Source organism: Primulina huaijiensis, chromosome 3 (assembly GCF_012295235.1).
Source record: "Primulina huaijiensis isolate GDHJ02 chromosome 3, ASM1229523v2, whole genome shotgun sequence".
NCBI classification, from domain to species: Eukaryota; Viridiplantae; Streptophyta; class Magnoliopsida; order Lamiales; family Gesneriaceae; genus Primulina; species Primulina huaijiensis.
In genome coordinates this window covers 10,345,578-10,417,666 of record NC_133308.1, presented here as the reverse complement: position 1 = coordinate 10,417,666, position 72,089 = coordinate 10,345,578, and the positions used below count along the sequence as shown (strand labels likewise).

General features: G+C 34.2%; 1 protein-coding gene and 2 pseudogenes across 1 annotated transcript; all 3 read left to right on the top strand.

The window, feature by feature from the left end:
- Positions 1–17,539: 17,539 nt before the first annotated feature.
- Positions 17,540–24,256, top strand: LOC140972480 (uncharacterized; annotated as a pseudogene).
- A 2,833-nt stretch (positions 24,257–27,089) lies between these two features.
- On the top strand, positions 27,090–29,379 carry LOC140972479 (photosystem I P700 chlorophyll a apoprotein A2-like; annotated as a pseudogene).
- Positions 29,380–40,083: 10,704 nt separating this feature from the next.
- On the top strand, positions 40,084–40,716 carry LOC140972478 (uncharacterized). Its single transcript, XM_073434899.1, has one exon. The coding sequence runs from the start codon at positions 40,084–40,086 to the stop codon at positions 40,714–40,716; it is 633 nt and encodes a 210-aa protein (XP_073291000.1).
- The last annotated feature ends 31,373 nt before the right edge of the window (positions 40,717–72,089 follow it).

Genomic DNA, 72,089 nt, shown 5'->3' with positions numbered 1-72,089 from the left:
ACTGACTGAGATATCCTAGCGTAGTATACACACTTATATGCTGCATATTTATTTGTTGCATGATATATGTTTTATTGCTTTGGCATATTATGCATGACATATCATGTTAGCCCTAATATCTTTTGAGATATACCTCGTTTGTTTGAGCCGCTCAGCCATGTTCTGTATTGTGGACGGCTGGGCTTCGAGAGCTACAATGTCCAATGGGACCCGTAGCCTTTGATGACCCTTGACATTGTAGGTCCACGTCTTGATGATGAGTGTGAGAGTCAAAATATGTCTAGGGCAGATCAGAGACTACACACTCAGACGTATCTAGACTGAACATGAGATTCTTGACTTGATCCATGATATCCGAGCATATTGCATTTCGCATGCATCATATCAGTTTGTATACTCGTACATTCTCGTATCAGGCAATTGTCGGTCACATCCTTGTTTTCATCTTGGGCACCTCATTCTATGGGGCAGGTCTTAGGTTGAACAGTTCGGACAGCCAGGGCAATGACTAGAGCAGTTGGGTTTTTGGTGGTGATCCAATGGAGGTTTTATTTGGTTTATAGTATCCTCGTGCAAGATGATGTTTTCGTTATGGTTTATTAACGTTTAAGACTGAGATTATTAATGTTTAAGATCGAGATTATTATTCTGTTTTCGTTTGGGTTGTAAGATGATTAAGTTATTTGGTTTTCGCTGTTTAATTGTTGTTATTAAGTTTAATTTTGCATGCTTATTACTCTATTTAGTAGTGGATCGGCTAAGGACGCTACATTTAGTGATATCAGAACATGCAAATATTTTTGGGACATTAGTAATTCTATTTCGAAGATCTAGAGATTGATTTTGGTTTCTTTTCAGATGTCAGGAGATTGATTTTGGTTTCTTTTCAGATGTCAATAGATGGAAGCAGTCACAAAAGTGTGAGACATGGCCGTTATGGTGACAATAAGGTTGCCGAGAACATCGTCATAGAAATCATAAAGGAAGGCTTCACCGAGATCATGATGAAAGGAGACGTAGGAACCGCGTAAAAATATGGATTTCATGAAGATTGGACCTTCACTGTTGACAGGAGATGAGAATGCTGATATTTCTGAAACTTGGGTCGATATTGTAGAGTACAAAATCAGTACACGTAAACTCATGCATTTATTAAATTGTTAAATTATTTATTTAATTTTAAAATGATTTTAAAGATGCATGATTTATGATTTGCATTATTTTAAATTATTACATGTTTTTTGATGCACGTTAAAATGTTTTCTTGAGTTTTATGTTTCAGGCGAATATTCGATGTGGGATCGGGAAAAGAGACCGTGACGATTTAGGCGAGCTATGAGTAATGTGATATTTTAATTCAAGTCAAGAAAATTGATATTCTAAATGATTTATGAAATTTTAAGCATTTTAAAGCCTTATTTAATTTATTAGGTGATTTTAAGATTTTAAACTTTTCAAAAATACTAATTTGAATTTGAGAATTTTAATCTTGAAAATTTAGTATTTAATTATTTTTTTTAAATCTTTGAGTGAGATTAAATAGTTAAATCAGCATTTTATTTAGCATGTTAATTGGTTACTAGTATTTTTATTAATCTAATTAACCCCCTAATTTAACTCCCTAATCACACACACACTTACACACTATACACACACACATATCGGCACACACACCACACACACGCGCGTTGAATTTGAAGAGAAAACTAGGGTTCTTAGAGTCTCTGTAATGCCCGAATTTTGAAAAAAATAAAATTGTGGAAGTAGTTGTGATGGTTTATGGCTTTACGTTATGGTATGAATGGTAATGAATGTTATAGAATGGAATAGATAATGGATGGGTAGAATCAAAGGTTGAATTTGAGCTAAATAGGTAATGGAAGTACAGAAACGGTATGAAAAATGTGGCAATAGTTGTGGTCTTTAGCATAATGTTTTGTATATTGATCCAATTGATGTGAGGCCACTTTTATTAGAAAGATAAGACATAACCCTATAACTTTTTTATTTTGAGTTTTGGTCAAATCATTAGGGAAGACGAGCCAAAAGCGCCCAAAGTGTGTCGTGCGTATCTTCGTTCCTACAATGACACATGTTGGGAGATTGAACATAACTTTTTACTCAAACCTCCAAATGACATGAGGCTAACTGGAGATACAAGCCAAGACATAGGGCTACAACTTTCTTGTTTACCACTTTTCCTAATTCTGAAGGAAAGAGGCGTTTCGGAAGCAATCTTTGACTTAGCTGTGCGCATAGCGCGCCCGAGCGGAAAAAGATGTCCGCCTGGGCGGGCCTTGTTCGAAAATTTTGGATTTATGGCCGAGAGTTCCGCGCCCGAGCGCCCAGCAAGTTAAGAAAACGTGTTTTGGTGTTTGGGAAGGCATAAAATCGAATGGGATCATCTTTTTACGCATTTTCCTTCTCCTTCTCTTCTCTCTATCGGTTTGGAAGCTAGGGTTCTTCATTTCTCCTTCAATCTAATTTCTTCCAAGACATTAATTTTTGATTGAAACCTTAATCTTTTCTTGGAGATTTGAAGTTTTTCTCCTCAAGAGTTTAGAAGCAAGGTAAGAAAGCTTATTTCCTTGAGTTAGTGATTGAAGGAAAAACAATGGGTTGTTTGGTTTGAGTGTTGAGGTAAAGTTGTTAATATAATGATTGATGGTATTGTATGTATTGATATTTTGGAAAAGAAATGGAATTGTAGAGGAGCTAATTCTTTAGCACGCACGTCACGTGTTTGACAAAATGATTCAATGAATGTTTTTATGTCATATTACGGTTAAGAAATGATAGGGATTCCTTCTTTACACAATTGTTGGGATTTGAGTTTTCTTGAATATCAAAATTTCGGATCTTGATTCGAAGCATTATTGAATTAATTATGAATTTTGTACAGAAATTGCTCTGTTTTGATAAATGATCCGAGTTCTTGAGTTATAGTAGACTACGAAGGTTCAAGACTTTTCACCTAAACATTTCGATCTTCTTTTGGTAATATTTGAAAGGTATGTTACGGTCGGTAACATACGAGGTAAAAGTATCATTTTTATTTTAAATTGAAAATTCTATGGCTCGATGAATTACTTGTGATTTGATGATGATTGTGGCCTTGAGATGAGTTTATTATAAAATCGAAATGATGATATTGATTTGCATCATTACATTGCATATTGAGCCACTTGTTGATTCAGATTTGATATGACGGAGGTTGCCTTGATTTTTTGCTTTGTTGGACGTATGGGGCTATAGTTGAGTTGGCACAGTGTATGCGGAGGTCGCTGCTATGGCTTGAACACTCTCTATACGCGCACCATAGTCCTGGGATTGTAGAACACAGCACCCCACCTCGAGCGGATGAGTCGGTGAATGTTGATGGGGGATTCTCTTTCCTTGGGTACCTTATGACCAGATGATTCACTTGATCTTGAGATTTATTGATAGCCCACAGCTTCTGATCATGCATTGCATTATATTGCATCTTTATGAATTTAATATGAAATATTTGTCACTTTAAATCTCATATGTTATTGATTGTATCATACTGAGTTTATACTCACCGGCACGTCGGCTACCACTTGTTTTCACGTGCTTGACAGTAGGTGAGGCGAGGCTTGGGGTGCCAGAGTCCAGCTTCAGGCAAAGAGATACGAGTTAGAGTGGGATTCTCGGGTCTTAGGAGCTATGTGATGATGTTGGATTTCTTTGGTTCACTGCTTTATTTTGGCATGTTAAAATTTATATTTCAAGTATTTGAGATCTTTAAATTATTTTAACGATATTTATGTCGGTTGGTGAACCACTGATTATGTATTTTACTCAATCCTTTGAGTTGTTACATTTATAATTATTAGTATTAGATATCGGACCAGGGGCCCCACATTAGGTGGTATCAGAGCGTAAGATATTTGGGAAAAGGGTTGATCGAGTCAGTTAGAATTGATTGATCATGTGATATATTTGTTAGCATTTTCGTTGCGCTATGATGTGAAATACATGATTTAAATTGAGATATTATATTGTTGAGTTTTATTCGAGATTTTTGAGATTGTTGAGTCTCGAGAGCCAGAGATGATTGATACAAGATTGAGATGATTGTGATTTTGTTATTTTATATGTGTTTGAGCTATTGTATATCAGACATGGCTACTCGAGGTAGAGGTCGTGGTAGACATAGACAGAACGTATCAGTGGCACAAGATCAGGGCAGTGCTACTCATACTCAGATGGATATAACTCCGACTCCGATGGAGATACTGTTAGCCAGATTTCAGTCTTTTCACCCACCGATGTTGAAGGGTACCGAGAATGCATTAGAGAGTGAGAACTGGCTGGAGAATATGGATCAGTTATTTGAATCTCTCGAGTATCCAGATGGTCGTAGAATTAAATCAGTTGTTCATCAGTTATTGGATGTTGCTAAGAGTTGGTGGATCATGACTAAGAAATCTTTAGAGGGTCGAGGTATGATTGTTACCTGGGATATTTTTAAATCTGAATTTTATCAGCGTTTCTTTCCTACCTCATATAGGAAAGATAGGGGAGCCGAATTTGCAAATTTAAAAGAGGGAAATCTGAATATTGAGGACTATGTTGCTAAGTTCGCGAATTTACTGAGATTTGCTCCTCATGTAGCATCCGATGAAGAAGCTGAGGCCGATCACTTCATAAATGGTTTTAACCCTGATATCTTTACCTTGGTTAATACCAGAAGGCCTAACACTTTTGCTGAGGCTCTTGATCGAGCCAAAGGAGCTGAAACCGGAATCATTAGGCAGAGAGGTTCTCAGATGCAACGACCCTAACAGCCACAATATCGACAACAGTTCAGACAGGGTAATAGTGACGGTAACAATGGTAACATAAGAGAGGAGTTCAAGGCTAGAGGCAAGCAATTTAAGAGGCATGGCAGTAATTTTTCGAGTTCTAGTGGATCGAGACAATCTGGTTCAGTTCAGAGCACTGGTTATTCAGGTCTAACTTGTGGTCAGTGTGGTGGTAGACATTATACCGATCAGTGTAGAGGAATCTCGGGAGCTTGCCACTTGTGTAACCAGGTGGGACACTATGCTCGAGTGTGTCCTAACCGTGGCTGTGATATGTCTCAGAGTGGGGGATCATCGAGACAGACACCTCACCAGAATCGTCAGAACCCTACAGTTCATTCCTATCAGCAATCAAACCGATCAGATCAGAACAAACAGAGTGGTATCCACAGGGTAGGAAAACAACCAAGAAAGCAGGCTCGAGTTTTTGCACTCACTGAGGATGAGGCACATAATGCTCCAGATAATGTCATTGCAGGTAATTGTCTTCTCTCAGGTTATCCTGCTTATGTTTTGATGGATACCGGTGCATCACATACTTTCATAGCTGAGCACTTTGTCTCATTGCATTCACTGCATTCTATGCCATTATCATCTACATTATCTATTTCTACTCCACATGGCAAAGTGATGAAGTCAGCTGAAATGATAAATGGTTGTGAATTTCGTTATGAGGATAATGTCATTGAACTTGATTGTATTGTGTTGGAGATGTCTGATTTTGACTGCATAGTTGGCATTGACATGCTGACAAGATACATGGCTACTGTAGACTGTTTTCAGATGATTGTTAAGTTTAGGCCTGATATGAGAGATCACTGGACATTCTATGGTAAGGGTTCTCGAGCTAAGATTCTTTTGATATCTGTTTTGTCCATGACTCGTTTCTTGCAGAAAAGAACAGAATGTTTCTTGGTTTATGCAATTGATATTTCAAGGTCAGTATCTAAATTGAAAGATATTCCAATTGTTAGTGAATTTTCAGATGTATTTCCAGATGAGATTCTAGGATTTCCTCCAGTCCGAGAGATTGATTTCAACATTGAGTTGATGTCAGGTACACAACCTATTTATAGAGCTCCTTATAGGATGGCGCCAATTGAACTGAAGGAACTAAAGGAACAACTTGAGGATCTATTGGCTAAAGGATATATAAGACCAAGTGTTTCACCTTGGGGTGACCCGGTTTTATTTGTGAAGAAGAAAGATGGGTCTATGAGGCTTTGTGTCGATTATAGACAGTTGAATAAAGCCACAGTAAAGAATAAGTATCCTTTGCCAAGGATTGATGATCTCTTTGACCAGTTGCAGGGTTCTTCAGTATATTCTAAGATTGATTTAAGATCTGGATATCATCAGTTAAGAGTTAGAGAGGCAGATGTGCCTAAGACTGCTTTTCGTACCAGGTATGGGCATTTTGAATTTTTGGTTATGCCTTTTGGGTTGACCAATGCACCTGCGGTATTTATGGATTTGATGAACCGTGTGTTTCAAAGGTATATAGATCAATTTGTTGTGATATTCATTGATGATATTCTTATTTATTCAAAATCTGAATTTGAGCATGCCGAGCACTTGAGAGCTGTTTTGCAGATTTTGAGAACTGAAAAGTTGTATGCTAAATTATCCAAATGTGAGTTTTGGTTGGATAGAGTGGTTTTCCTTGGACATGTGATTTCAAGGGCTGGTATATCAGTTGATCCGAGTAAAGTTGAGGCAGTCATCAATTGGTCTAGACCGACATCAGTTCCTGAGGTACGTAGTTTTATGGGTTTGGCAGGCTATTATCGCAGATTTATTAAAGGATTCTCACAGATTGCGAGGCCAATTACCCAGCTGCCACAAAAGAATGCACCATTTATTTGGTCACAGACATGTGAGGCTAGTTTTGTTGAACTTAAGCAGAGATTGACTAGTGCTCCAGTTCTGACTATTCCATCAGGTGTAGGAAGATTTACAGTGCACACTGATGCTTCACATCAAAGACTGGGTTGTGTATTAATGCAGCATGGCCGTGTTGTTGCCTATGCTTCACGACAGTTGAAGCCACATGAGTCTAGATACCCAGTGCATGACTTGGAACTAGCAGCAGTGGTTTTTGCCTTAAAGATTTGGCGTCACTACTTGTATGGGGAGAAATTTGAGATATTCACTGATCATAAGAGTTTGAAATACCTCTTTTCACAAGCGGAGCTGAACATGAGACAAAGACGTTGGTTAGACTTGTTGAAAGACTATGATTGCGAAATAAAATATTATCCAGGAAAGTCTAATGCAGCAGCCGATGCTTTGAGCAGAAAAGTATGTAATATGTCTTTGATCACTAGCAGTGTATCTTATCTAGTAGAAGAATGTTGTCTTTCTTGTTTGGATTTTGTGGTAGATACTCAACCTATAAGAGAATTTATGATTCAGGCAAAGCCCGGGTTGTTTGTAAAAATTAAAGAGGCCTAAAGGTTGGATCAAAGAATTCAGAAATCAGTTGAACTCATTAAATCAGGACATCAATCAGAATTTCAGGTCAATAATGAGGGTAATTTGTTTGTGAATGATCGTATTGTAGTTCCTAATATTTCAGAGTTGAGGATGCAAATTTTGTGTGATGCTCATTGCAGTAAATTCAGTGTACACCCTGGAAGTAAAAAGATGTACAATGATTTGAAGAAACAATTTTGGTGGAAAAGAATAAAATCTGACATAGCAGAATTTGTATCTCGATGTTTGAATTGTCAACAAGTGAAAGCAGAAAAGAAGCGACCAGGAGGTCTTCTTCATAGCCTTAAGGTTCCAGAATGGAAGTGGGACCATTTCACCATGGACTTTGTCACGAAATTGCCGAGGTCGTCGAGGGGTTGCGATGCAATTTGGGTTATCGTTGACAGATTAACTAAGTCTTCGTGTTTCATTCCTTATCAGATGACATATATGCATGATCAGATGGCCAGATTGTACATCAGAGAAGTTTTGAGATTGCATGGTGTGCCTAAATCCATTGCATCAGATCGTGATCCCAGATTTTCTTCTCATTTTTGGCAGAGTTTACAAGAGGCCCTTGGTACTCGTTTGCATTTGAGTACAGCATATCATCCTCAGACAGACGGACAGTCAGAACGTACTATTCAGACATTAGAGGATATGCTGAGAGCTGTAGTTATGGATTTTGGCATTGGTTGGCAGGATTCGTTATCACTTGTCGAGTTTTCTTATAACAACAGTTATCAAGTGAGCATTGGAATGTCACCATTTGAAGCATTATATGGCAGGAAGTGTCGATCTCCTCTGTATTGGGACGATTTATCTGAAGCACCAATTGTAGGACCTGATATGATAAGAAATATGACAGACAAGGTGAAATTGATTCAGAGTCGTATGAGAGCTGCTCAAGATAGACAGGCTAAGTATGCGAACATCAGGAGACGACCATTGATTTTTGAGAAAGGTGACAGAGTTTTCTGAAAATATCTCCTTTCCGTGGTATAGTTAGATTTGGAAAGAAGGGTAAATTATCACCGAGATTCATAGGTCCGTATGAGATTTTGGAACGTGTTGGTGATTTGGCTTATAGATTAGCTCTTCCTCCGGCGTTATCAGGTGTTCATGATGTTTTTCATGTGTCCATGTTGAGGAAATATCATCCAGATCCTTCTCATGTACTTCCACCCGATGAAGTTGAGTTATATCAGAATTTGAGCTACATTGAGAGACCGATTAAAATTCTAGATAGAAAAGATAAGCAACTCAGAAATAAATTGATACCGTTGATTAAAGTACAGTGGAACAGACATGGTGTCGAAGAGCCAACTTGGGAATTAGAAGATAAAATGAGACATAAATATCCAGAGTTATTCAAATGAAGTACGCTTCTATTCTTTGTTTTATTTTCAGTATTGATCATTACATCTTAGACTTGAAAGAGATGATTGATTTCGAGGACGAAATCTATTTTTAGAGAGGAGGGATTGTAATGCCCGAATGTTGAAAAAAATAAAATTGTTGCAGTAGTTGTGATGGTTTATGGCTTTACGTTATGGTATGAATGGTAATGAATGTTATAGAATGAAATAGATAATGGTTGGGTAGAATCAAAGGTTGAATTTGAGCTAAATAGGTAATGGAAGTATAGAAACAGTATGAAAAATGTGGCAGTAGTTGTGGTTTTTAGCATAATGTTTTGTATATTGATCCAATTGATGTGAGGCTACTTTTATTAGAAAGATAAGACATAAGGCTATAACTTTTTTATTTTGAGTGTTGGTCAAATCATTAGGGAAGACGAGCCAAAAGCGCCCAAAGTGTGTCGTGCGTATCTTCGTTCCTACAATGACACATGTTGGGATATTGAACATAACTTTTTACTCTGACCTCTAAATGACATGAGGCTAATTGGAGATGCAAGCCAAGACATAGGGCTACAACTTTCCTGTTTATCACTTTTCCTAATTCTGAAGGATAGAGGCGTTTCGGAAGCAATCTTTGACATAGTTGTGCGCAGAGCGCGCCCGAGCGGAAAAAGATGTCCGCCCGGGCAGGCCTTGTTCGAAAATTTTGGATTTATGGCCAAGAGTTCGCGCCCGAGCGGAAAAAGATGTCCGCCCGAGCGCCCTGCAAGTTAAGAAAACGTGTATTGGTGTTTGGGAAGGCATAAAATCGAATGGGATCATCTTTTTACTCATTTTTCTTCTCCTTCTCTTCTCTCTATCGGTTTGAAAGCTAGGATTCTTCATTTCTCCTTCAATCCAATTTCTTCCAAGACATTAATCTTTGATTGAAGCCTTAATCTTTGCTTGGAGATTTGAAGTTTTTCTCCTCAAGAGTTTAAAAGCAAGGTAAGAAAGCTTATTTCCTTGAGTTATTGATTGAAGGGAAAACAATGGGTTGTTTGGTTTGAGTGTTAAGGTAAAGTTGTTAATATAATGATTGATGGTATTGTATGTATTGATATTTTGGAAAATAAATGGAATTGTAGAGGAGCTAACTCTTTAGCACGCACGCCACGCGTTTGACAAAATGATTCAATGAATGTTTTTATGTCATATTACGGTTAAGAAATGATATGGATTCCATCTTTACACAATTGTTGGGATTTGAATTTTCTTGAATATCAAAATTTTGGATCTTGATTCGAAGCATTATTGAATTAATTATGAATTTTGTACAGAAATTGCTCTGTTTTGATAAATGATCCGAGTTCTTGAGTTATAGTAGACTTCGAAGGTTCAAGACTTCTCACCTACACGTTTCGATCTTCTTTTGGTTATATTTGAAAGGTATGTTACGGTCGGTAACATACGAGGTAAAAGTATCATTTTTATTTTAAATTGAAAATTCTATGGCTCGATGAATTACTTGTGATTTGATGATGATTGTGGCCTTGAGATGAGTTTATTATAAAATCGAAATGATGATATTGATTTGCATCATTACATTGCATATTGAGCCACTTGTTGATTCAGATTTGATATGGCTGAGGTTGCCTTGATTTATTGATTTGTTGTACGTATGGGGCTATAGTTGAGTTGGCATAGTGTATGCGGAGGTCGCTGCTATGGCCTGAACACTCTCTATATGAGCACCATAGTCCTGGGATTGTAGAACACAGCACCCCACCTCGAGCGAATGAGTCGGTGGATGTTGCTGGGGGATTCTCTTTCCTTGGGTACCTTATGACCAGATGATTCACTTGATCTTGAGATTTATTGATAGCCCACAGCTTCTGATCATGCATTGCATTATATTGCATCTTTATGAATTTAATATGAAATATTTGTCACTTTAAATCTCATATGTTATTGATTGTATCATACTGGGTTTATACTCACCGGCACGTCGGCTACCTCTTGTTTTCATGTGCTTGACGGTAGGTGAGGCGAGGCTTGGGGTGCCAGAGTCCAGCTCCAAGCGAGGAGATACGAGTTAGAGTGGGATTCTCGGGTCTTAGGAGCTATGTGATGATGTTGGATTTCTTTGGTTCACTGCTTTATTTTGGCATGTTAAAATTTATATTTCAAGTATTTGAGATCTTTATATTATTTTAACGATATTTATGTCGGTTGGTGAACCACTGATTATGTATTTTACTCAATCCTTTGAGTTGTTACATTTATAATTATTAGTATTAGATATTGGACCCGGGGCCCCACAGTCTCCAGCAGCCAACCCCTCCCTTTTGATTTCTTTCAGCAGACTCACGTTCGTTTTGTTGCAAGAAACGTGCCACAAGTCGTCCCGGATCGGTTCTCACATCTCCTCGCTTTGTTATTCATCATTTCGTGAGTTTAAATCATAAAGGCATGTATATTCTTTTATTTTTTTTGCTTCGATCTTGTCATAGTAAATATTTGGATGCATATTGTGTGTAAAAATCCATTTATGTTATGCAAAGTTTGAGCAATGATGGTTTAAACGATGTTTGGAACGATTTTTAAATCTCAAAAACCAAATCTGTTGTCATTTTGAATCCTGCGAATTTTTGGTCAATTTTCTGGAAATACTTTCAAAGTATAAAACGTAGTACTTTTTGATATCTTCGATTTGACAGTAAATTCGTAATTTTCGGAAAAGAGATGAGTGAATTATGATAATTTTTGTGTGACTGCTCAAACTGTGTTTTTTCTTGAGGACTTTTGGTTGCAGGCTTCATTGAGAACTGCTTAGCTGGGCGGCGCCCAAGCGGTAAGATATTACCGCCCGAGCGCCAAGGCTTCTGGACGGGCGTGCTCGGGCGGTAACATGTTACCGCCGCTCTTACCGCCCGAGCGGCAGGTATTCCGAAAAATAAAAAAAATGTTTTATTATGTGCCGCAGTCGCCCAAGCGAGATCCAACGAAGCCCTCAACGCTATATGAGTATGTTCGACGTGCAAAAGAAAATGTTTTATGTTTTTGAGGTATGCAAATTGTCTTGTGACCAATTATGAACGGGTTTGGAAGCCGGAGAACGTGTCTGAGGACCTCTCCACCCGGTAAAGCATGACCGGGTTATGATCAGGATTGGAAAGCGGCAAAGCATTACCAGGGACCAATCCACCCGATAAAAAATGGCCGGGGATCTTATGTATGTGGGAGTGGACGTTTGGTCAAAAGGCTGTGATGATCCCTGTCAGACCAGTACTGTGGTTTAGTCTGATCAGACGCATTATGTTATGGGTCAATTGCTTTGAAACATATCTCTACGAAAAATGGTGATGATTATGCATGTTTAAGTATGTATGATGCAGCACGTTTATTAAATGATGGCACGTCTATGCTTATGTAAGTATGTTTATGTAAGTATGTTCAGAGTTTAAGTATGTATGAGCTACTTTTATATGCATGTGGTTTTATTATGTATTACTTGTTATTCTCAGTTGATACATGTTGAGTCTTTAGACTCACTAGACTTGATCGATGCAGGTGAGGAGGAGTTCGAGGAGACAAGAGGTGGGGACCAGTGAGTTGCTCGGACTGTGTGCAGTGCAAACCGGAGGACCGCCCATTTTATGAAAGGATTTTATGCACGTTAAACTTTTACCGTGATTTTTATTTATTCAAGATTTTGCTGGAAAACAAGCATTTTCAAATGCTCGTTTTGGATAATGCTTTTACATTAGTGATGAATGATATTTTTTATGCCATGGAAATATTTGTACTTGGATTATTTTCAAGAACATAGTCGATCATTTTATTTAAATTCTGAAGGCAAGGGTTTACTATTTAAATAAGAAAACTTTTTATTTTCCGCAAATTTTAAGTAGTTTAAGGTTATGGAACGTAACAAATATCACATAACAATGTTTCGAGTGCTGCACATGACGAAGATGAGAAGATGGAGGTAGCCGATTTCATGATCCAAGAAAAATCTTGGAAATAATGGAAACCTATTACTGGTATTCTAGTTCAGCAACATAAGCAGATTCGTTGGGAACATTTCCGTCAGGCTTTCGTCAATCTTCACTTTCCGCATGCACTTTTTCAAACGAAAGAGATGAAACTGTTGATCATTAAGAAAGGAGATTCGAGCATTGAGGATTACCAAAAGAGTTTTACGTACGCTCCTCACATCAGTGAGAATTCTGCAGCAAAATATTGTCATTTTTGAATGGTTTGAACTAGGAGATTTTTTATCGGATTTCAGTCTGTGACAATCCGACTTCATACAAAGGATTAGTGAATCATTGTCGTCAAACCGAGGGATGAGCGCGTTAGGGCTGGAAGGTTCGGTCCAGTAGATTATCTAGGGCACGGTCATGGTCCTAAGGTTGATGTTTAGGGGCTTGTCACGAAGGTTGGAGCCTAGGAGCGAATGGATGCATGGTTTGATCCAACTAGGGTTTTCGAGATTTTGTGGACAAGGTTCATTAGCTGATATAGGCTTGATCGAGGGTCCTAATTGGCTTGAATTGGGTTGAATATGGTTTAGTTAGGTGTTAATAAGCTTTGGTTAAAATTTGGTAAGTTTTGGTTAAGTTTCGAATTAATACGAATCAAAATCGGGAGGTACGTCTAAGTTTAAAAACGAATCGAGGAATTATCGAAAACCTAAATTTTAAGCCTAAGAAATATTTTAGGGAGTGTTTTAAGGTAATAGGTTAAGTTTGAAATGATTTGGGACGTCGTTTCGAGGTCTAGGGATAATTATGAGAAATTATACGTCTAGGGGTAAAACGGTCATTTTACACCATAAAATTGATCGGCGTCCTAGCAGTGTCTTGTAAATAATGTTAATATGTTTATTTTAAAAGTTTATTAAATTATATGATGAAACATTAATACTAAAAGACATGTTGCATGCTTGGTTTAAAAGAAAAATGATTTGTATATGCTTGAATTTTTATAAGTGATGGAAATACAAAAATTGAAGGAGGTGAAGTGATTGTGACTAATACGATGATACAATGATTATGATGATACAATGATATGTAAGGCCAAGGCTCAGTTGATGGGTGAGAGTCTCGCTGATGTCCCCGCCGCCCAGTACTGTGGTAACACGTAGACGGATCCATCGACCTTCAGCTGATACGAATGTCATAATTAACGATCCAAATTCAATAAAAGGAAAACGTATATGTATATGATGAAAAAAAAATATGATATGATATGATGAAAGGAAATATGATACGATATGTTGAAAGAAAAAATGTTTAAGCTATGCATATTAATGAAAAACTATTTTAAGTAAAAGTATTTTCACTGTTGCATGTGGATGTATATGTATTACTTGTTATCATGGTTAAGGTTTGCTGAGTCAATAAACTCACTAGGTGTGATCGATGCTGTAAGGTCCAAAATTAAGATGACGTAATTCAACTGCATGCAAATCTAGGGAATTTGGAAAATGAGTTTAATTGCTTAATTGATTATGTGACATGCATGAATATATGTTAAATAGGATTTAATTGTCATTATGCATAAAATTGTATTTTTAAGGGATATTCAAGTTGCGATCGAAAAACGGAGACCGAGGGCTGAAAACGTAAAATGTTTTTATTAAATAATTATTTTTAATTGTTTAAAATATGGTTGATGGTTTTTCATATTTTTGAAAATAAGGAGTTTTGAGGTGGTTTTAAACGCCGGGACGTAAATTTTATCGCTGTTGGTTTTTCAACAAAAATACAAACTTTTTGGCAACCCGGCTATTAAATTCACAAAATTATTTAAACAAAACTATTTTAATATCTTAATTAAATTCTAATTAAGCATTAATGGGTCTAAATTTATGCCAAATAGGCTTAAAACCTTGTTAGTAAAATATTTAACTATATAATATTTAAACCCTCTCCATTAACAACACCACCCCACGCCTCAAATCTGAAATTCTCTCCCAAAGTTTCCTCCAAATACACGGCTCGCACACAGACAATATTTTGGAGAAAAATTCGAAAGTCAAGTAGAGTTCAAGCCAAGGTTCTTGCCCCGTTTTTCGCAATCGTCAACGAGAAATCGTGCGTTTAAAACGCAAAGGCACGCATACTTCTTTCTTTCAAAACATCATCACATCATAATATGTTTTTATGCATGAAAAGTTTGGAAAACAAGTGACAATTTTGTTTAAATTTCGTTTTTGCACATGACATGAAATTCCAAGCATGATTTTTGATCCAAATTGTGTTGTTTATGTGCATAAAGGGGCTGCCATGATTAGGACATGTTTAGACATTGTTTTACATGAGTTTAGAGTCTTATAATTCAAGCAAACCACCGTACACGATCATAAACACAAGCTGGTGCATAAGTTGTTGTCATGCTGATCATGGGTTTGGTCTTCAACCACGGAGGCTTGGCTTGGTCTTGGCTTCTGGTCAGGGCTAGCCAGGGACTTGGATGAGTTGGAAGTAGGGTCCTAACCATGCTAGGACTCGAGTTAAGTGGGATGGGAGGAGTCCTATCCAACAAAGACTCCTACCCGAGAAGTGAAACCAAGGACGCGCAGGTTCAGGGAGTTGTACAGGGATCATGGCTATGTCTGGGGACTTCAAGCTGGGCTAGGGTGTGACCTTAGGGTCTTAGGTGAGTGCACAACAGGCTGGTTCAGGGGCTAGGCACGTTGGTCAGGTCCTAGGAGTGAATCAAGAGTCCTACATCAACTACAATTCTCGGCCGAGTACAAGTGCTGGTTGGGTGCTTTCCGTTCGAGCCTAGGAGTTTGTTCTGTAGGTTCCAAGGGTCCAGGGAGGGTGGCCTAAGGAGTTGGTCAGGGTTTGGTCCAACATGGCTCGAGGGTGGCTCGAGGGTGAAAGATTTAGGTCAAGTCAAAATAATCGAAACACGGCTCATGGGGGTCGAGTCGAGGTTCACAAGGGCTAAAATAATATAAAAAGACTAAGTTTTGAATTTAGAAATTTTATATTAAAGTTTGGGATTTTTTCGGGATTAAAACGTCTTCAAAACGACTAATTACGAATTAATTAAAAAGCCTAGTATTTAAGCTAAATAAAATTTTGAGAAATTTAATTTAGGCTTAAATAATTATTTGGGACATGTTATAGTCAATGAAATTAATAAAGAGTCAAAAACGTGAGAATTTACGTCCATCGGTAAAACGGTCTTTTACACTTAAAAATTTGTAAACGTCATGACAGTGTCCTAAATGCTGTTTTATATGCTAATATGATTATTTATGGATGTTTATGATTTTAATATGTTAAATTATGATTTTTAAATGTTTATGGATTTTTACAATTTAATCTTGACATTTAAAAGATATGTTGCATGCTTGGTTTTAAAGAAAAACAATATAATATGCATGTTTTTATTAAGTGATGGAAATACGAAATGTTGAAGGACGTGAAGGGATTGTGACTAATACAATGACATGTTTGAAATATCGTGAGGGTTATGGTCTCAGTGGGAGCCCGATGATCGTGTTTCCATTGATACGTATACGAATACGAATAAGTTGATATATTGATATGTTGTCCATGGACTCAGTTGACCGGTGAGAGTGTTGCTGATGTCTCCGCCGTCCAGTACTGTGGTTTTACGTAGATGGATCCATCGCCCAATACTATTAAGAATACGAGTCACAATCACGATCTGAATTCAACAAACACGAATATGAATATGTTGATATAAAAAGGTTCAAGAAAATGTTTATGTTTAAAGTTTATGCCTTATCATGAAAATATTATTTTAAGTACGAATATTTTTCATTGTTGCTTGTTGTTTTATACGTATTATTCGTTATCAAGAATATGATGTGTTGAGTCTTTAGATTCACTAGGTGTGTTTGATGCAGGTGATATTAATAATTATGATATTGGAGGTTTTGATGGATGACTTTGCTGGACTGTCGGTGCACATGACCGGGGACCAGCGCTTCTATTTTCCGCATTTAAGTTTATGAATTACATTAAAGATTTTATGACTATTTATTTATGTTTTTGAGAGATTTAGTATGGGCTACACTTTTCAAATTTATTGTTGTTTAGGTTTGGTAAAACGTTTAACGATTTCATGTTTTGACTATTTCCTTTGGATTTTCAAATACTAGTTGGATGTTTTATTTTAAAATGGTGCAAAAGTATTTTATGTATATGTATATGTATATGTAGTGGCCGAATGTTTAAGAGCTTTAAAAAAAAAATTCTAGTACTTTTTAAGAAAACGAATAAGCAGACGTTTCAGATGCAGCTGAGCATGATGTTGATGTTAATGGAGGATTTGATGGTTGAACTAGCTGGACTGAAGGTGGGCACAACCCAAGGACCGTCGCTTGTTTTCTGCACTTATGTTTATGACTTATGCTAATTATTTAAGTTAATTTAAGATTTTATTACTTATGATGCTTTTGAGGGGTTTTGAGAGAATGTTAGAGTTAAGTTTATTTTTGGAAATAATTTTAGATTAGGTTGGTCGACGTTTTACCATTTGATGTTTGAATTACTTTCTTTTGGATTTTCAAGTAATAGTTGGTTGATTTATTTTAAATGGTGCAAAAGTATTCTTAAATATATTTATATATATGCATATGGGTTCGGTCGAATAGTGGACGTTTCAGTTGGTATAATATCAATGTTTCTGCAAAGGGTTGTGCCACCGGTAGTTTCGAAAAGCCCAGTCGTCAAGCCTCATGTCTGTAAGTTTACGTTACATGTTTAAAAGCTTTTTTGAGGTTAAATGTTATATATGCTTGAAGTTGCTCAAAAAGGGATTAGTGTATGTTGCATGATTAGAAACTTAGATGTAAATGCATGTTGGTTACGTTTAGAATTTGGAAAGAGTTCAGATATAATGACTCCTAGACGCGCACCTAGTACCGACAGGCAAGTTGAGACCAATGGGGATCGTCAAGAGAATGCACCCCCACCTCCTAATGAAGTGTGCAACACATATAATGATCTAAATTGTAGCATGAACACCATTCGACTTAAGCTTTTTCCTTTTTCTTTAAAAGATAAAGCTAAAACTTGGCTACAAAATCTTAGATCGGGATCCATTCGAACTTGGGATGAATTGCAACAACAATTTTTGAAAAAGTTTTTTCCATCTCATAAAACAAATTCTTTCAAAAGGCAAATCATCACTTTCACTCAAAAACAAGGAGAAACTTTTTATCAGTGTTGGGCTAGATATAAAGAATTGCTTAATCTTTGTCCACATCATGGTTTTGGAATTTGGAGAGTTGTTTTTCAATTTTATGAAGGCTTAACACCTAAAGATAGGAAAATGGTTGAATTTATGTGTAATGGAACATTTGAAGAGAAAGATCCAAACGAGGCAATTGAGTATCTCGATTCATTAGCTGAAAATGCTCAAAATTGGGACACTATAGGTACAATTTAACCATCAAACAAGATTCAATCTCCCACATCTGGAGGAGGTATGTATATCCTCAAAGATGAACATGATCTGCAAGCTAGATTTACCTCTTTGGCAAGAAAAGTTGAAGCACTTGAATTGAAAAAGAATGGTCAATTAAAATATGTTCAAGAAATTGCGTGTCACATCGGTGATACAAGTGATCATTCTACAAAAGATATTCCCACTTTGCCCTCTTTTAAAGAATGTCTCCATGAACAAGCCAATGTTTTGAACAATTTCAAAAGGCCAAATTTTGAACCATTTTCTCAAAATTACAATCCAGGTTGGCGAAATCATCCAAATTTTAGTTGGAGAAATGAGAATACTGCACAATTTTCACAACCACATTTCCAAAATCAACAAAATTTTCAAAATTATGCACTTTATGTTGCTCCACCTAAAAAGAACTTGGAAGATATATTGAATTCTTTCATTGCAAAGCAAGATTCTATCAATACTCAAACTGCTCAAACCATGACAGATTTGAAAGATACTCTTGCTAAATTTGCATTTGCACTTCATGTTCATGAAAAAGGTAAGTTTCCTTCACAACCACAGCCTAATCCCAAGGATCATCATTCACAAACCGGAACTTCTGGAACTCAACCGATGAATCAGGTAAAATCTGTTATTACCCTTCGCAGTGGTAAGGTAGTGGAAAAATCTATTCTTGAACCTTGTGAAAATGATGATAAATAAACTCCAAAGGGTAAGGAAGTGGAACCCATAACTTGCGAAGAAGAGGATCAACAGATAGTGCCACCACCATTCCCTCATGCATTGAAAAATACAAAAAAATCAAATTTGAATTCTGATATATATGATATTTTTAAACAAGTAAAAATTAATATTCCTTTATTAGATGCAATAAAACAGGTACCATCATATGCCAAATTTTTGAAAGACTTGTGCACCGTGAAAAGAAAATTGAATGTGAAAAAGAAAGTATTTTTAGCCGAACAAGTAAGTGCAATTATTCAAAATAATAATAATTTGAAATACAAAGACCCTGGTTGTCCTACTATTTCATGTATTATTGGAGAACGAAAGATTAAAAAAGTCTTGCTTGATCTTGGAGCTAGTGTGAATTTACTTCCATATTCAGTTTATCAAGAACTCAATCTAGGTGAGTTAAAACCTACTTCGGTAACACTTTTACTTGCTGATAGATCTGTTAAAGTGCCAAGAGGTGTGGTATAAGACGTGTTGGTCCAAGTTGATAACATTGTATATCATGTCGATTTTATAGTTTTAGATACACAACCTATCGAAGCTTGTAATGCAATTCCTGTAATTTTGGGTCGTCCATTTTAGCAACTTCTAATGCTCTTATAAATTGCAGGAATGGAATAATGAAGTTGTCATTTGGTAACATGACCTTGGAGCTTAATGTTTTTAATCTTTGTAAGCAACCACATGACGAAGGAGATGAAAGTGAAGATGAAAATGTTATTGAAACTCTTGTGGAAGAAAACATTCAAGAAGGGAGTACTCGCGACCAATTAGATATTTGTTCAATTGATACTGTAAAAAAATATTGAAATTGATCTTGATGATTTTATCAGGTATCACTCGTTACCAGGATCAGAGAAAGAATTTGAGGCAAAATATGAGAACAAAGATGAACCAACCATATTGGAGTTAAAACCTTTGCCAGAAGAATTTAAGTATGCATTTCTTGGAGAAAATGAAACATATCCGGTGGTAATTTTTTCCAAACTAGCAATTGATCAAGAAGGTAAATTAGTTGATATGCTTAAAAGACATAAAAATGCAATTGGTTGGACATTAAAAGATCTCAAGGGCATTAATCCACTAATTTGCACTCACAAAATTCATTTAGAAGAAAATGCTAAAACATCTCAACAACCACAAAGGAGATTAAATCCGCACATGAAAGATGTTGTGAAAATTGAAGTTCTCAAACTACTTGATGTTGAAATTATCTATCCTATTACTGATAGTAAGTAGGTAAGTCCAACACAAGTAGTTCCAAAAAAATCTGGCATCACAGTGATAAAAAATGAAAAAGGTGAATTGTTAACAAGTCGAGTCCCATCTAGTTGGCGTATGTGTATTTATTACAGAAAATTAAATGATGCCACTAGAAAAGATCTTTTTCCATTACCATTTTTGGATCAAATTTTAGAAAGAGTGGCAGGTCACCCCTACTACCGTGTTCTTGATGGATATTCAGGTTATTATCAAATTCCCATTGCACTTGAAGATCAAGAAAAAACTACATTCACATGTCTTTTTGGAACATTTGCATTCAGAAGGATGCCATTCGGTTTATGCAATGCCCCAGCAACATTTCAAAGATGTATGCTAAGCATTTTTAGCGACATGGTTGAAAATTTTTTGGAGATTTTCATGGATGATTTAACTATTTTTGAGAGTACATTTGATAATTGTCTTGAAAATTTAGAAAAAGTTTTAAATAGATGTGAGGAAAAATGTCTTATTTTAAATTGGGAAAAATGCCATTACATGATTAATTCTGGGATTGTTTTGGGATATATTGTGTTATCTCATGGAATTGAAATTGATAAAGCAAAAGTTGATGTCATTGCCAATTTACCCCCTCCAAAAACCATTAAAGAAATTCGTTCATTGTTGGGACATGCTGGATTTTATAGGAGGTTTATAAAGGACTTTAGTTTAATCTCTAAACCCATTTGTAACCTCTTAACAAAAGACACTGTATTTGAGTTGACTCAAGAATGCCAAAATGCTTTTGATAAAATCATTCGATATTTAACATCAGCTCCTATCATGCAACCTCTTGATTGGTCTTTACCATTTGAAATCATGTGCGATGCGAGTGATTATGCAGTCGGTGCAGTATTGGGTCAAAGAAGAAATGGTAAGCCTCATGTGATATATTATGCAAGTAGAACTTTAAACAATGCTCAAATGAATTATTCCACAACTGAAAAATAACTACTTGCTGTAATATTTGCATTAGATAAATTTCATTCTTATTTGATTGGATCAACGACTATTGTGTTTACTGATCATTCTGCTATTAGATATTTGTTGACCAAACAGGATGCAAAGCCACGACTGATACGATGGATTTTTTTGCTCCAAGAATTTGACATTGTGATCAAAGATAAAAAAAAGAACCGAGAATGTTATAGCCGATCATTTATCGAGACTAGTAACATGATCATCTTATGAAATGACACCAATTAACGATAATTTTCCTGATGAACATCTATTTTCAGTTACTACTACACCTTGTTTTGCTAACATAGTAAATTTTCTTGTGACAGGAAAAATACCACCTCAATGGAGTTCTCAAGATAAAAGAAAATTTTTGAATGAGGTAAAAAACTTTTATTGGGATGATCCGTATCTGTTCAAGTATTGTTCGGATCAAATTTTTCGGCGTTGCATACCCGACAATGAGGTAAGTAGTGTCATTAAATTTTGTCATTCAGAAGCATGCGGAGGACATTTTTCTTCAAAGAAAATTGATGCAAAAATCTTGCAGTGAGGATTTTATTGGCCCACTTTGTTTAAAGATACCCGCGAAATCTGCAAGATCTGTGAAAATTGTCAAAAATTGGGTGCGATTTCAAAAAGAAACATGATGCCTTTGAATCCTATCATTGAAATTGAAATCTTTGACTGTTGGGGATTTGATTTTATGGGACCTTTTCTACCTTCGTTTGAATACTTGTATATTTTAGTTGCAGTTGATTATGTTTCCAAATGGATAGAGGCAATTCCATGTCGAACAAATGATCATAAAATCGTCATCAAATTTTTTAAAAAAATATTTTTAGTAGATTTGGAATTCCTCGAGTCATGATAAGTGATGGGGGAACTCACTATATTAATAAACCATTTGCTTCATTGATGAAAAAATATGTTATTACTCACAAAGTAACTACTCCTTATCATCCTCAAACAAATGGACATGTTGAATTAGCTAATAGGGAGATAAAGCAAATTTTGGAAAAAACTGTTAACCCAAATAGAAAATATTGGTTTCTGCGACTTAATGATGCACTTTGGGCATATCGAACAGCTTTTAAAACATAATTGAATATGTCTTCCTATAGGTTGGTTTACAGAAAATATTGTCATTTGCCTGTGGAATTGGAACATAAAGCTTATTGGGCGATCAAAACTTTTAATTCAAGCATGGATGATGCCAACAAATTGCGCAAATTGCAACTTAATGAACTTGATGAACTCAGAAATGACGCGTATGAGAATTCAAGGATTTATAAAGCAAAATTCAAATCATTTCATGATAAAACAATTCTTAGAAAAACTTTTGAGATTGGTAAAAAAGTTTTGCTTTATAATTCTCTACTACACATATTCCCAGGAAAATTACGATCAAGATGGACAGGTCCATATGTTGTAAAACATGTGTGTCCTTATGGAGCTGTGGACATTGGAAATCTTAAAAATGGTGATATTTTTAAAGTAAATGGACAAAAGCTTAAACCATTTTTAGAAAATGAAATCTTTAAAGAAGAGTTTATTTCCCTTTCCGATCCTTGATTTTTTGTATTGCAATTAATTTTGTTTGTTTTTATTTCAGGTTTCCTTAATTTTTTTATTTTCCCGGTTAAATGGCGGATAACGGTACTCCGTGGCTCTCATAGTCGGTTTAATCAGTTTCCCACAATTGCTGATACAAAAAAAAAATCATTTCTTTTCTTTTCAAAATGGATGAAATTCTTTCAAAAATTTGTAAATATTTTCCCTCTGTTTCTGAAAATGTTCTAAGAAAAATTTATGCAGGTAGGTGTGAAAGATTGAGATTGTTAATGAGAAAAGGAATTCAAGAAGATATTCGTCTTGTAATAGAAGCTAAGGTCCGATTACGAGGAGAAGTTCAACAGTCATTACTCATTCGGTATATGCCTGGATTAGGAAAAAGTACTTATGCGAAAAAACGAAGGGCCAAAAATTTAGGAGTTTTTCATAAATGTGCAAGATGGACTTGTGACAAACGATGCAGATCTTTGGGATATGTTTCCAATAACAGAGAAGATAAAATTGGTTTCATTAAGAATGGGCTGAGTAAGGAGTCTTTAGATAACATCTTATTGACTCTTGAGACGCATTCTAGTGGACACGTGCATATTGAACTTCTCCGTTTATGGAAATAATTCCAAGACGAGCGTCATTTTAATAGTCTTGGGAATCCGACTAAAAAAGACCCTGTTTGCCAATTTATAAGAAAATTGGATGGGAAGCATATCCTCGACTCATAGAAGGCGTTGAAGCCGTTTCTGGACGTAAAACCAGAGGAAAATTGTGAGCCACAATCACACTACTGTTTATATGCATGTGTTTTATTATTGTTTTACTGTTTATTCTGTTTACAACTGTGACCCATAGTTTTTTCATGATAACATATAACACCTATAAAATCTCTCATCTTTCTCTCTATTTTCGCAGACCAAAAAGAAAGTAAAAACATGGCTGGATCCTCTACACAAACATTGAAAAATATTTGTGTATTTTGTGGGTCGAGTTTTGGAAAAAATGAAGTGTTTGTAGAAGCAGCAAATAATCTTGGAAAGATATTGGCTGAGAGAAAAATTCACTTCGTATATGGGGGAGGTAATATTGGGTTAATGGGATCTGTTTCAACATCTGTACATCTTGGAGGTAGTCAGGTTTTGGGTATTATTCCTACAGCTTTAGCAGCTTTAGCTGAAGGAAATATTACGGGTGTTACGATCGGGGAAGAATTAAAAGTTTCTTCAATGTATGAAAGGATCACCAAAATGATTGAAAATTCTGATGCTTTTATCGCATTACCAGGTGATTTTGGTACATTAGAAGAAATTTTTTACACTGTTTCTTGGGCACAACTTAATATCCATAATAAACCTGTGGGCTTGTTGAATATCAATAATTATTATGACAGTTTGTTGACATTTCTTGATAAAGCTGTGGAACAGAATTTCATTTCAGAAAATTCACGAAGGATGCTCATCTCTGCTTCGACTGCCGACCAATTAATTGATGATTTGGAAGCTTTTGTTCATAAACCTGATCCGATGATAGCAAAGATCAATTGGTCGCAATCAAGCAGTAAGAAAAGAAAGTTGGATCATTGATTCAAAAGTCGTGGATTGGTTTGCGTTTGTTTCAGTTTGTTATCTTCAATAAAATTCAAGGTGATATCTCTTTCATTATGTACTCTTTATTAATAGTTATTTTGACATTAGGGACAATGTCATATTCTGTTTGGGGGGAGAACAAATTTATAAAATAAAATAATAAAAAATTTCAAAATTTTTTTTAAAAAATATATTATTTTAAAATAAAACCATGTTTATTGTTTGTATCTTAGTAATTTTTGTAAAAATATCATACATTATATGTTTGGAAGGTTTAAATTAGAACATGTACTAATCTATCTAAGGATGTTTTAATTTTTATTTGAAAAAAAAAGTCAATTTTTATATTTTGATCATTATAAAAATATGATTTATGAAATCTTTTTGAGTGATTAACCATTGTGATAAGATCAGTTATTAAAGTATATGGCCCAAGATATATCTTATAAGAGTGCCTAAAATTTTAAACTCACACATATTTTGTGAGTGAGTGGAGAGGATTGAGAAAACAACTTTCGAGCCTTTATTGATCATAAGAGAGGCTATCTATTGTTTAGATCTTGAGTTCTTATTTTGAAAAAAAATTGATATTTCCTGAAAAAAAAAAGAGAAATGTTGACGATCTTTGTTATTTCAAAGTTATATACTACGACCCATTTATCTCTCTTAATAAAAAAAAAAGAGAAAGAAAGAAAGAAGGAAAAAAAATAGAAAGAGAGAAATATATTGTAAAAATTAAATAAATATGTGGTCAATGAGCATAAACTTTGTCTGATTCTATGATGTTATGAAATAAAAGAAAAAATCTCAAAAGAAGACCAGGAAAAAAAATATAAAATAAGAATAACTAGATTTTGAATCAATGGATTTCCTATCTTTTGATTAATCTGGCTCGTTTGTCTGTCTGCATTCTGTAAACCATTTCCCTGAGCATTTATCTGTATTCCAACTCCATGAGAGAAATCGTTCCCCTGAATTGAAACATTTATTAACCTGTGAGGATATAGAGTTGAGACTCTTATTAGGAATTTCTGAAAGCCATGTACATTTAATTACCTGAAAATAAGCTTTGAATTGATCAGCTCAGATTATTTCATAAATTAAAGTTATAATGATCTTGATATAACTTTGACAGTTTTCAAATTTAATTTAAACACTTGGATAGTTTCGATTACATTTCTATTTAAATTAATCAATATGTTTTGTATTGCTATTAACGCTTAAATTGCTAGGGACTAGCAATAAGCTAGTTGAGGGGTGTGATAAACATAAAAATTATACATTAAATAAATTTTTTATAATATAAATTTATAGTTTTTGTTTTATTAAATGTTTAAATATTATATGTTTTATAATAAATTGTATAAAAAATAAGTTGTTGTGTAATTATAAGTTTTTACTATTTTTACAGGTTCGATAAAATAAGAATAAACTTGACGTTGCAAATGAGATTAAGATGATTCTTGGACCTGTAGAAAGTTGATGATAATATCTACAATATTGGTGACAAGCATGAGATAAAAATCTTCTCACAATTGGGATCAAATTAGGTAACAAATAAAGTTATCGAAGGAGTGGCAGTTTTACCATGCTCTAGTATTTTGACCATATCTCTCAAACTACTTGGTCAAATGATTAAAATAAAATACCACAATTCAAACAACTCAATTATCCACATGTTTTATTTTATGTAGAGAAGAAAATTCGGATGAAAAGATTTTCAAAAGTGATGTGTAATATGATATAATTTCTTGGAACACCAATGAAGATTTTTGTGTAAAAAAATAATATTTTATTTGTGGTTGTCTCCCCAAATTTTGCTATAAATAGGGGTGCATTGTAATGAATTGAGATATCCCTCATTCTATGAACAAATATTTGAGTTCATAATATTTCTCTCTTTATTTTTCTTTTATTTCATCATTTAAAAATAATTAGCATTTTAATTTCATATGTTTTAAAATGTGAAGCTCTTGGTATGATAACTTCCCAAGGTTTAGATGAAAAGGTGAAGCTCTTGGTATGATAATAAGGTTATTAAAAGGTAATAATCTATGTTTTATATTATTTAATCATTATTTATTGTTTATGTTATAATTATTTCTTTAAGCAATTTTATACCCTACTTATAAGTGGGAGTTTTGATTTATTGTTGCTATATGTTACACTAAATTCTTGGTACCATTTATATGTTTGTTTGGTTTTACCAACTATTTAAAGTGGATGCCTTGATTTATTATATATCAATATGTTATATTATTAATTTCTTGGTACCATTTAAATGTTAGTTTGGTTTACCAACCATTTAAAGTGGGAACCTTAATTTAGTGTTTACAAATATATATAGCACAATAAATACTTGACAACATTTATAATTTTTGGTATATATTTTATACTTATAAGAAAATAGTATATAACATAATATAAATATGATTATTTAATATATTGGAACCATTTTATTAAGTGGATTTCGATAATGTTCATTAATGTTAACTTTATTAAAATATCAAGAGTGGATCCTCTAATCTCAACTGCTTAAATTAAAATTTGAACAATTAAAAATTACCAATTAAAGATTCAAACAATTAAAAGAAAAACAAAAACAAAAAGACATTGTAGTGGACTTGTAATTACCGTAGCTTTCCTGTGGATACGATATCGGACTCACCGAATTATACTACTTGCGGACAACCTGCTATTGGGAGTGCAACAATCAAAGTCACAACAACCACCCGCGTAAAGCTAATGTAGTCGCAGACGCACTGAGTAGGAAGACAATAGTTATTACTCAATTATCACTTCAGAGACCATTACAGTTCGAGATACAACAATTTGAGCTTGCATTATATGCTAGGGGCGAGGCCCATAATCTTGGCACTATGATAGTACAGTCAACTTTGAGGGATAGAATCCGTGAGCGACAATCTACTGATGAGGAATTGCAAAAGTTGAGATTGAGAGATGAAGCTAAGGGCCGGAAGCTATATTCTGAGGTGGATGATATTTTTCGTTATCGAGATAGACTATGGGTTCGTAGTGGTGATTCACTGAGAAATATAGTTATGAAGGAAGCTCATAATACTCCATCCATCTTGGAGTTGTACATGGATCTTCAGTTATTGTATTGGTGGCCGGGCTTGAAGAGAGACATCATGCGATTTGTATCCGAATGTTTGACATGTCAACAAGTTAAAGCAGAGCATCAGAGGCCAGCAGGGAAACTTGAGCCACTTCCTATTCTCGAGTGGAAATGAGAAAATATTACCATGGATTTTTTTGTGGGATTGTGTCAAAATGAAATACCCCTCACATACTGATGTTTCGTTTTCAAGTCTTTTGGAGGGTGAGTTTCTCAATAAAAACTCAAGTTATCGAGTGCCCCAATCGGGGGAAGGATAATCAAGTATTATCAGGGCGTGCAGACATTAGTCTATTCTTTTGCGTCTTGGTGTCCTGTAGTAGCAAACAGGAGGCAAAATTCTCTTTGATTCGAGAGTTGGAAATATTCTTCCTAAGAAATGACGGTTCTAGTTAATACCTGCATTGAGCATGCTTCCAACATGTCATCTAGACAAGGGGGTAAGGGGCGGCAAGTCTTTTCATTGGCTTTTGAGCCTGCGTTGGCTCTCTTTTCTAACGGGACATTCAAATTAGAAAGTAAAGAGTTAAGACCTCCCTCATCTAATAGCTTGTTGTTCTACTAAAAGTTAATACGAGAGGGATATTTGCTTAGTACAAGCATCATTGCTTTCGAGCGAACTCTTCTACTTCCAAAAAGAGATATGGAGCGAGATATTCATTCAATAAGCCTAGTTGTCGAACTCACTAGCAAATCTTATTAGCTGCCTACTATCTTTCTTACATCACGGGCTTTGCTTCCTTGATTTGATTGAACCTTTAAATAAAAAAAGAATTTTCTTCGTGGGCTTGGGGCTCTTTTATTTAAAGTAAGATGCGTGGAAGAACTGAGAGAATTCTAGCATTTATATTAGATAGTCTCTTCTTTAACCGCCCAGGAAAAGAGTACATGTGTTGAGCTATTAAGGAAGTAATAACCCCTAAAGAAGCTAGAGCAAGGCCTAATTGAAAATGAAGCGAATTATTGATTGTGTTATAAAGACCATTATGCATTCATAGCACAAGACTTTACTACTCAAGTTGCTTTATATACTCATCACCAATATATTGCAGGATTCGTCATGACATGAGCTTTTGCTCATGGAGCTATATTTTTCATTAGAGATTACAATCCGAAGCAAAATGAAGATAGTGTATTGGCAAGAATGTTAGACCATACGGAAGCTATCATAACTCATTTAAGTTGTGCCAGCCTCTTTCTGGAATTCCATATCTTTGTACTTTATGTTCATAATGATGTCATGCTTGCTTTTTGTACTCCGGAAAAGAAAATTTTGATCGAAGCCATATTTGCTCAATGGATTCCATCGGCTCATGGTAAAATTCATATGAGTTCGATCTACTTTTATCTTCAACGAGTGACCCACATTAATGCGGGCAGAAGCATCTGGTTGCCCGGTTGGTTGTTCATCATGCTATTGCCCTAAGTTTACATACAACTACATTGATCTTAGTAAAAGTTACTTTAGATGCATGAGGTTCCAAGTTAATGCAAGATAAAAAAGATTTCGGTTATAGTTTTCAGTGTAATGGCCCGGGACGAGAGGGTACTTGTGATATTTCGGCACGGGACGCCTTTTATTTGGTCGTTTTTGGATGTTAAATACTATTTGTATTGGATGGGGTACTTTTTATTGGCATTGGAAGCTCATCACTTTATGGCAGGGTAACGTTTCACAGTTTAATGAATCTTCCACTTATTTGATGGGCTAGTTAAGAGATTATTTATGGTTAAACTCTTCACAACTTATCAATGGATAGAACCCTTTTGGTATGAATAGTTTATCAGTCTGGGCATGGATGTTCTTATTTGGACATCTTGTTTGGGCTACTGGATTTATGTTCTTAATTTCCTGGCGTCGATATTGGCAGGAATTTATTAAAACTTTAGCATGGGCTCATGAACGCACTCCTTTAGCCAATTTTATTCGATGGAGAGAGGGCTTGCCTTTTTTTATTTCTACATCTAGGATTCGACTTGTATCATGGATACTCATAGGACCAGAACGATTATGGCAAGGAAAAGTTTGATTTAGAGGGAGAAGAAGAAGCAAAAATTGGAACAGAAATATCATTGGATTCGTGGATCCTCAAAAGAAAGAAATAATCAAAGTTCCATTGTTGAGTGAAAATGAGAAATTTATGGAAAGTTAAAATCCCTACCACGGAATAGTGCACCTACATGCCTTCATCGTTGTTGTTTATTGACCGGAAGACCGAGAGCTGACTATCGAAACTTTGGACTATCCGGACACATACTTTGTGAAATGGTTCATGCATGTTTGTTGTTAGGAGCAACAAGATAAACTTGGTAAGGATTAACCTTTCATTTAATCATAGGAAACTTCATTGAGGCAATTGAACAAACACTTGGTAGGCATAATGGATTACTAGCTCCTTGATCAATGAACTCAATGATAATCCTTGAACAATGAATATATATATCAATTATATGCAAATTGAAGGAGCTAATCATCAATAAACATGGCTTATATACATATATATATCATGTGAGCAAAAGAGGAAGCTTCTACTTACAACCCAACAAGCAAGTGGTTGCTACAATGATCTCAAAGGAATTCCTACAACAATATACATACAATCAACCATTAATCATCACCAATAATCATAGGCATCAACCAAGCCAACATATACCTTCAACTTCTCAAACCCTTCTAAACTCAAAAGATAAAATCCTTACCTTGGAGCTTTGAAACATAGCAGGAGAAGCTAAGAAATATACAAAAATCCTTGAACTTTAAGTGGAGAAATGAAGGAGAGAAAACTTGAGAAAGAGCTTGGATCGTTGGAAACTAATGGAAGGAGAAGAAATTAGTAGAAGTCTCTATACACTTCAATAAATAAGCCCTTCAATCCCTAAAAAAACGTTTTTTTTAACAGGCTGCTGGGCGCATATGCGCGCCATTTTCGGCGCATTTCTGAATTTGCAAAAGTAGTCAACATGAAAGTTCTAGCCCTATGTCTTTTCTTGCATATCCAATTGACCTTATGTCATTTAAAGGTCTGAGTAAAAAGTTATGCTCATTCTCCCAACATGTGTTAGTGCAGTAACAACAATACACACGACCTGCTTTGGGCCACTTTTGGATCGTCTTCCCTAATGATTTGAGCAAAACTCAAAACATGAAAGTTATAATCTTATATCTTATCTTTCTAATGAAAGTAGCCTCAAATCAATTGGATCAACATAAAAAACATTATGCTAAAAACCACAACTATTGTCATATTTTTCATACCGTTTCTGCACTTCCATTTCCTATTTGGCTCAAGATCGACTTTCTATTCTACCCATTCATTATCATTCAAATACATGATCAGATCATACATAAAAACCATCACAACAAGAACCCATCCATTTCCATAATTATCATCAACTATGAAAGATAAAACCAAAAACAATAACCATACTTTTATCATTCCAATGAACATAACCATAATCAATAACCAGTCCACATAAACTCAAACACCAAAACCATATAAAATATCCATCACCATACCGTACCATAATAAACCATGAATATCCAATAACCATATTCCTTAAACACCCAAACCAAATAATAACATCATAAAAAATAACATGATAAAAGGTTGGGATATTACAAATCCACTCCCTTTCACCAAAATAAAAAATTCAGACACACTTCGTTTGAATTAATTTCAAATGAGTCATATTTTTTTTATTGACCTGAGATAAAAGTCACATGAACTGAAAAATGTTATGTAAAATAAAAAAAAATGTTATGTAAAATAAAAAAAAAATAAGTGCAGGTTCAAAAAATAAGCAGCAGTCCACTTTTTTACTTCAAAAATTTTAGTTTAAATTTTTTTGCAACATATTACTTCATCACATGATATTTTAAAATGTCACTTAAAATTTAAAATGAAATCCATTTTTTAACAGCAGAATTCTAAAATAGTATATTACTTCGTCAGTTTTATAATCGAAGTCGATTACCATCTATTAACTCGTAATTCAAAATTTCCGAAGTAACTTGTGGCAAAGTATATTATCAAAATTCTACTAGTGAAATACTGACTTGAGTGTCACAATGTTTTAGTCGGACACTCCCAGTTACACTCACTTTGCTTTGTGACACATGCAACAACCCACATAGTTCGTCAGTTGCACCTGTTTGAGTATTAGTCGGTAACTCAATTATCCATAACTTACTCTGATCTTCCCTAGCTAATACAGTAATATCAATTTTGACTACATCGATATATATCTCACCATTTGCATAATTTGTTTGAAGAAAATACGAAGTATTGCTTAAAATCTTTTATTGTATTTACACACGTATATTTTCTTAATCATTTGGTTTATTTATTTTTATATTAGACTTAAATATTCTCCATCATATTATAATATAGATCAACAAACTAACTTTTTATTGATGATTTTTTCCCTTACTTCCCAAGTATCTATATAATTTAATTCCAATATCCAATAGCTCCTATATTTCAAAATCTGTTGTTCGTCAATCATAATTGAAGGAGATCAAAGACATTTATCTTAATTTTGTAGCTGGAGATGGCCTCGTCCAACTCTTTGGTAGATTGAAATTTAAACTAAATTATGAATAATCGACATCAAATAGCCAAAACTGAAATTTAAACTAAATTATGAATATCGACATCAAATAGACAAAATGATTTATTTCTCATTTCTACCGATATTGATGAAGTTTGAACGATGAAGTGACGAGTTTAATGGTGGCCTCGCAAGAATCCCAACATCAACAACACTTGCACTTTCGGAGACACACCAACGAACAATTCTGAACAGAACAACAATAATACAAAATTGATGTGAATAGTAGAGAATATAGAGAAGAGAGAATGATTTGGAATTCTTTATTCATGATCTAAGACCTCCTTTTATAGAGCACATTTACAGGGAAACAAATCTTATCTCAATAATCATCTATAATATTTTATCTATAACATTACCCCTTATATGATTATCGACTCAACAAATTATTTGCAAAAGATGTTGGGGCTCAAATGTTTCCTCGTTAAAACCTTGTCAGTAAAACTCAATGGGAAAAACCTGAACGAAGGAAAAAGAGTACAACAATATATACTCCCTCTGATCTCAATCATCTAAGATCCTTCAACTGGTGCATCCCTATCTTTTGCACCAATTTCTTGAATGTTGAAGTTGGCAATGCCTTTGTGAATAAGTCGGCTACATTGTCACTTGAACGAATTTGATGTACGTCAATATCACCATTTTCTTGAAGCTCATGTGTATAGAAGAACTTTGGTGAAATATGCTTTGTCTGTCACTTTTGATATAACCTCCTTTTAATTGTGAAATGCAAGATGTATTATCTTCGACTTGCTTCATGCATTGCAATGATCTCAGAGTGATTTGAAGATGTCGCTGTTAAGGATTGCTTCACCGACTTCCATGATATAGCAGTGTCTCATCGTGTAAACACATATCCTGTCTGTGATTTAGCTTTATGTGGATCATAAAAATATCATGCATCCGCATATCCAACTAAAGAAGACTTTGATTTTGTCGAATAAAATAATCTCATATCAGTTGTAACACGAAGGTAACAAAATATGTGTTTTACATCATTCCAATGTCTTCGGGTTGGACATGAGTTATATCTTGCTAAAAGATTAACAGAAAATGCTATATCTGAGCGAGTACAATTTGCGAGATATGATAGTGCACCAATCGCACTTAGATACGACACTTCTGGACCAACGATTTTTTCTCCATTTTCAAGTGGTCGAAAAGGATCTTTGTTAGCATCAAGTGATCGAACAAACATTGGTGATGCTAATGGGTGTGCCTTGTCCATGTAAAAGTGCTATAATATTTTTTCTGTATATGATGATTGATGAACAAATATTCCTTCTTATAAATGTTCAATTTGCAATCCAAGACAAAGTTTCGTCTTTATAAAATCATTCATCTCAAACTCATTTTTCATGTAATTGGCAGTTTTAGTAAGCTCTTCTAGAGTGCCAATAAGATTTAGATCATCAACATATACTGCGAGAATTACAAAACCCTTATTTGTTCTTTTTATAAAAACGCATGGACAAATAGCATTATTTGTATACCCTTCTTTCAACAAATATTCACCAAGGCAATTATACCACATGCGACCAGATTGCTTTAATCCATATAAAGACTTGTGTAGTTTTATTGATAACATAGCCTTGGGTGATTCNTTAGGAATCGAAAAGTAGTGGCATCCATCACAGGTGAATATGTTTCTACATAGTCAATTCCAGGTCTCTGCGAGAAAACATTGGGCTACGAGTCGGGCCTTGTATCTTATAATTTCACCATTTTCATTCCTCTTTCGTACAAAAATCCATCTGTATCCTACCGGAATTGCATTTTCAGGTGTTCGAACTACAGGTCCAAACATTTTATGTTTTTCTAGTGAGTCTAATTTAGTTTGTATGGCCTCCTTCCATTTTGTCCAATCATCTCTTTGTTGACAATCCTTAACGGATTGTGGTTCTGGATATTCATTATGTATGATGTCAAGGGTGACATTTAGGACAAAGAAATTGTCAACAATTGTGTTATTTCGATCAAACAATTTTCGAGATGATATATAATTTGTTGAAATCTCATTATTTTCATGAGAATTTGATTCTTCAGGAATAATATTATTTAAGTCTGGTTAATTGATTTCTCTTATTGTATCATCCAAGATTACTTCTTTTGGAGCTTTTAAATTTTTTTTCTCTTGTACATTTATTTTTCGAGGCATAATATACTTAGAACCAATTGGTCGACCACGCTTCTGGCGTATTTTAGATTCATTTGCAGATTGAATAGTAGATGGTCCTACAGGGATATCAATTTTTACAGGGGCATTCTCTGCATGTATATGTGACTTTGTCACATTCTTTGTATTAAAAAAAGCATCGGGCAGTTGATTTGCGATTCTTTGCAAGTGAATGATTCTTTCAATTCTTGCTCACATTGATTATTTCGAGGATCATAATGTGATAGTGTTTTCGCATTCCAACAAATCTTTTTTTGTTCTTTGGGATACAACTTTATTTCTCTTAGATTTGGAAATTCTAACTCATCGAAGTGGTAATCTGCAAATCTCGCAGTAAACAATCTCCTTTTAAAGGTTCCAAATATCTAATAATAGATGGTAGATCATATCCCACATAAATCACAAGTCTACGTTGTGGGCTCATTTTGGTTCGTTGTGTAGGTGGGAGAGGGACTTGTACTGCACAACCAAATACTCGAAGGTGAGAAACATCAGGCTCTCGACCATAAGTAAGTTGTAAGGGTGAGTATTGGTGATAATTAGTTGGCTTTATATGAATAAAAGATGCAGCATGTAATATGGCATCGCCCCACACAGATGATGGAAGTTTGGTTCTCATCAGTAATGGTTTTGCAATTAATTGCAAACGCTTAATAAATGACTCTGCTAAGCCATTTTGTGCATGAACCTGGGCAACCGAATGCTCAATTGAAATCCTTATTGACATACAATAGTCATTAAATGTCTGCGATTTAAATTCAGCAGCTTTATCAAGACGAATTATCTTGATCAAATGATCTGGGAATTGAGCTCGTAATTTAATAATTTGCGCAAGTAATCTTGCAAAAGCTATATTTCAAGTTGAAAGCAAACTAACATGTGACCATCTAGTAGACGCATCAATCAACACCATGAAGTATCGAAATGATCCACATGGTGGGTGTATAGGCCCACAAATATCCCCATGAATTCTTTCCAAAAAGGTTGGGATTTCAAGATCAACTTTTGTATGGGAAGGTCTTATAATTAGTTCGCCTTGTGAACAAGCTACACATGGATAATCATTGTGTAAAAGAATCTTCTGGTTCTTTAGAGGATGTCCATGTGAGTTAATTATTTTTATGCGCATCATTGTTGCCCCAAGGTGACCAAGTCGATCATGCCATAATTTGAAGCTTTGTTGGTCAACAAACTTCTGGTTTGTGACAATATTTGCTTCGACTGTTTTTATTGTTGTAAATTACAATCTAAAAGAGAGTGCACATAATTTTTCTTTTATCTGATTCTGGTCAGATATCATAGATGTTATGCAAAGGTATTCAAAATTACTTTCATTTAATGTTTCAATATGATATCCATTTCGACCGATATCTTTAAAGCTAAGCAAATTTCTACTGGATTTGCTAGCATATAGAGCATTTTCAATATATAGGCTTGTATCATTTGGTAAAATATTTTTGTCTTTCCATAACCTTCAATAATTTTGATGCCCCCGGTATTGTTGTAACATTATTTTCAGCTAATGTTAAATCCAAAAAATACCTTTTGTTTTGAAGAATGGTATGTGTTGTACAACTATCCGATAAGCATTCATCATGACATTTCATCGTTAATCTAAAATAAAAATATAACTCAATAAGCTAAATATGATAAATAATGTGTAAGACTTTCAAAGGAAATATTTTATTGAATAATAAAAACATTTATTGAATAAAAAAATAAACTTCCACGACTAATCCTAAACATGAACTGAACATCAAAATAAAAAAACAAGAGACCATGATAACCTAATAAACAACAGAAATTCAAAGTAGAAACAAGACCAATGAAAGTAATTATTCATTATTTTCTAACACACCACCACCAATCAAATTATCTATATTTCCATCTGGATTAGCAAAGAAATCAGAGACGTCTAAGTGAGTTATATCAATTGGATCATCATTGTCCACAAATTTATCTCCATTTTTCCATTTTCCTTGATTGACTTTTGGTGTAGATCCACAAGGTGTTTTGGTGTACGACAGGTACGAGACCAATCCCATTCCATTCCACATCTATAAAATTTTTCTTCATATACTTTGGAACTTTTCTCCATTGCTTCTTCATTATTGGAATTCCACTGCTGGTGGTTTGTTTTATGTTTCTTTCCATTTTGTTTCTGATAGTATCTTCCTTGGCCACGCCCACATCCAAGTTGACTTTTATTGTTATGATTTTGAGTGGAATTAACATTTGCTTCAGGAAATGCAATTCCATATTCTTCAGGAAATGTAGTTCCATTTACTCCAGGAAATGGTGTGGATCCAGTTGGGCTCATTTGGTGAATTTTCATGAGCAGCTCATTGTTTTGTTCAGCAACTAGTAAGCACGAGATGAGTTCAGAGTACCTTTGAAATCCACGTTCACGATATTGCTGCTGCAGGAGCATGTTTGATGCATGAAAAGTGGAGAATGTTTTTTCTAACATGTCTTGATCAGTGAATTTCTCTCCACAGAGTATCAATGTGGAACTAGTATTGAATAATGCAGAGTTATAGTCACTTACAGACTTAAAATCTTGTAGTCGTAGGTGCATCCATTCATATCAGGCTCTTGGGAGAACTACAGTGCTCTGATGGTCAAATCTTTCTTTTAGATTTTTCCAAGGCTCTCGTGGCTCTTTCACAGTGAGATATTCGACTTTCAATCCGTCATTGAGGTGATGACGAAGGAAAATGAGTGCCTTTGCACGGTCTTGCTGGGACATTTCATTTCCTTCTTTGATTGTATCTCCTAAATTCATAGATACGAGGTGGACCTCGGCATCCAAAATCCATGGTAAATAATTTTTTCCAGTCAAGTCAAGTGCTTCAAATTCAAGTTTGGTGATGTTATCTATTGCAACTTAAAAAAAATTTATATTAGAATTATGACATATATAGAGTAAAATTGTATTACTATCATTGAAAATAAATATTATAACAAATTATGCAAGGGTAATACATGTTAGCACTTTTACTATGCAATTTGAAATTTTACTATTCTATTTGTTAAATTAACATCATTGAACATAAATAATAAATTATTTTATCTAACCATTATGTAATCTTCATTTGTGCATAAAAAAATATAAATACACATGATATCATGTAGTCTATCGAATTTGGTGTACATGGAGATGTGTTCAATTAATAATATGTATCTATGTCAAATTTCGAATTTTCACAAATAAATTACCTTATTCTCCAAGTAAGTTACTAACATACGAACCAATCAATTTTAAAGTGAAGAAAAAAATAGTAAATTTTTTTTAATCCAATTATATCAATTATAGTGTTGTGATTGACTCAAAATTTGTCGTAAATCTATCAAATACTTGTATTCACACAATATTTTAGTGACGGATTAAATCATCAAAATTCAAATAATATAAATCTTAAACAATCAAGCCAAGATATGATAAGAAAACTTGAATCAAAACAACAATACATTTATAATTTATATTGAATCAATATTCTTCAAGAATATTGTTGAAACATATAACATTTATCTAAATTCTTCAGGAATATGATAACGTTATATTTTATATCAATATTTTTCATAGATATTGATAGATCTTTATGATCTTAGATCAAGATTTTTTGAGAATATTGATAAATCATATACATTTATATTTTATTCATAGATTTATCAATATTATCAACTTAAAGTTGTGTTGTGCTACTTCAGGAGCATTAATATAAATCTATAATTTGTGCTACTTCAGGAGCATCAATATTAAATTTAAATATTGTGCTTCTTTGAGAACATCCATACAAGACTAAGAATAAATTTATAAATTTTACCTTGAAGAGTACTCGTGCTGATAACGTGTTGTGGATAGTAGAGAATATAGAGAAGAGAGAATGATTTGGAATTCTAACTCATTTTTCAAGTAATTGAAAGTTTTAGTAAGCTCTTCTGGAGTGCCAATAAGATTTTGATCATCAACATATAATGCCACAATTGCAAAACCCTTATTTTTTCTTTTTATAAAAACGCATGGACAAATAGCATTATTTGAATATCCTTCTTTCAACAAATATTCACTAAGGCAATTGTACCACATGCGACCAGATTGCTATAATCCATATAAAGACTTATGCAGTTTTTTTTATAACATAGCCTTGGGTGATTCACGATTTTTTTTCAATAGTTTGAATCCTTCGGGGACTTTCATATATATATATATATATATATATCACTATCAAGTGAGCCATAAAGATAAGCAGTTACCACGTCCATAAATCGCATATCAAGATTTTCTGATACTGTTAAACTAATTAGGAATCGAAAAGTAGTGACATCCATCACAGGTGAATATGGGTTTTTTTTAAAATTAATTTATTTTTTATTTTTATTTTCAAAAATAATTTAAAAAAATTATATTGCAACTTTACGGCAATCCGTGCTTACGAAGCACGGACGGTGTGGGGATGGTGCTCCACGTTGGAGCGTCCGCGCTTTGTAAGCGCAGACACTCCCACGTGGAGCACCGCCCCCGTGCTTTGTAAGCACGGACTCTGTCAAAATCAATATTTTTTTTCGGTTTTTTCCTGTCCATTCGTTTTTCTTTTCTGAACGATTCACGTGAATATTCATTCAGACTTGTAACGCTTCACGTGAATATTCAGAAGTTCACCCGTACATAAATAATTGAATCGTAAACAGTAGTGAACTTTTTTATTCTATATAAACGATGATATATTAGAAAATTGCATTATTAATTTCTTCTTCAATTTTCTCTCAAGTTTTATTGGCAAAATGTCTCACATCGATATACTCTTATATTTTGGTGGTCACGTGGTTATCGATAATGGATCAGTTGAATATAGCATTCCATTTGTTAGACCGATGCGAGTACTACGGTCTATTAATTTGTTGGAGTTGGTTGAAGTTGTGCATAAAATGTTATGAATCGATCCAACGAATTTTTCTTTGAAGTTGTCAACAAAATATTCATTCATGGAAAGATCATCTTGGCATGAAATTCAAGTCAATCTCGTTGATGATTATTCTTTACAGTTTATAATGCAATGTGACAATATGAATATGTTGCATTTATATATGCAAGCAAATTCAATTGAGCATCATGTTGGATTTGATGATCCTGAATCCTACGTTCGACATGCATCCGAGTCTGGTTTCAATAACCAACCCGGTACTTCTACATATGATGGTTATTAGGAGCAAGAATCTTTTATTCCAGAGGTTACTGAAGGACTCGGTAATATGAGTTTCGATGGTGTAAGTGGGTCTTGGGATCAATATATCAATGTCTCATCGGAACAACATCATGTTCCATATTGGCCGAATCCAACATTAGATACGAGTGCTCGTTGTCCGAATCAGGCCAATAATGATGATATTTTGAGGACTGATTCTGAACCCGATATATCATACAGTGAGTCTGAAGAAGAAGAAGAAAAATTGAATGCCGATGATGAAGTGAATACTTGTACAAATCCTGATGAGGGAGCATCATCTCGACAACCACCCCGTGACACATTACAGAGGCAGACTGTACCATTTCTTTCAAATACTTCTAAAATGCCATCATTTTTTAATAAATTGTTTGGGGAAGAGCCTCCCGATTCTGTCAATGTACCTCCTGGAGTGCAATCAAGCTATTACAATCCGGATAGAGGTGAATTATGTGTTAATATGTTATTTAAAGATAAGAATGATCTTATTGTATCTGTGAAGGATTATTCAGCAAGAGTTGTCAGGCGTGAGTACCGTGTCATGGAAAGCACACGCAGTTTGTGGAAGTTGTAAAAACAATTCTTCTACGGTCATTTGTCGATGGGGACTTCGCGCTTCTTTGAAGGTCAGGACTTGGTATTGGAAAATAACAAAATATGGCGGACCTCACACTTGTATATCTACTTCTGTTGGTATAGATCATAAGAATTTAAACAGTGAAATGGTGGCACATACGCTATTGGGAGTTGTTCGTTGTGATCCTGCGTATGAGATTAAGTATATAATCGAAAATGTGAAAGATAAATATGGACATCAAATCTCGCACACGAAGGCATGGCGAAGTTTGAAACGTGCTATGGAAATTGCTTATGGTACATGGGAGAGCTCCGTTGAATTACTTCCCAAAGATATGCTTGCTTTGTCCAAATATAATCCGGGAACAGTTGTGGAGTGGAAGCATCTAAGAGCCAACATTGAAATGAGTAAGACACTGAACTATGTTTTCTGGGCATTCAAGCCGTGTATTGATGGGTTTCGGCATTGTCGGAAAATAATAAGTGTTGATGGTACACACTTGTATACCAAATACAAGCACAAAATGTTGATCGGTGTCACTCTGGATGCGAACAATCAGGTTATACCGCTAGCGTTTGGTATTGTGGACGAAGAAACAACAGATTATTGGAAATGGTTCTTGGAGCACCTAGGAAGACATGTTGTTCGTGGTGAAAATAGTGTGTGTCTTATTTCTGATAGGCATAAGGGAATCGTGTGCGCAACTGGAGATCTACCATATTTTCAACCTCCTTATGGTGTGCATCGGTTTTGTTTGAGACATGTGTTCAAACTTTAACGCCAAATTCAAAGAAGTGCATTTGAAAGATTTATGCTGGGCGGCAGGAACACAAAATCAAATTTGTAAGTTTGAATCAATAATGGAGGCAATCAAGCAAAAAAATATTTTGGCGCACCGATATTTGGCTGAAATTCCGAAAGAAAAATGGAGTTTGGCTCATGACGGTGGTTGGCGTCATGGGGTGATGACAACCAATATGTCGGAGTGTTTGAACTGTGTGTTGAAGGGTGCGCGTAGACTTCCTATATTTGCCATAGTACACTTAAGAAATGGGCGAGAAAATCTAGTGAACATCGTGTTGCAAAGTACGTTATACGTGAGCAAACTGCTTCGGTCGCAACTGTAGGAAGACCAAGTCGTGGCCAACATATGCAGGTTGTGAAGATATCAACAAGTGATTGTTCATGTGGTAAATGGACGATTTTTGGCATCACATGTTCCCATGCTATTTGCACCGCTAAGTGGCACTCTTTGGATCCAACGACACTTGTGCAGCCCTAGTATAACATATCTGAGTACTTGGCAACGTACGAGGGCAGATTTCAACCTCTTGCAGATGAGCGATACTGGGATCCTCCAACTTTCGAGTTGCACCACAACCCTGTTAGATGTGAAAGAAGAAGAGTTGGTAGAGATAGAACAACACGATTGCGAAATGAGATGGACACAGCGGTTTCCAGAGAGAGACAACATTGATGAAGTCTTTTGTTATAATGTAATAACGCTGGATATGTTAATTGAGAATAACTTTCTGTACATTTTTTTTATGTTTTTGAATATTTACTTTAAAAAATAAAATTATGAATTGTTTTCAAATATTTAATTTTAAAAAAAAATTAAAAGGCGAATAATCATCGGCTGGGAAATTTTTTTTCCCAGCCCCGCGCTCGAGCGGTAATATTTCACCGCTCGAGCACGAGGGGTGTTGGAGTTTTTTCCAGCGCCGCTTGCACTCGAGCGGTGAAAATATACCTCTCGAGCGCTAGCAGCGCTGGATTTTTTTCCAGCGCCGCTCACGCTCGAGCGGTAAAAATATACCGCTCGGGCGCGGGCGGGGCTGGAAAAAACTCCAGAGCCGCTCGCGCTCGAGCGATATTTCTTTACCGCTCGAGCGGGAGCGGCCTCTCTCCCCTCCCCCCATTCTCTCATTCTACAAACATTTTCCCCTTCTCCTTTTCTCTCAAATCCCTAACTAAAAATTCCCCTTTCTCAAATCCCCTTATCTATATTCTCTTAATACAATTTCCTCTTCCTCTTCTCTCATTCTCCGGTCATCTTCTTCAACACAATTCACCACCTGCAGTTCCTATCACCATGGCTCCTAAGAAGTCAAAAGGTAATCCTAGTTCTTCCTTTTCTTCGTCATTTGATAGAAGTAGATTTGTGAATGAGGCGACTAAGGCTCGGTATGAACATGCAAAAATTCATAAAAACCCGATTACCGAGCGAGGATTTCGTAGGCAAAGGGAGGATCGATACGTAGGGCCTCTTGTGGAGTTGGAGAGACGGGGATGGGTAAAATTTGGGACTCAACCTAACGCGGCGGTGGTCTCAGTGGTGCGAGAATTTTATGCAAATGTGGGGGAGAGGACGGATGACAAGGCCTTTGTTCGGGGTAGACTTGTGTTGTATGATGTGGGTAATATCAATGCATTATTAAAAACGCCCAAGGTCGATGATTCCGCTTTCCTGGCTTTGGTTGCTGCCCCGGATTATGCTATGATAATCGACAAACTCTGTCATCCTGGGGCGATCTGGAAACCAGTAGGAGGGTCACCCAATTGTTTTGATGAGAAATATTTGAAGGCAGATATTGCCCTTTGGTATTTGTTTCTGGCAAGGAGAATGATGCCGGTCTCGCACAAGAGTGAAGTACAAAAAGAGCGGGCCGTGGTGCTATATGCGATACATGAGGGTTACAACATCAATGTAGGAAAGCTCATCTATTCTTAGATCATGATGAGCGTGAATAATAGACACATCGGGCTTTTCTTTCCCACCATCATATCAGAGTTGTGTGCGATGTCAGGGGTTGTGTTTCGTGATGATGAGGAGTGGCTGTAAACAATGAAGCCCATTTGTGCAGATGACTTTCAACGGAAGTACACGAAACGACAGTTAGACTTCCCCACTCATGAGGGAGATACAGGTGGATCGAGCACCGTCGCCCCGTGTTGCCCAAAGCCCCGCAGGCGGTCCCAAAACGACAAAGTAGATGAGACTCTTGCCTTCATGGCTCATCAAGAACAAGTTAACTTGAACCACAATGAACATTTCGCCTATGTCAAGTACATGATGCAGACAATGCTAATCCACAGGGGTGTTGATCCAGGGACCATCCCTCCACCTCCGCCGTTCATTCCTCCGTTCCATTTTTAGTATGACTATCAGCAGCAAGGGGATGCATCGGGAGTGCCACCAGAGAATGATGAGGATGAGCCGTGATCAATGATTCCTTATTCAAGTTGAGTGAGGTATGATATCCCATGCTTTTATTTGTTTATTAATATACAATTCATACATTGCATGTGATAAAGTTTGGGGTTCAATAATTTTAATTTATTTTATTTTCACAGGTGATCACGAACGGAAGAATGCCAAATTTGATAACATAGACGTCAACTATGTTTTTTCATTTTATCTGTCAATCATGTACTTTCTTGTGTTCGGACGTGTAAATGTTAAAACATTCTTGTGGACGTGTGTGTTTAATTGTGTTTCTTTTTTTTACTCGGCACTTATGATTTTTTTAATCTTATATTCCGTTTATCTTTCGCTTATTATCAATATATTGTAGAAATGATACAATTTATACAATGCAAACGATACAATAATAAAATTGATATAGTTACAATTAAGTTGAAGAATCATCGTCATTATTATAATGATACAAATGGCTCTCGGTCCCACATCAGGTGGATTGTGTCTTCTCGTCCCTCTACGCAATCCTACATGTTCGGGATTTTCCTCATTTGAATAACCTGGAAAAGTGATAGGTGAAATAAAATTCCTCTGTGGTTGAGTGTCATGCAGAAGATGCTGAGGACCAACATTAAGCATATTCGTAAAACTTTGTGTGTTCGACCAATACGGAGTATGAGAATCCGGCTGACCAAACGAACGAAAGTCAACAAACCTTGAATCACTGAAAAACCAGGTTGATTAGTTGAGGTTCCTGCAGCATTCAATTCAGTTGACGGAATAATATGAGATGTTCCTGCAAACACAGTTGGTGGCGTAACCATGTCACCTCCCCACCCGAGTGATGACTGATGTGAAAATGGAGAAGGCGTACTGAAATTTTGTTGGACATTAAATTGTCCGACAAAAGTATTGTACGGATATGGTTGAAAACCAACGACAGAAACAGCAGGTGATATGGTGCGCACGGTTATTCGATTATACCATTGGAAGTAGTCTTCTTCAGTTTGCATCGATCGACCGTGTCGCACCCCTTTTGCAACATATCTCAGCCTATTATTCCACCCCTCAATTGAATTTCTATGATAATCTCTCCAATCGGTGATTCGATGTCCTATTCTGGTGATATTATGCATATCATCATTGTCGACGGCAGACCCTTGAATTGATTGTCGTCTTCTAAATTATCGCATCACCCGATTAGGACGGTGCATCTCCACAATGTCAAAGCATATAAGAGGACAAACACATCGCCATATTTTGTTGTCGTATGAATCTATAATCGTCTTCACATCTATGTCATTTTTCTGATAAACGACCCAATTAAACTGTAAAAAATTAAAATGTTCAGATTATAAATTCATCTACTCAAAACAAAATCATCTTCATTTAATCACTATTAAATATTAAAATTAAAGAATATCTCGTTAATATTCATATGATCTATAGAATCCCTTATAATTCTTACAGCATGTGTTGGCGAATGTGTGTAACTGAATTCAATTTTTCACCTACAATTTAAAAAAAAATTAAATATCAAAAATTTATACGAGATATATATGATATTACCACAATAATTTTTAAATATTACCGTGCACCATATGGAGAAACTGGAATAATAGCATCTGGATCAACGGGAGGTACACCTAATGTTAACACACCTCGGTCGGGGTTCACACATTTAATCCTGCTCCATGCCCATATCTGCTTATAATAATAAAAATATATCAACAAAATTAACAACAACATTGTGTTAAATAATCACATTACATTAATTATACCTGCAGGATATATAAATGTCCAGCCATTGTAGTCTTCTCTATACTTGACGCGTTACACAACTCACGGTATAGAAATTCTAAAACTGCACTACCCCAACTATAAGACTTCACATTATCAATATCCCGTAGCAGTTGCAAAAATATTAGTCTAGCAGACCCTCCTTGATAGTCAGGGAGCATTATTCCTCCAATCATCATTAACGCTATACAACGGGTAAATTTAACAACATCTACTTTTGAAATATCATCAGTAACAATGTTAGACATACAATGATCGTATAGTGCAGTCATAGACAGATGACCACCTTTCAAATGTTTTGATGATGGCAAAAATCACAACAAATCCAAAAAGATGTGTTGCCATTCCTCAACTTTATGTGACACATCTATTCCAGTGACTGCTTCACCATCAATTATTAGACCCCAAATTATTGAAACATCTTGTAACGTGACGGTTGCTTCACCACATGGAAAATGAAACGTGTGTGTCTCGCGTCGCCAACGTTCAACAAGAGCAGTAATCAAATGATTACCAAAAACTTGTGAGCCACATTCTAAAACTCCATAGAAACCCATATGATTCAAAAATGTAAGCACACGATTGTGTATATAATTATCAGTGTATAACTTCCAAATCAAATTGTCTGACATCTTCAATTTGATAATATCAACTGTTAAGGAAGAAATTGTTGATGACATATGTGTCTCTTGTAAATAGAGGACACTAGAATCTTCGGGACCTCGATTCTCTGCCATTCTGAAATATGTTGTCGATCTTCTAAAATTCAATATAAGGTAAGCACCGATGTTGAAAAACTTTTGAGCGGAGAGGAAAATTAATGAAGAAGAGAGGAGAAGGGAAAAATGAATGGGTAAAGAAGGAGCAAGGAGGAGATAATGGAGGAGGATAAGGTGAGGGGTGAATGGAGCGGACACACGCGGAGTGTCTGCTCCTATGAAGCACGGACGCTAGAGCGTCCATGCTTCGTAAGCGCGGTTGGCTCCACGTTGGAGCGTCCGCACTCACAACGTGGAGCACCGTCCGTGCTTAGACGGTGTGGACGTGGAGCACCGTCCGTGCTTACAAAGCACGGACAGTGCTCCACGTCCACACCGTCTGTGCTTCGTAAGCACGGATTGCCGTAAAGTTGCAATATATTTTTTTTGAAAATTATTTTTGAAAATAAAAATAAAAAAATAAATTAATTTTAAAAAAAATTGGTGAATATGTTTTTTCATATTCAATTCCTGGTCTCTGCGAGAAACCTTGGGCTACGAGTCGGGCCTTGTATCTAAAAATTTCACCGTTTTCATTCATCTTTCGTACAAAAACCCTTCTGTATCCTACTAGAATTGCATTTTTAGGTGTTCAAACTACAGGTCCAAACACTTTATGTTTTTCTAGTGAGTCTAATTCAGTTTGTATGGCCTTCTTCCACTTTGGCCAATCATTTCTTTGTTGACAATCCTTAACGGATTGCGGTTCTGGATCTTCATTATGTATGATGTCAAGGGCGACATTTAGGGCAAAGACATTGTCAACAATTGTGTTATTTCGATCCCACGATTTTTGAGATGATATATAATTTATTGAAATCTCATTATTTTCATGAGAATTTGATTCTTCAAAAATAATATTATCCAAGTTTGGTTCATTGTTTTCTCTTACTATATCATCCAAGATTTCTTCTTCGAGAGCTTTTGAATTTTCTTTCTCTTGTACCTTTTTTTTTCGAGGTACAGTATCCTTGGAACCAATTGGTCGACCACGCTTCTGGCATATTTTAGATTCATTTGCAGGTTGAATAATAGTTGGTCCTACGGGGACATCAAATTTTACAAGGGTATTCTCTGCATGTATATGTGACTTTGTCACATTCTTTGTATTAACAAAAGTATCGGGCAATTGATTTGTAATTTTTTGCAAGTGAATGATTCTTTCAACTTCTTGCTCACATTGATTATTTCGAGGATCATAATGAGATAGTGTTTTCTCATTCCAACAAATCTTTTGTTGTTCTTTGGGGGACAACTTTGTTTCCCCTAGAATTGGAAATTCCAATTCATCGACGTGGTAATCTGCAAATCTCGCAGTAAAAAAGTCTCCTGTTAAAGGTTCAAAATATCTAATAATAGATGGTGAATCATATCCCACATAAATCCCAAGTCTACGTTCTGGGCTCATTTTGGTTCGTTGTGTAGGTGGGAGAAGGACTGGTACTGCACAACCAAATACTCGAAGGTGAGAAACATCAGGCTCTCGACCATAAGCAAGTTGTAAGGGTGAGTATTAGTGATAATTAGTTGGCTTTATATGAATAAAAATGCAGCATATAATATGGCATCGCCCCACACAGATGATGGAAGTTTTGTTCTCATCAGTAATGGTTTTGCAATTAATTGCAAACGCTTAATAAATGACTCTGCTAAGCCATTTTTCGTATGAACATGGGCAACTGAATGCTCAACTGAAATCCCTATTGACATACAATAGTCATTAAATGTCTGCGATTTAGATTCAGCAGCATTATCATGACGAATTGTCTTGATTGAGTGATCTGGGAATTGAGCTCGTAATTTAATAATTTGCGCAAGTAATCTTGCAAAAGCTATATTTCAAGTTGAAAGCAAACTAACATGTGACCATCTAGTAGACGCATCAATCAATACCATGAAGTATCGAAATGGTCCACATGGTGGGTGTATAGGCCCACAAATATCCCCATGAATTCTCTTCAAGAAGGTTGGGATTTCAACATCAATCTTTGTAAGGGAAGGTCTTATAATTAGTTTGCCTTGTGAACAAGCTACACATGGATAATCATTGTGTAAAAGAATCTTCTGGTTCTTTAGAGGATGTCCATGTGAGTTAATTATTATTCTACACATCATTGTTTCCCCATGGTGACTAAGTCGATCATGCCATAATTTGAAGCTCTGTTGGTCAACAAACTTCTGGTTTGTGACAATGTTTGCTTCGACTGTATTTATTGTTGTAAAATACATTCCAGAAGGGAGTGAACATAATTTTTCTTTTATTTGCTTCTGGCCAGATATAATAGATGTCATGCAAAGGTATTCGAAACTATTTTCATTTAATGTTTCAATATGGAATTCATTTCTGCGGATATCTGTAAAGCTAAGCAAATTTCTACTGGATTTGCTCGCATATAGGGCATTTTCAATATATAGGCTTGTATGATTTGTTAAAATTATTTTTGCCTTTCCATAACCTTCAATAATTTTTGATGCACCCGATATTATTGTAACATTATTTTCAGCTAATGTTAACTCCAAAAATACCTTCTATTTTGAAGAATGGTATGTGTTGTACCACTATCCACTAAGCGTTCATCCTGACATTTCATCGTTAATCTAAAATAAAAATATAATTCAATAAGCTAAATATGATAAATAATGTGTAAGGCTTTCAAAGAAAATATTTTATTGAATAATGAAAGCATTTATTGAATAACAAAATAAACCTCCACGACAAATCCTAAACATGAACTGAACATCAAAATAAAAACGAGACCACGATAACCTAATAAACAATAGAAATTCAAAGTAGGAACAAGACCAATGAAAGTAATTACTTATTATTTTTTCTCACACCACCACCAATCAAATTATCTATATTTCCATCTGGATTAGCAAAGAAATCAGAGACGTCCAAGTAAGTTATATCAATTGGATCATCATTGTCCACAAAATTTATGTTCATTTTTCCATTTTCCTTGATTGATATTTGGTATTGATCCACAATATATTTTGCCGTACGATAGGTACGAGACCAATGCCTTTCCATTCCACATCTATAACATTTTTCTTCATATACTTTGGAACTCTTCTCCTTTGCTTCCTCATTATTGGAATTCCACTGCTGGTGGCTTGTTTTATGTTTCTTTCCATTTTGTTGCTGATAGTATCTTCTTTGGCCACACCCACGTCCACATTGACTTTCATTGTTATGATTTTGAGTGGAATTAGCATTCGCTTCAGGAAATACAATTTCATATTCTTCAGGAAATGTAGTTCCATTTGCTTCAGGAAATGGTGTGGATCCATTTGGGCGCATTTGGTGATTTTTCATGAGCAGCTCATTGTTTTGTTCAGCAACTAGTAAGCATGAGATGAGTTAAGAGTACCTTTAAAATCCACGTTCACGATATTGCTGCTGCAGGAGCATGTTTGATGCATGAAAAGTGGAAAATATTTTTTTCTAACATGTCGTGATCAGTGACTTTCTCTCCACAAAGTATCAGTGTGGAACTAGTCTTGAATAATGCAGAGTTATAGTCACTTACGAACTTAAAATCTTGTATCCGTTGGTGCATCCATTCATATCGGGCTCTTGGGAGAACTACAGTTCGTTGATGGTCAAATCTTTCTTTTAGATTTTTCCAAAGCTCTCGTGGCTTTTTCACAGTGAGATATTCGACTTTCAACCCATCATTGAGGTGATGACGAAGAAAAATAAGTGTCTTTGCACGGTCCTACTGGGACATTTCATTTCCTTCTTTTAGTGTATCTCCTAAATTCAAAGAGATAAGGTGGACCTCGGCATCCAAAATCCATGATAAATAATTTTTTCCATTCAAGTCAAGTGCTTCAAATTCAAATTTGGTGATGTTCGCCATTGTAACTTAAAAAATTTTATATATATATATATATATATATATTGTAGGACCGAGTGCTTACCGCTTTACCAAGAGCTATAGCTGGTGGTAATGGTGTAACTCAAATCTTTTAAACCGCACAGCAGCTCAAGAACCACGGTTCGATCGCTCTACCAAGCAGGGACAATTATTGCACCCAACATATATATATAGCAACTTGACCTTAACATTACACGTACACGAAGTTTGATTGTATATATATTTTATGATTGGATTTTAATATTATATATTGAATAGCTATTAATCAAATTAAACCAGATGTTCATATACAAACTAAAGAAGAAACTAATATTGTTTCTATTGCAACTTCTTCTATTCAATCCACTCCAGATATAAAAGATTTTAAATTTAAATCTTTTGTTTCTGATATAGAAAAATTATTAGAAGAAAAATTTAAAAATCTTAATTTAAATACTCTTAATGAAGAGTTTGATAAAAATAATAATCTCCCTGATGAAGAAATTAATAAAATAAAATGGGCAAATAAACTTACCCAAACTAATATTATTATGATAGACCTACTCTCATGGATGTTCTTGTAGAAGAACAAGAATATATTTTCTCTAATAGTTATAATGGGAAAAGTATTTATGAATGGAATATTGATGGTTTTAGTGACAAACAAATTTATAATACTGCTCAAAGTTTTAGTGACAAACAAATTTATAATACTGCACACAGAATGCTTATGTTTAGCATTGTGTGTAAAACTTCAGGCAATAATGATAAAAATATTGCTAGAATGGTTATAGCAGGATTTACTGGCCAACTTAAAGGTTGGTGGGATAATTATTTAAATCAATCTCTAAAAGATGATATTTTAAACTCAATAAAAATTGAAAATAACATTCAACTATAAAATACAGTATATTCATTAATAATGACAATTATTGGACATTTTACTTGTAGATTAACTGATAATGGTGAACAAATTCGTACTTTATTAAGTAATCTAAAATGTGAAACACTTACTGATTTTAGATGGTATAAAGATACATTTTTGTCTCGAATTTATGAGATTCCAGACTGTAATAATAGCTTTGGAAAGCTAAATTTATAGATAGCTTACATTTTCTATTTTCTGAAAGAATCAGAAAAGTATTAAAAAAAGATGATATATATTTCATATGAAAATTACACTTATGGAAAATTAATTAGTACTTGTATTCAAGAGGGTTTAGCTCTCTGTAATGAATTAAAATTGAATAATCAAATTAAAAGACAGAATTTACTTGAGAGAAAACAATTAGGTAAATTTTGTGATCAATTTGGTATGGACCTACCTAATAAAGGTAAGAAGAAAATAAAAGATAAAGATGAAAAACTTTATAGAAAGAAAAGACATTTGTCTGAAAGACCAAAAGAGAAAAAGAAGAAAAGAAAAGAAAGCGGTGATTTAAGGAAAGCAGAAAAATACAAAAATAAATTAATAATATGAAGAAAATGCAAAAAGTCAGGACATTATGCTAATCAATGTTAGGCTAAAAATAAAATTAATAATTTAGATATAGATGAAAATTTAAAAGAAATATTATTTAAAAAAATAATGGATTCAAATAATAATTCTGATAATGAGTCTGAGAATTATTCAGAATAATTTGAATCAGAAGAAATTCTAGAAATTGAATCTAATACTTCAGATATGGAAGAATGTAAAAATTGTATACAAGGAAAACCTTGTATCAATTAGATTGATGATAAAAATGATGAGTTTTATAAACTTATGTCTCAATTTTAGAATTTAAATATTAATGTTTTAACTAACAATACTATGTTAAAATTCCTTAAAATGATTAAGGATCCAATATTGAAATCTACAATTATTGATCAAACGGAAAATACTGCTTCAACTAGTAGTAATAATAATATTCTTGTTAAGCAAAAACAAGCTTATTCCATGAAAGAAGTAAAAAATCTTCTACAACTAGACATCTCGCTGTAGGCGATTCTTCTGTAGCCCTATGAGAAAACAATTCTTTCTAGCACTCTTTGTTCCTTGATGAGCATCAAGTAGTAAAGATCTTCATCAGTTACAAGACTCTAGCTGAAGAAACAAAAGAAGACGAAGAGACATCAGTCAACAGAATGCAATTAATTTATCAAGGATGAGATTCTATTACACTTTTTTACTTATATGCATTTATTTAGAAGGAATATCGTTTTAAATTAGTTAACTGATAAGATAATCGTCAGTTAGTCTTCAACTGAACTGATTCATCTCTCAACTGATCACTCAGTTATTGACTTAACTGATCTTATCAAGTAAGTTAACTTATTATTCGATAAATATTGCATATTAAATGATGGGACTGTTAAAATTACGTATTTAATTGTTTCTGTAGAACCCGTTAAATCAGAATACGTATAAGCCATGCATAATTACTATTATTTAAATTAAAATGATTTTTATGCATGAGGATTTAAATTCTTTTCTTTAAATTTGTTGAGTTATTTTACGCAGTAGTTTAATTTTATCTTTTTAGTTAAATAAGTGAGGCCGGACCGGAGTTGGAGTATTAAGATAAAATTTAATGATAAAAAAATATTCCTAGAATTTATTCATGATAGAGGATAATTTATATTAATGTAAAAGAATGTTTAAGAATTTAATTAATTAATTAGAGTTAAGTAGTAAATAAATTCTTCTATGTCCAATAATTTAATTAAAAGCCTAAATTAAAATATGTGACCAATTGAGATAAGTTAATCTAGGCTTATTTTATTTAAGAAATTGTAACTTAACATGTTAGTAAATTTAAATTAAAAATTAGTCATGCATGCAAGATAATCACTATCCTAAATTAATTATTTAATTCACTAATACTTAATGGATAGATAAAACTTTAAAGATTTAAAATACAAGATTAAAGAAATATTCTCACCCCATTTTATTAGAATTTTTGGCCACCCCACTTCAAAGGATTTAAAAGTTTGACAACTCATTTTCTTTGATTCTTTTCCTTATCCATTCTTGGTAGATTAATCCCTTCAAGTTAATTCACCAATAATTAATAATTAAGCAATTTTTCTACCCTATTTTGAAGGATAATTTCGGCCACCTCCTTGGTAGGTTTGATTAAGTTTGTCAACTCACCCTTTTTAATTCATTGCCTTATCTTTTCTTGGAAGATAATTCCCTCAATTCTAATCACCAATAATTAGCAATTAAGCAATATTCTCCCTTATTTTGTTAAGCAAGATTCGGCACTCTCATCCCTTCAAAATACCCCTCAAATCCCTTGATATCATTATAATTCCTTATCTCAAAAACTCAAAGGATAGCAAGATTCATTCCTCCCTTTTATCTTGCAAACTTTTCCTTCATTTCCCTACCCATTCTCATTCTCCATATTCTCAAAAATTTCAGAGTGAATTCAGAAAAAAAATTGGGTGAGCCATCAAGGAAAAATAAGAGAGAAAAGTAGAACAAGAAAAGAGAACTCCGTCTCCGCCGCGCCGTCTCGTCGTCTTGTTTTCCGTCTCCGCCACGCCGTCTCGTCGTCTTGTTTGTTTTCTTTTCAAACGAAAATTTAAGGCATGTTTATACCATTTTTTACTCTTCAATCAAGTCATATTATTATCTTAAAACATTTCATGTGCATAATTTAAAAGACAAAAACCGAAATTATGTCAAGCCATTTTCGAAAATGTAGTGCAGAATTTTTCGGCTTCACCCTATGCCCTCACGGTTTGGTTGTTTTTCTTGATTTGCAGGTTGGTTCAACTCCTAGGCTCCCAAGGCTGCTTTTAGACATGAACTAGGATGTGTTAGGGAGGTGCTGGTCCATCGGTTTGAGTCCCTTTGCCACAAGCAAGACGAAATGGACAGCAACTCCCATAGTGCAGTTTTTGGTTTCGATTTCTTGTTTTTCTGGCCTAAGGTATGAGTTCGGATTTTGGCTGCCCTAGGGGCTGTAGCCATGGTTATAATCCCTCCTTGGTATGTCTAGGACGTGACCAAGATGCCCATTCATGGCTTGGTTCACAGTCCCATCGATTTTAAAAACAAAACAAGAACAGCACCCCATCGGTATTCATTTTTCTGGTTTTGGTTGTGTGTTGAGTTTCGAAACTATGGTGTCAAGTGGGTTGTGGTTGGCTTCTAGCCCTTAGCCTTGACTCATGCAACACCTTAGCATGTCTAGCATGGACCATGGTTAACCTCATAGCCATTTTATCCTTCATTTGACAGCAAAACGAGCTACACCCCCCACAGTTCAGCATGTGTTCTCGGGTGGGGCTTCGGGATTGTCGTAGGTGTTGGCTTGAATTGTGGTTGGCCTAGGGCCCTTAGCCATGGTTCAAACCATACCTTAGGATGTTGGTAAGAGGCTCTAGTTGGTGGTTCAAACCCAAATGGCCGATAGTCACAAAACGAAGCGACGAAAGCTGAAGAGCTGCTGCTGTATTTTATTGGACAGCAGGTTTGGCTTCGGTTCTGAGGCGTGTTTCGAGTTCTTGGTTGGCTTTTAGCCTATGGCCTTGGACGGGACAATACCTTATTGAGTTAGGAAGGTCATGTTTTTGGCCGTTAGTGATTTGGTTAAGTTAGAGGTCGTACGAGAATTTACGGTGCAATGTGCCAAAGTGACTCTCGAAAGAGCGTTTCATGATTTTGGCCTCCATGCACAATTTTCGTGTAGTAGTGCCCTACGGTCATGTTTTCCAGTATTTTAAGAGTATTTTAATCATGGCTAAATGATGGTTAGATGTTGGTTCAGGTTGGTACGAAGCCATGATTGAATACTAAGTTCGTTGGGCGTAATTGTCTCGTTTTTTGTTCGATTTTGAAGGGTTGGTCAAGTTAAGTTATTTGCATGTCCCTTATGTAAGAATTAGGTCGCAGCAAGTCTGGAAACGATCCAACTCATTCGGTAAAATAAAACAGGATATTTAATTATATTACGTGCATAAAATATAAAAGTTAATTTTTGAGATATATGTGATATTGCTAGTGGCCACCTCACGCTCATGGGATTGCAGCTTATGGGAGTATTACTTCACCCGGTGACCTACGACCGGTTCATGTTCATGTATGGGTACGGATATCCAGTCCAAGGGCTGTGATGATCTCTACCGCCCAGTATACTGTGGTTTAGTTTGATTAGACGATTCTTGTTATGTTATGTTACGTCACGTTATGGGCCACTCGCGTAGAACATATTCTCAACAGAAAATTATGATATGCTATTTTATGACAGGGCTCTATCGATCAAACATTTTACGTACGATTTTCAGTTATGCACGTATTTATAATTAATAATCACACGATTTCCATGTTTACGTTACGACACGATATTTTTAAGTTGCATGCGATTTTATTATATGCTTACTTGTTATTTCACGATATATGCATGCTGAGTCTTTAGACTCACTAGACTTGATTGTTGTAGGTACTGATGAGGTCGAGACCGAGGGCGGGGACCAGTGAGCTAGCTTGGGTTGGCAGTAGTAGGAACCCGAGGACCTCATTTTCAGCACTTACTATTTTTATTCCAAACTCAGTTTTTATTTTGTCGAATTATTTTAAGTTGTTATTCTGAAAACATTATTTACTTCCGCTGCTACTTTAAACATTGGATCTTTTCATCAGTATATTTTATGAATGAGGTATTTTATTTATTTAATGAGAAAATTTTAAATTTTTCCGCAAATTTTCAAATACAAAATAAAGGCTTCTACAATTTCATTCAGTGAATAGTAATTGGTAACATGGCCCCACGTAGTCCAAACGATTTTCATTCACGATTACACACAACGTACACACGTTTTTAACTCAATTCATCCTGGACTGACACATGTCCAAAAATTTGAACAGTCACCAACATAAGAAATGAACCCGCTTCATTTCAGTTCTTTACAAGCATTAAAACTTTCAAGAGCATATCAACACAGAGTCCTTTTCTCTTACGCAGATCCTCAAACAAATCAGAAATGGCAATCCAAGTTCCAGCCTACATTCTAAATATTATGTCAATTGATTCTGACTTCGTCCTCTCTGTTAAGGACGAAGCAGTTCAAAGTGTCTTTCTAAAGCTGGAAATAGCTGGTTTAAGGAAATTTCTTGGGTCATCTACTCAAGAAATTTATTCTAAAGAGATTCAGGATTTCTATGACAACGGCTTCATCTCGGCTGAAGGGAAGCACTTCCACTGTAAGCAAAAAGTTGCTGATTCTTGATGAAGAATCGTTTAGCATCATCTTCCAACTACCATCTGATGGCCTTTCTCACTTCTCTGAAGTGAAAGTTGCCGATGTGGAAGAGATGCCAACACTTTTATCTGCTGATGGGAGGAAGATAAAAGTTTCGGATTCCAAGAAGGAGCTAAAATATGAATATCAGTTGCTAACAGATTTAGTGGCCCAGGGTTTCTAGCTAAGGCAAGCTCTTTTGCTGCGGTCACCCTCAAGAAATTTTAAATAATGGCTCCTCTGGTGAATGGACGCAAGCTGAAATGGTCAACCATCTTGTTCAACATTTTAAAGAACATGGTTCAATCGACCAAACATTCCAAAGACTTTTGTTGTGCCGATCAGCTTCATTCTGAAGAATAGAGGTTTGGTGGATGACTCTTCTGAGAAGTCATCCAAAAATCAGGATTTTGGCAGATTCAAATAAAAGAATCTGATAGATATAAAACTGCTTTTAATGTTCCAATAGGATATTATGAATGGACAGTTATGCCCTTTGGTCTTAAAAATGCCCCTTCAGAATTTCAACAAATTATGAATGATATTTTTTATCGGTATAACAATTTTATAATCGTTTATATTGATGATATTTTAGTATTTTCAAATGGCATTGAAACACATTTTAAACATCTAGATATGTTTAAAATTATTGTTATACAAAATGGCCTTGTAATTTCCAAGTCTAAAATGATTTTGTTTCAAACAAATATTAGATTTCTTGGTCATATGATTGAAAAAGGAAAAATAATTCCTTTGCAAAGAAGTATAGAATTTGGTTCAAAATTTCTTGATATTATAACTGATAAAACTCAGTTACAAAGATTTTGAGGAAGTTTAAATTATATTTTTCCTTATATTAAAAATCTTACAAATGATTCAGCTATCATATATGATAGATTAAAGAAAAACCCTTCACCCCGGTCTGTTAAACATACTGAAGAAGTTAAAAATATAAAGGAAAAAGTTAAAAATCTTCTTTGTTTAATGATGGCTAATCCCCAATGGGATAAAATTGTCGAGACAAATGCTTCTGATATGGGTTTTGGAGGTATTTTAAAACAAATAGACCCCAAAACAAAACAAGAAAAATTAATTTGATTTTATTCTAGGAAATGGAATAATGCTCAAAAAAATTATTCGACAGTAGCAAAAGAAATTTTAGTTATTGTACGATGTATTTTAAAATTTCAAAATGATTTATATAATAAAAAGTTTATTATAAAAACTGATTGCAAATCTGCAAAATTTATGTTTTTAAAATATTTTAAACATGATGTGTCGAAGCAAATGTTTGCAAGATGGCAGTCATATTTAGCCCCTTTTGATTTTGAAATAATATACAAGAAAGGTGAAGATAATCACTTACCAGATTTTTTAACCCGAGAATATTTATCTTAATGTTTCTATTTATAGATATGAATTCTCGCGGACGAGGAGATTCCTCTTATAGAGGAAGAGGTAGTAGGGCAAAACCCCCTAATGTTATTGCCCGGCATGGTAAACAGAGGCTAATAGCCCAGAACCTATCTAGTTCATCTGCCAGTAATACTGAGCAAAATGAGTTATACAATGAATTTCAAGAATTCTTGAAACAGAAACAGAGAAGCAATACAGATTCTTAATATTAAGCATCATATGCTAACATCATTAAAGATGATGAAGGTGATTCCGCTCTTTATATAGAGACAAAACATCGCAAATTAATTCTTCTTATAGAATAAAAAGATACCCAATGGGAAAAAACTCCATGGACTATCATAGAAAAATATTTGACCAATACATCATATGTATATGGTTCTTACAAACAAAGAGAATTTTATAAAAATCTTCTATTATCCACAAAAAGTGTTGAAATAATTCATTTTTTCAGTAATACTCAACAGAAAGGAAGTTATAACTTCTCTAAGTTTATAATCAAAAAGATTATATCTATTGAAGAATGTGGTATATCTCCATTGGTGGAAAAAGAATTTTATTTCCAAAGTCATCATATGAATTTTAAATTTAACTTTTGGGATTATGTTGAGAGTTTTAATAAAACTCTATTTTATGAAAATGAGAAAAAAAAAAACATACATGGTTTTTAAAAATTTGTGAAAATGTTTTCCAGTATCCAATTCCTAATTGGTTTTTAATATGGTGGAAAATATTTGGTCCATCAGCAAAAATTTTGCCAGAGGTGTAACGCCCGGAAAATTTAAAGGTCCACGCGAACCACATGCATTTGAGTTATTAAATTCTTTGTATTTTAATTAAATGTTTTAATTGCATAAATTAATTATGTTGTGCATATTTACATGTTTAAAATATATTTTTCTACATTATTGCATTAAAATATATTTTTAAAGGTTATTGGAGTTGCGATCGAGGAACGGAGACCGATGGCTGAAAAAACGTAAAATGTTTTTATTAAATAATTGTTTTTAATTATTTAAAATATGATTGTGGGTTTTTCTTATTTTTGAAAATAAGGGGTTTTGAGGTGATTTTATACGCCGGGACGTAAATTTTATCGATGTTGATTTTTTAACAAAAATACGAACTTTTGACAACCCAGCTATTAAATTCACAACTAAAACTATTTTAATATTTTAATTAAATTTTAATTAAGACTGATGGGCCTAATTGGTAGGCTTATTAGACCTAAGCCTTGATTAGTAAATTAATTAGTACATAATATATCAAACCCTCCCTAATTTACAACACAAAACACACGGCCACTTTCAGAAATCGCACACCAATTCTCCAATTACACGACACAGCACATACCATATTTTGAGAAGAAAAAAATCAAGGAAAGCATCAATAATTGCTAGGAAAATCAAGCCAATCTTCAACGTTTTTTCGTGCATATATACGCAAAGGCACGCCATAATTCTTATTTTCTCATCAATCACACCCTAATATGCATTTAATTATGATTGGCATGAAAAACCAGTATCTCTTTTATTATTTTCGTTTTTATACACACACATGGGTTTAAAGCATGTTTTTGTGTCCCAAAACTTGTGTTATCTTTGCAAGAGGGGGCTGCCATGGTAGGTAACCTGGAGGGGATGTTTTTACACAATTTTATGGGTCTTAGAACACACGAGACATGCTGCAAACTAAATTGAATTGAGCTGGAACCGTAGGAAAATTCAGAAAGATAAAGTCGTGAGTTGCATGGTTTGTACAAAAATTCAAGGAACTTGGCTAGGGTGCATGGGGCTTAAGTGCTCGACCAGGTCAGGGTGTTGGGTCCTAAGGGACGTGGGTCAGAGTCAGGAAGGGTCCTAGCATGGCTAGGACTCCTTGGTTGCAGCCTAGGAGGAGTCTTTTAAAGCAAGGACTCCTCGCGCGCTGGTGGAGTACAGCAGCGAACAAGGGGCTCGCTGCAGGGGCTGGGGGCTCATGGTAGGTTCATCAGGGTCCCAGGGTCATGGGCAGGGGCTAGAGTGGCTGGGTCGCTGCTGGCTCGAGGAAACAATGGAAGCCGTGAGGGAGAGCAAGTTGCGCAGCTGGTGTTCTTTGATTCAGGTGCTTCGGGCTTGGGGTTCTGGTGGCTGGGTTGGTCTGGGATAGGTCTAGGCTCGGTCCTTAGGGTCCTAGGAGAGTGCTTGTGGGTCTGGTTCAAGAGGTGGCTCGGTGGTTGGGGCCCTAGCAACAAAAGACGTGGAAGTGCACTTGATGTGCAACTCGCGCGAGAGAGCAAGTTTCCAGAGTTGCTGTAAAAAGAGGCTCACGGCTGGCTTGGGGGCAAGCCAGGAGGGTCCTATAGGGTCTAAGGAAGATGTGTAAGGGCTGGTCTAGGGGCTAGAGTGGCGGGCTGGCTGCTGGCTCGAGAGAAAACAAGAAAACGTAAGGGAGGCATGTGCTGCGCGAGAAGTTGTTGTCATGGGCAGTGCTTCGGGCGCGAGTTCAATGGCTTGGGTTGGTCTGGGCGTTGTCCAGGGAGGGTTAGTGTCATGAGGGGTCGAGTGGTTAAGGCTGGGAGGTGTCCTAGTTGACAAGGTAACCTAATACACAAAGGATGCAAACTCACGCACACACATTCATACAAGTGGTCTACTGTCCAGCAAGTTTTTGAGCGGGCCAGGGCTAGTTTTTCGGGCAGGGCTTGGTCAGTAGGGTCTCTAGATGGGTTGGCTAGGTTTTGGCTCAAGGTGGCTCGGGCGTGGCTCGAGTAAATTAGGAGATGGCTCGGTGCGTTCGATAAAGGTTCAAAAACGAAAATTAAAAGACTAAAAATGAATCCACGTGTTCACGGGGGTAACTCATGACTTGGAAGGGTAGAATAAATACTAAAAATGCTATATTTAAAATTTGGGATCAAAATAACGAGTTTGGATTTAATCGGGATTTAATCGCCGCACGAAATGCTAATTAACGAATTAATTGAAAAGCTTATTTTTAAGCTTTATAAAATTATGAAAATTTAGGTTTAAGCATAAATAATTATTAAAAGGCTAAGTTTTTAGTTTGGGAATTTTATATTAAGATTTAGTTTAATTCGTGATTAAAACGCAGTAATACGTCGTATTTAAAGACTAATTTAAAAGTCCTCGATTTAAGCTAAATAAAAATATGATAAAATTCATGTAGGCTTAAATAATTATTTGGGACATGTTAGAGTCAATGGAATTAAGGAAAAGTAAAAAATGTGAAATTTTACTTCCAGGGGTAAAACGGTCTTTTTACACTTAGAAATTAGTAAACGTCATGACAGTGTCCTGAATGCTGTTTTATATGCTAATATGATTATTTTCAATGATTATGAATTTTTATATGATAATATGTCAATTTTAAATGTTTATGGAATTTTTATGTTTATGGATTTTATGTTTTAATTATGGACATTTAAAGGAAACGTTGAATGCTTGGTTTAAAAGAAAAACGTTACATGCATTTTTAAATTTTATAAAGTGATGAGAATATGAAACGTTGAAGGAAGTGAAGTAGTTGTGACTAATACGATGATATGTTGGAGATATCGTGAGGGTTATGGTCACAGTGGGAGCCCGACGATCGTATTTCCTCGGATACGGATACAAATACGAATACGAATATGTTAATACGTTGGCCAAGGCCCAGTTGACCGGTGAGAGTGTCGCTGGTGTCCCCGCCGCCCAGTACTATGGTTACATGTAGATGGATCCATCTCCCAACACGTAGACGTAGACGTAGATGAACACGAAAGTCACAATTAACGATATGAATTAAACGAAAAGGAAAAAAGAATACGTATATGTTGATGATAATATGAATATGAATATGTTAAGGATGACATGAACACGATTAAGAAAATGTTTATGAAAAGTTTATGGAGGATGTTTTTAAAGTTTATGCATACTGAAAATGTTTATGAAAAATGATTTTGTTTAAAGTTTCTGCATCTTCATGAAAACGATATTTTAAGTACAAGTATTTTTCACTGTTGCATGTGATTTTATACGTATTACTTGTTATCAAGATTATGGTGTCTTGAGTCTTTAAACTCACTAGGTGTGATTGATGCATGTGTTTATGATATTAATGTTATGGGAGGTCTTGATGGTTGACCTGACTGGACTGAAGGTGCACACGACTCGAGGACCAACGCTTCTAGCTTCCGCAATTATGTTTCTGATTTATGTTAAGGATTTTTACGACTTTTTAATTATGTTCCAGAGGTTTTTGGAGATATTATAGTATGGGCTGTATTTCTCAAATATATAGTTGGTTGTTTTATTTTAAAATGATGTCCAAAATATTTTATGTAATTTTTATGGTTCGGCCGATGCTAAGTGAGTTTGAAAAAAAATTCTAGCACGTTTTAAGCAAAAGAAAGGCAGACGTTTCAAGAGGTTTTTATAAAACCAATGAATACTTGGTTAAATGTTTCTCCATTTATTAAAAAATCATTTTCTGAATATTGGATCGATGGAAAGACTTTATGTCTGTTCTTTATGGAATTTAGAATTCCATGGATCTAGAGATGGTAACCAAAATTCGGTTACACCGATGAAGACATTCCTTGCATATGGAGGGTCAGTTCCCCAAAATTTTGAGACAAATTATTAAGAGATGATCCAGATAATGGCAAGCCTTATGGCTATGAAACTCTTCAAAAGATGGAGGAGAAAATTTCTTTATATCAGAAAGATTTTCATAATCAACAAGAAAAAGAGAAAGACTCCTATGAGTCCATTCAAGATACTAACTCAGAAATATTCTGATATTTATTCAAAAGAAAAAATGATTGAAATATACATTGAAGAAATGAAGAATGATCTTTATAAGAATATTGGATGTTCTGACTCCAAATCGGACAAATCAATGGCTTCCGAATCAAGTGAGAATCAATTCATCCATCTCATGCAAATGCAAGATGCACAAAACTCAGAGGAAGATATTCCTAATCTCTCGCATATCAGCGACATTTTTGAAAATTTAAAAAATTCTGTAAAAGATAATATTAAAGATGATTAGAATATTCATCTTTAATAAAGTTGATGGGATATCACAAGTTGGTGAAATATCACTACAATCAATGGAATATTACAAGTTGGTGGAATATCACTGTAGACTTTTTGAATTTTGTAACCATGTTATTGTTTGCTTTAATAAATCATTGTATTGTTTTTATTTTTAGTTGGAATCAGGGGTTTGATATCCGGCTCTTCCTATTATAAATCGATAGCTTTGTGTTCTTAGGAGGACACGGTCGAGTTTGCTCCCCTCTATTCTCTCTTATAAACAACACTTCTTAATAAAAGCTTCAATTTATTGAATCAAGGCTTCTTTACTGATTACAACTCTGTAAGTTTACTGTTATTTATTTTTTGTTTTTAATTTTTATATTTCATATATTAGCCTGAATGAAAGGCTAAATCATTTGTGCTAAATCATACTACCTTACTATGACATGATCTCTGTTTATTTGTAACTTGGAATTAAATTGAGATAATAAAAGATTTATTTAAATTTTTAGAATTTAATGAAATATACGAGTCTTTGGTTAGAACATACGGTAAAAAGATGAACCAGGAAATGATGAACACAAGGTTCGAGTAACCAAGAAATAATAAATTCATGTTGTAGCCCTTCAGCCTGCTTAGCCGAGAAATGGCGTTTAAGGCGTTTATGGGTGATTTTTATGAATTTATGTTTCAAGTTATCTCGGTAAAATCCTCTGTTGTTTAATTTCTTTGGTATATCTTTCATAAATCCTTTTATGTTTTGTAAAAAGTTCCAAATAAGAACCTTTTATTCATTATTATTCTGGAATTTAAATGTATCTTTTTCTTAGCTCAGTTTGAGTTGAAGATGGTATATAGGCTGGAAACCAATAACCTCCATGTGTGCGAAAGTCACTAAGGAAAAATTTGGTAAAACAACGCCTCGTATGATATTCAATTTGATTCCAAGCCTCAGATGGTATCAGAGCCATGGAAATAGTTTGGTTTATGATTTGGCACTTTTATTCAATGAATATTTTTGGTATGAAAGAAACTGTTCAAAACAGTTTAAATGAAGAATATGATTTACCTGAGAATTTAGATTTATTAAATAAATTGACTATTCTTAAAATAGAATCTAAAATGATCTATAAATTAGGAACATTAGAAAAAATTGGTTTTAAACAAGTAGTAAAAACTACCGAATCATCAGTACCTCTTCATAATGAAGAAATTGTTATTAGACTATTGAATAATAAAGATATTTTACCTTATAGGAAAAATTACAGATTTATTCATATAGGTTTAATACAAATTGTTTTTAGACCTTTAACTTTAGAAGGTTTACCAGAAAGCTTCATAGAAACTTTAAAATATGGTAGAAATTTAAATTGGAAACAATCCCTTATAGGAATAATTCAATCTAGTCCGGCACATGGTCCAGTATATTTTGATGTTTATCTCAATTTATCTTTATCTTTGTCTGATATAAATATTTTAGATTCTTTAACATTAAATGTTTAAACATATTGTTATAATTATACTCCTGGAACAGAAGTAATATGTATATGTTATCGTATTTATTATAAATCATTATTTACATTGAATCATATGTGTAAAAAAATAGATAAAAAATTAACTGAAACTATTCTTATAAAAACTAATTTTAATAGATCTAATATTACAACTCGTAGATCTATAAAATGGGAAGAAATTGAATTTCCAGAAAACTGGATAATTGAACAAATTGTTCCTATAAATCCTATAATAAAGAGAGATTTACAGCAAGTAATACAGAATAATGAAGGATCTGTTCAAATACAGTTCAACAATGAACAAAGAACATTATTACCCTCTTCTGTCTATGTTAGATCAAGATCTAGTCATTCTTTTATTTCACCTCTAGATTATATGGTGGATATTCCACAAACATCTAGAGCTTCTACTTCTCAAATAAGAGAAGAAATGGAATCTTCAGTAGAAGATTTAATTATTAATCGAAACAATATTAGTTTCTTATTTAGTTTGTATATGAACATCTAGTTTAATTTGACTAATAGCTAAAATAATTTTATCAATACGATCTTTAAGAAAACTATTTCTTCTCCTATTATCGTTAGATATAAATTTGTATAATTTTGTTTTTCAATTATCTGATTAATATGTTTAACAGTTATTTGTAACATATCATTATCAAATAATTTTGAAAAAAACAGTAAAATTTAAAACTTTATTATTTTTTTATATAATAAATGATTGTTGAGGAGGATAAACAGATCTTTGTATCTGTCCAGAAGGAAGTTTATAATTTCTTTCAAGAATAGAAATATAATCTATTATAAATGTTTTATAAAACTAAGGAACAAAATGTATTAATCTATTTTGATTTTTACAGTATTTATAAAATTCTATGACAATATATTAAAATTCTTCTTCAGAAAAACCTTTAAAATACCATTCTCTAAAAGATTCTCATTTGGATAAATAAAATTCTGCATTAATCCTTGCTCTAGCAAGAGATCGTTTAGTAAAATCAATTTTTGGTTTACTATCCATCAGATGCTAAAATTCATTTCTGAAATTGTGCAATAATATTAGGGGTTTTTCCCCTACTACCTCTTCCTCTATAAGAAGAATCTCCTCGTCCGCGAGAATTCGTATCTATAAATAGAAACATTAAGATAAATATTCTCGGGTTAAAAAATCTGGTAAGTGATTATCTTCACCTTTCTTGTATATTATTTCAAATTCAAAAGGGGCTAAATGTGCATGCCATCTTGCAAACATTTTCTTAGACGCATCATGTTTAAAATCTTTTAAAAACATAAATTTTGCAGATTTGCAATCAGTTTTTATAATAAACTTTTGATTATATAAATCATTTTGAAATTTTAAAATACATCGTACAATAGCTAAAATTTCTTTTGCTACTGTAGAATAATTTTTCTGGGCATTATTTCATTTCCCAGAATAAAATCGAATTAAATTTTCTTGTTTTGTTTTGGGGTCTATTTGTTTTAAAATAGCTCCAAAACCCATATCAGAAACATCTGTTTCAACAATTTTATCTCATTGGGGATTAGCCATCATTAAACAAGGAAGATTTTTAACTTTTTCCTTTATATTTTTTACTGTTTCAGTATGTTTAGCAGACCGACATGATGGGTTTTTCTTTAATATATCATATAAGATAGCTGAATCATTTGTAAGATTTTTAATATAAGGAAAAATATAATTTAAACTTCTTAAAAATCTGTGTAACTGAGTTTTATCAGTTATAATATCAGGAAATTTTGAACCAAATTCTATACTTCTTTGTATAGGAATTATTTTTCATTTTTCAATCATATGACCAAGAAATCTAATATTTGTTCGAAACAAAATCATTTTAGACTTGGAAATTTCAAGGCCATTTTGTAAAACAATATTTTTAAACATATCTAGATGTTTAAAATGTGTTTCAATGTCATTTGAAAATACTAAAATATCATCAACATAAACGATCACTACAAGAAAAAAGGCCTACGACAACTGTTTTTCCCCGTTGTCGTAGGCCTTTTAAAACCGTTGTTAGAATCCCTGTGGTTAAAGGGTGTGCTCAAAGACAACGGTGAAAAACCGTTGTCGTAGACGTCTAAAGACGACGGTGAAAAACCGTTGTCGTAGATATATAAAACCGTTGTTAAAGGTCTTGTGGTTAAAGAATTCGTTAAAAGACAACGGGTGTGGAAAACCGTCGCAAATTAATTCGCGACGGACATCATCCTTAACCGTCGCGAAAATTAGCGACGGTTGTAATTTAAACTGTCGCTAAATAGCGACGGTTTAATAAACCATCGCTACATTTAGCGACAGTGTTTTATAAACTTCGTCGCTAATTTTAGCGACGGTTTTGTATGCTTTCCGTCTCTAATTTATTCAGTAAAATAAAAAAAATTCACTTTTAATAATTTAATAAATATAAAAAAACTCACAATCTAATATGCAGACTATATTTTTTATTTATCGTCGAAAATTCTATATTTTTTATTTTAAAAATTTATTAAATTTTAAAGAGGAAATCGAAACTAAAATTGTGTAAGGGAGAAAAATTTAAGTGTTGTGAAGTGAAATGGTAGAAAATGGACTGAGGGTGAGGATATTTATAGACAGTTTGCGACAGTTTTGACTGTAACCGTCGCAATTCGCGACGGTTAATTTTCTAACTGTCGCCGATTTAAAATTAGCGACGCTTTTACATAAACTGTCGCTATATTTAGCGACGGATATTAGAAACCGTCGCTATATATAGCGACGGTTAGTTATAAACCGTCGCTGATTTTAGATCAGCGACGGTATTACCAAAATTGTCGCTATATTTAGCAACGGTTTAAAAACACCGTCGCTAAATTTAGCGACAGTTCTTTTAAAACCGTCGCTATATTTTCATCGGCGACGGTTTTAAGTAAAACCGTCGCTAAATTTGGCTACGGTTCTACTTTAACCGTCGCAAGATTTAAATTAGTGACGGTATAGTATAACCGTCGCTAATTTTAGCGACAGATTTAACTTAAACGGTCGCAGTTTAAAAAACCGTTGTCGAAGCTTGAAGAAAAACGCTAATAGACAACAGTTTAAAAACTGTTGTCGTAGCCCAAAAAAAAACGCTCATAGACAACGGTTTTTTCGTAGCCAAAAAAAAAACGCGTAGATATATCAAAGACAACGGTTTTAAAGAAACTGTTGTCTTTGAGCGGATTTTTTTCGGCTACGACAACGGTTTTTGTTAAAACCGTTGTTAAAAGTAAAAAGACAACGGTTTTAATAAAAACCGTTGTCTTTGTTGCGTTGTTAAAAATGAATTTTCTTGTAGTGGATTATAAAATTGCTATACTGATAAAAATATCATTCATAATTTGTTGAAATTCTGAAGGGACATTTTTAAGACCAAAGGGCATAACTGTCCATTCATAATATCCTATTGGAACATTAAAAGCAGTTTTATATCTATCAGATTCCTTTATTAGAATCTGCCAAAATCTTGATTTTTGGATGACTTCTTAGAAGAGTCTTCCACCAAACCTCTTTTCTTCAGAATGAAGCTGATCAGCACAACAAAAGTCTTTGGAATGTTTGGTCGATTGAACCATGTTCTTCAAAATGTTGAACGAGATGGTTGACCATTTCAGCTTGCGTCAATTCACCAGTGCAGCCATTATTTGAAATTTCTCGAGGGTGACAGCGGCAAAAGAGCCTGCCTTAGCTAGAACACCCTTGGCCACTATATCTGCTAGCAATTAATATTCATATTTTAGCTCTTTCTTGGAATCCGAAACTTTTATCTTCCTCCCATCAGCAGATAAAAGTGTTGGCATCTCTTCCACATCGGCAACTTTCACTTCAGAGAAGTGAGAAAGGCCATCAGATGGTAGTTGGAAGATGATGCTAAACGATTCTTCATCAAGAATCAGCAACTTTTTGCTTACAGTGGAAGTGCTTCCCTTCAGCCGAGATGAAGCCGTTGTCATAGAAATCCTGAATCTCTTTGGAATAAATTTCTTGAGTAAATGACCCAAGAAATTTCCTTAAATTATCTATTTCCAGCTTTAGAAAGACACTTCGAACTGCTTCGTCCTTAATAGAGAGGACGGAGTCAGAATCAATTGACATAGTATTTAGAATGTAGGCTAGAACTTGGCTTGCCATTTCTGATTTGTTTGAGGATCTGCATAAGAGAAAAGGACTCTGTGTTGATATGCTCTTGAAATTTGTAATGCTTGTAAAGAACTTAAATGAAGCGGGTTCATTTCTTATGTTGGTGACAGTTAAAATTTTTGGACATGTGTTAGTCCAGAATGAATTGAGTTAAAAACGTGTGTACGTTGTGTGTAATCGTGAATGAAAATCGTTTGGGCTACGTGGTCCATGTTACCAATTACTATTCACTGAATGAAACAATTAAATACGTAATTTTAACAGTCCCATCATTTAATATGCAATATTTATCGAATAATCAGTTAACTTACTTGATAAGATCAGTTAAGTCAATAGCTGAGTGATCAGTTGAGAGATGAATCGGTTCAGTTGAAGACTAACTGACGATTGTCTTATCAGCTAACTAATTTAAAACGATATTCCTTCTAAATAAATGCATATAAGTAAAAAAGTGTAAAAGAATCTCATCCTTGATAAATTAATTGCATTCTGTTGACTGATGTCTCTTCGTCTTCTTTTGTTTCTTCAGCTAGAGTCTTGTAACTGATGAAGGACTTTACTACTTGATGCTCATCAAGGAACAGAGAGTGCTAGAAATAATTGTTTTCTCATAGGGCTATAGAAGAATTGCCTACAGTGAGATGTCTAGTTGTAGAAGATTTTTTACTTCTTTCATGGAATAAGCTTGTTCTTGTTTAACAAGATGTTATTATTACTACTAGTTGAAGCAGTATTTTCCATTTGATCAATAATTGTAGATTTCAATATTGGATCCTTAATCATTTTAAGGAATTCTAAATTATTATTGTTAGTTAAAACGGTAATATTTAAATCCTGAAATTGAGACATAAGTTTATAAAACTCATCATTTTTATCAACAATATAGTTGATACAAGGTTTTCCTTATATACAATTATTACATTCTTCTATATCTGAAGTATTAAATTCAATTTCTAGAATTTCTTCTGATTCAAATGATTCTGAAGAATTCTCAGACTCACTATCAGAATTATTATTTGAATCCATTATTTTTTAAAATAATATTTCTTTTAAATTTTCATCTATATCTAAATTATTAATTTTATTTTTAGCCTAACATTGATCAGCATAATGTCTTGGTTTTTGCATTTTCTACAAATTATTAATTTATTTTTGTATTTTTCTGCTTTCCGTAAATCACCGCTCCTGGTTTTTGCATTTTCTACAAATTATTAATTTATTTTTGTATTTTTCTGCTTTCCGTAAATAACCGCTTTCTTTTTTTTTCTTCTTTTTCTCTTTTTTTCTTTCAGAAAAATGTCTTTTCTTTCTATAAAGTTTTCATCTTTATCTTTTATTTTCTTCTTACCTTTATTAGGTAGGTCCATACCAAATTGATCACAAAATTTACCTAATTGTTTTTTCTCAAATAAATTTTGTCTTTTAATTTGATTATTCAATTTTAATTCATTACAGAGAGCTAAACCCTCTTGAATACAAGTACTAATTAATTTTCCATAAGTGTAATTTTCATATGGAATATATATCATCTTTTCTTAATATTTTTCTGATTATTACAGTCTGGAATCTCATAAATTCGAGATAAAAATGTATCTTTATACCATCTAAAATCAGTAAGTGTTTCACATTTTAGATTACTTAATAAAGTACGAATTTGTTCACCATTATCAGTTAATATACCAGTAAAATGTTCAATCATTGTCATTATTAATGAATATATTGTATTTTATAATTGAATGTTATTTTCAATTTTTATTGAGTGTAAAATATCATCTTTTTGGGATTGATTTAAATAATTATCCACCAACCTTTAAGTTGACCAGTAAATCCTGCTATAATTATTCTAGCAATATTTTTATCATTATTGCCTGAAGTTTTACACACAGTGCTAAACATAAGCTTTCTGTGAGCAGTATTATAAATTTGTTTGTCACTAAAACTGTGAGCAGTATTATAAATTTGTTTGTCACTAAAACCATCAATATTCCATTCATAAATATTTTTCCCATTATAACTATTAGAGAAAATATATTCTTGTTCTTCAACAAGAACATCCATTGGAGTAGGTCTATCATAATAATATTTAGTTTGGGTAGGTTTATCTGCTCATATTATTTTATTAATTTCTTCATTAGAGAGATTATTATTTTTATCAAACTCTTCATTAAGAGTGTTTAAATTAAAATTTTTAAATTTTTCTTCTAATAATTTTTCTATGTCAGAAACAAAATATTTAAATTTAAAATCTTTTATATCTGGAGGGGATTGAATAGAGGAAGTTGCAATAGAAATAATATTAGTTTCTTCTTTAGTTTGTATATGAACATCTGGTTTAATCTGATTAATAGCTAAAATAATTTTATCAATACGATCTTTAAGAGAAACTATTTCTTCTCCTGTTATCGTAAGATATAAATTTGTATAATTTTATTTTTCAATTATCTGATTAATATGTTTAACAGTTGTTTGTAACATATCATTATCAAATAATTTTGAAAAAGCAGTAAAATTTAAAACTTCATTATTTTTTTCTATAATAAAATATTGTTGAGGAGGATAAACAGATCTTCGTATCTATCCAGAAGAAAGATTATAATTTCTTTCAAGAATAGAAATATAATCTATTATAATTTTTTTAAAAAACCAAAGAACAAAATGTATTAATCTATTTTGATTTTCACAGTATTTATAAAATTCTGTGACAATATATTCAAATTCTTCTTCAGAGAAACTTTTAAAATATCATTCTTTAAAAGATTCTCATTTTGGTAAATAAAATTCTGCATTGATCATTGCTCTAGCAAGAGATCCTTTAGTAAAATCAATTTTTGTTTATTTTCCGTTAAATACTAAAATTCATTTCTGAAACTTTATCAGTTTCTCTAACTTTTTGAAAATTACTTCAATGAACAATATTTTTTTGATTAATAATTAAATCTTCTACTGAAGATTCCATTTCTTCTCTTATTTGAGAAGTAGAAGCTCTAGATGTTTATGGAATATCCACCATATAATCTAGAGGTGAAATAAAAGAATGACTAGATCTTGATCTAGCATAGACAGAAGAGGGTAATAATCTTCTTTGTTCATCACTGAATAGTATTTGAACATATAATTCATTATTCTGTATTACTTGCTGTAAATCTCTATTTATTATAGGATTTCTATGAACAACTTGTTCAATTATCCAGTTATCTGAAAATTCAATTTCTTCACATTTTATAGATCTACGAGTAGTAATATTAGATGTATTAAAATTAGTTTCTATAAGAATAGTTTCATTTAATTTTTTGTCTATTCTTTTACACATAGGATTCAATGTAAATAACGATTTATAATAAATACGATAACATAGACATATTACTTCTGTTCCAGGAGTATAATTATAACAATGTGTTTTGACATTTTATGTTAGAAGGTGTTAGACTTAAATTATGGCGATGAGAATCAAAACCAGCAGGTCATTAGTTAAAATCAGCAGGCTATATAAAAGCAGAAGTCTTCATCTCACTAAACCAGAAGCAGAACTAAGCTTCAACGGGTTAGAAAACCAGAAGCAGAACTAAGTCTAAACTAGAGTAACTTAACGTCTTTTGTGCAAACGGAACTAATCTTAAATGTTACCGTTACTTTACCTAGTACTAGCATTAATTGCACCATTAATGTTGTACGAAGTTATTTATTACTACTTACCAGTTTTAGTATGAAAACAAGACTGACTGTATCAAAGCTTTCTGCAGGACCCTTTTCAAGTATTAAAGCTGATTTTATCAGAAGTCTGAGAAGCCGTTTTGTTTATAGACTTTGGAATCAAGACTTCTATAAATACACAAGATCAACGACGTTTATACGTTACCCCACCTGAAATCAACAAAGAACACATTCTCTATTATACAAACGTCGATTTGAGCACTCAGAACTACTTATCTTATTCAAGCTCAATATACAGAAAAGTAGCACACGCTTCATAGCATATATCTGATCTGTTGAGATCATCTTGTGCTGCTGTTTCTCACACTCTCCAAGTTATTCACATTACTCATATCTTGTTAAGAAGAGTTTGTAATCTGGAAAAGAGTCTTTTCTAGAACCTTGTTGTAATCATTTACATTGTGTTGTGAAGATAAGAGTTTCAATAGGCAAAGGGTAAGTCCTGCTGAAGTGGGTGTGTACAAGTGTTATAC

Excerpts from the sequence above, each read along its gene's own strand:
- LOC140972478 (XM_073434899.1), top strand. The coding sequence starts at position 40,084 with ATGGTGGCACATACGCTATTGGGAGTTGTTCGTTGTGATCCTGCGTAT.